A 72,089-nucleotide genomic window follows, 5' to 3' on the forward strand; every position below is an offset into this window, starting at 1 on the left:
GGAATTACTCACATTAAGATAAAATATCTGGATTTAAGTAACTGTCTTTTGCTCTGAATTAACTTGGAGATGGAACTCGGAAAACTAAGGCTAAAAATTGTTTCACAGCCACTCCACCTGCTTCCATTCCGGGGGCGGCATCGTGCAGGATGCCAGTAGCAGCATAGGCTGCTTCATCCCTGAGTCTCAGGCACTTAGCAGAGGAACCAATACATAATAATAGGTCTTTTGCAAATATTTGTTGAGTGAATGATGAGGTGTGGCAAGTCCCTTCTCAACCACCAAGTACATTCTCCATTCCTACTTCCCACTTCCTGTCCCTGTACATTTTACATCTGTACGAACCTCTACTTCCCTCACCTGGTTGGAGCCTATATTGCAAAACCAGCAGCATTAACCAGTGGGAGGAAGGTTCCTTCTCTTCTGGGCTTTTGCAAGACTTAATTGTGTCTGTTCCATTCCTTGTGGCTCAGAGTCTCTTTTCCAGCAGTCTCCTTTGTGAGCTGAAGACGTGGGTCTGAATTGGAGGACTGAGGGGGTTTTGTAAGCTGGTGTGGGGGCAACAAGTACAAGGGTTTCCCAGGAGTTTCTCTGTTGGTTGGCAAAAGACTTCAATCTCCTGGGTGGGCCATCTGGCATGGCTCCCTGGGCTTCAGAATGGACCCAGTATCACCTCCAATATGTAGATGTCAACACTTGCAGCATCTGGCCCCACACTCCTGGCTGTCTCAGATTTCCTTGGGGAAGACAGGTAGCTGGCTTCCCTTCCTGAGCAACAATTCTTAAGCCTCACTAGCTCTACTGTGTTTACTTAGGCCAGAAAAAAATAACTTGTGGTTAAGATGTAATGAACCCCAAAGGGCCCAAGTGATTGCTTTTTCCAGGCAAGTCCATTGAGATTTGAAGATCTAAGTTGCAGTTGACCTTTGAATCTCTTTAATAGGTATTCATGACACCTGCTGGGGGTCTGGTACTGCGAGGCATTGGGGCGGGGTGGGAACAGAGCAGGGAAAAAAAAAAATAACGTGTGCTTATAAAGAGCTACTTACATGACCTTATTTAATAAGTTGTTAACAAATGGTAGAGGTGAGGGATGGAAGGAGAGAAAGATCTGGTAGACAGAAGATGAGGGAAGAGTTCATGGAGTGAGTGAGTGTTGACTGGATTGGCTCAGAGTCATGAGGGAGGGGCAGAGTGAGCAGATGGAGGAGATGCTTTCATGGGATGTGTATGATACTGTGGTATCAATACAGGGGTAGACAAATGGACCAATGAATCAGAGGGAGAGCCAGCAATAGACCCACCCCATACAGAAACTTAATATATGAAGCGTGGCTTTGCAGGTCCCTGGGGAGAAGAAGGCCAGCTTAACACTGGGGCTGGGACAATGGCTTGTACTTACAGAAAAGCAAGTGAAATTGGATGCCAACGCATAAATCATAAAAATAATTTCCTCATACACTAGACTTAGATGTGAAAGGCCAAATTTTAAAGCTTTTAGAAGTAAATAAAGGAGGCTATCTTTGTGACTCTGCGGTGTGGAAAATTTCTTAAACAAAACACAAAACGCATTAATAATGAATTAAAAGACTGACAAATTGAACTACATTAAAATTAAGAATGTATGTTCACCAAAACAATGGCATAAAGAAAGTGAAAAGACAGACCACAGATGGGAAGAAGATATTTGCAACAAATGGCTTCAGTAAGGGATTAGCATCCAAAATAAGAAGAATTCGGAACATTTGTTAAGGAAAAGACAAACAGTCCGACAGTTAAACAGGGGAGGGGAGGAAATACCTGAAAAGACATTCTCCAGGAAAGAGAATAAGGGTTGGCACATGACCAAGAACTGGAAAAAGATCAGGTTGGGAAAAGGGCCAAGGTATAGACGCTTGGCTGGAGACTGCTCTGAAGATGGGGAGTAGGTGGAGAAATTAGCAACAACCTCCCCCCTTTTGAAACTCCCTATAGTCGCCTTGCATTGAAAGCATGGGTTTTTATCTGCCACTGGGAGGTCACTGAGGAAGCTTAGAGCACGAAACGAACAGCTCATGGACAACATGCAAAATCGTCTGCCAAGAAGCCTGTACTTGGAAATCTACACCTTGGCCACCTTCTGTAACAGATCCGCAGTCTGTGGGCTTCGCGGAGACAGGGCAGCGGATCTGAAGCAGCTAAGTGGTCGGAGAGGCTTTCTTCTTTGGCTACGGCGGCCAGCATCGCTAGGCAAGAAGCTGCTCTTCAAGAAAATCCTTCCAGGGCCCCATTGCCCTGAGCTGCTGTGCGCTATTTCGGTGGGCTCTTAAACAGAATAATTCATTAGTCAGTGAAGAACGATCAATATCACACTCTGACAATTACACAGTGACTCTGTTTACCCAGTGGACCCTCTCTGATAATATTATTTATGATCCTAAATAACTCCATCGGTGTTCAATAGAGCCGGGGATACCTCTGGGAAGGGGACACAATCAAATTATGAAGACATATGGTTTGTTCAGCCCTGGAAATGTTCAGACACATTTCATTGCTGTTAGTCTCGGAGTCGCGCCTTCCCCAGTCAGCTCTGCAGCCCTCCTAAGTGCGTCTGCAGGAGGGGGCTCCTCTGTGGGGGAAGGGGCTCGGTGGAGCCTTTTGAGGGAGATGCGGCTGCCAAGGGAATTTTACTATGGCCATTTTAGGATTCTCCAAAGTGAAGGACGTGTTGAACAATTTGGTGGATTCTAGACCAGGGGAGCAATTGGGATGCTGCTAAGCTTTGCCTGTAGAAGAGGATGGAATGAGTGTGTCTGGGAGAGGTTAGTGGGGTAGCAAAGAGAAGGGTGATGAGAAACTGTGTGTGTGTGTGTGTGTGTGTGTGTGTGTGTGTGTAGGGGTCCATGGTAGGGGGTGAGGGCTTAGGCAGAAGCAGAGGACTTGTGAGCGCCGAGGGTTAAATACACTGGGGTTGGAGAGGGTAGGTGAGATCATTTACTTAAAAACACATCTCTGTTACAATGAGCATGTATTATTTGTGTAATTAACAATATACAGATGGCAAGTCTCCCTCTCCTGTTTTCTTCTCCCTGTCCCCTTCTTTCTCCCCCCACCTCCACCTTCATCCTTCTCTCTCCCCTGCCCCTCGCCCCACACACCCGATTGGAGAGGCAGCATCAAGAGAGGCTTTGGGGCCACTTCATCACAACTGTGGCCTGGAACATCAGGAGAATGGTGTGCCTCTCAGTACCCTCTCTGAGCCCATTTGGCAGAGAGGAGTGTGCAGGCCAAGAGTCAGGGAGGACAATGAGTGGCGTTCTGAAGGGGGAGGCACTGAAATCCCACCTTTCTGTTTCGACGAACTGACCTTTCTCTCCTTTGAAGGGTAGACTGGAAGAGGGGAGGGCCACCATTGAGAGGCAGTGAAGAGCAGGGTCCAGGATCTCCAAGGCCGTCTGCATTGTGGTCTGACCCCAGGCTGGTAAGGAAGTTTCCAGAGCCAAGAGAAGGTGTCCCACTTCTCTGGGCTGCGACAGCCTTGCAAAGGGCAGGTGAAAGCATGGGCAGGTGCCAGCACCTGGCATTCACTTCTGAAACCTGCCCTTTCCAAGTGCTCTTCATAACAGCCCAGGGAAGACAGTGCCATCCCCACTTAACAAACGAGGCAACCGAGAGTTCCAGGCGTGCATCCCCGGGCCCAGTACCAGAGCCTCCAGACTTCCCATCCAAAGATCTCTCCACTGGGCCAACAGCATTTCTACTCATCTGACCTAAGTGACTAGAGGCCAGAGGTGAGTTACTGTGTGCAGGTCTGGACCAAAGGGTCATCTGTGGCAAAGGATTCAAAGAGCAGTAATACACTGCAGAACGTGGGGAGGCTACCCTCCAATTTTAGCTTCAGGGTTCTCTGTTCCCATTGAAGACTGATGATCTGTCCTGCACAAGAGTCTCAGGGATGCTTTGCTTTCTTTCTCTCCTTTTCTTTCTTTTATCCTCAAATATTTGCTCAACATCTGCCATGTTCAACGTCTGATAGCAGTTATAAAAGACAGATAAAGAAGACACCTGCCAGCAAGAGGCTGACAGCCTACTGGTCGAAGAGGAGATGTGTCCACAAATGACCACACTGCAAATTAAATGGAGAAGGATCCATGAAGGAGGCACAGATCAAGCGCCAGGGGCTGTAAGCTGGACTTGAACAAGTACAGCATGTGATATGAAATCACAGAGCAACCCTGTTCCCCCCGTCCACGTACATTTACTTAAGCGGGATGCTCTCCTACTCCTGGATGTGGGCTTGGACAGATCCAAGACTTTGATGGACACTTTCCAGTAATAAAAAGTCCAGTGACACTTTAAATAGCATATAGACTCCACTCATGTACAGAATGCCCAATCGCACGTAATGGTCAAAGCATCCAGCTTCATTTAGAGCTGCAGTCACTCCCCCTCTTCCTCGCACGGGCCTGCTTCTGTGTACCCCCCTGGCCTGCTGTCATCTGGAAAGAGGAAATGTGGTGGGTTTCTCTCCTTCTCTCCTTCCCCACCCCTCGCAGCCCTCTGTTTATGACCCACTCAGGTTGGGTAGGAGTGGGAGGGAAGAGAAGTGAGTGGGGCAGGAAAGTCTACGTTGGTGGACCCATCATGGCTCAGGCTGAACATCCGATAGTCTCTTCTTGAGACTCTAGTCTTGGCTGGGGGGGGGGAGCAGTTAGAGCAGGGAGAGGTTGATTCTGGATGGGGAGATTCAGGGACGTGAACGCTGGGGATGGGGTGGCATTCCAGGTGGAGGGAGGAGCAGAGTGTTCTTAGAAGAGAGCCAGGATTAACCCTGCTCATTGGAGGGCGAAGGTCATGAACTCCGGGCTGCAGGCATGGCTTATGGGAATCCTGTTGAGGCCGGACCCAGACTCTCTGGCTGTCCTCCTCCTCAGGGGCACCGTGATGCTCTGCTATGGGCTTTGGCAAAACTGAGCACTGGTGTCAGGAACATAATTCTGCCCAGGTAGCTGTACTGAGGTCTTCATTTGGTCTTACTTTCTAAATTGTATTGCTGTGGGGGAGGGTCAGAGTTCGGTCATGTTCAATGTGCTTTTAGTTCTTTGGGTTTTTTAAAAAAGCGAGTGCATGGGAGACTTGAGGTTGAACTGCCTCATCTCCGAGGAGCTGGGGAGACAGCTCAGGGTGCAGCTACACAAGGAATCCCCACTCCTCTCAGACCCTGAGAGCACTTCTGTCTGAGATGGAGCTAAGTGAGAAAATGGGGAGGTGCTCCAGTGCCTTACACTTGAATTAAACTTGGGCAGTTTGGGCTTCCTCTGGACTTTAATTCAAGGGGGCTAAATACTTTGATTCTGGACTTTAACCTCTTTGGGATTCTAATTTCTAAATTTTCCCCAGGAATTTGATAATGGGAAGGGCTTATATCAAAATTTGGGGCATCTTATTTTGGCATTTATTATTGAAGAATCTTTATGCATTTTTCATTAGCTCTTTATGCATTTTATTATTGAAGTATCTTCATGCTGCTATTAAATTTCATTACCGAACCTCTGATGAGTTTATCGGGCCATGTGGCTGGACATAAATTTGGGTTGGAGAGAGAAGAAGCTTCGAACTTTCAGCCTTGGGCGCGGGGTAGCGTGGGAGGAGATTTAATTACCGTACTGTTCTGACCCATTTCGGGGCCTCCTGGGAGCAAAATCAACACTGTCCTACAGTGGTCCTGGGAAGATGCATGGAAAAGCAGAGGCCGCTGGAGGAGCAGCCTCATGCCTGGTGAGGGGTCTGGACCACTCTGGTCATTGGCACGTTCCCTCCCTGGAGCGGCACGACAGCACACCTGGTTATTAGAAGCTTAAAACTTCAGCGTGATGGGTTAATAGGTTAGAAAAACAAAACGCTGGGCAGGGCTCACCCCCTCGCCTTCTCTGGTTTCCACGTGGAGGGACTTCCCTGGAGTAAAACTCCTTGCTGTCCCTTCCTCACTCAGCGAGGAGGAGTGATTTGTCACTTATGAGTCTCTGTGTGACCCACATTCTTCCTCCCCGACTTCTCTTTTAGGATAGGTTTGCCTTCAGAGGACACAAACTCTCTGCTATCAGCCATGTGGTGAGATTCTGGAGCAGGCTCTCCCTCCACCAAGGAAGCCTAACATTTGGGGGATCAGATAAATTCAGGGGTGCAGCAGCAAGTCATTCTGGCCAGACCCAAGCCAACCCTCTCATTATATGTTATCAGAAAGAAAGGTGAGAGAAAGTGTGGAGAAAAGGGAACCCTCCTCCACAGTTAGTAGGAATGTAATTTGGTGCAGCCACTATGGAACAGCATGGAGATTCCTTAAAAAAATAAAAATAGAGTTACCATATGATCCAGCAATCCCACTCCTGGACAAATACCGGAGAAAACTCTAATTTGAAAAGATTCATGCACCCTACTGTTCATAGTGGCACTATTTACAATGGCCAAGATATGGAAGCAACCTAAATGCCCATCAACAGATGATTGGATAAAGGAGTTGTGTGTGTACACACACACACACACACACACACACACACACACACACACAGGAATATTACTCAGCCATAAAAAAGAAAGAAATCATGCTACTTACAGCAACATGGATGGACCTAGAAATTATCAAACTAAGTGAACTAAGTCAGAAAGAGAAAGACAAATACCATACAACATCACTTATACATGTAATCTAAAATATGATACAAATGGACTTATTTACAAAACAGAAACAGATCCACAGATATAGTAAACAAACTTATGGTTACCAGGGGGGAAGTGGGAAAGGGATAAATTGGGAGTTCAGGATTTGCAGACACAAACTACTATAAATAAAATATAAACAACAAGGTCCTACTGTAGAGCACAGGGAACTATATTCAATATCTTGTAATAGCCTATAATGAAAAAGAACATGAAAAGGAATATATGTATATGTATGTATAATTGAATCTCTATGCTGTACACCAGAAACTAACACAACATTGAAAGTTGACTACACTTCAACCTGAAAAAAAAAAAAAGAAATCAAGGTGAGATTTGGGTCTCTATTTCTCTGGCTCTTGGTCTAGCCTTGAAGTGGTTCTGGACTCAGAGAAGGAGAAAGCGCTGTTATGGGGTTGCCCCCCTCACACCTGCGAAGTAACCCTTTTGGACCAAGAGCCGAGAGATTTCTCAGCTGTGAACTAACAGTTTTCTTCGAGAATGAATCGTGTGCTTTCAATTTTCCACTTCAAAAACACACACTTCAGCAGAAGTCACTTTGCAGCAAATGAAAGAAGGAATTTCCCGAGGGAAGAGAGGGGTTGGACACTTAGCCAAGGGCAGAGGGGATGACTTAGGGGCATCTATTTTTCCCAGATGCGCAGCCACCCTGAGGTCTTTAAGATACCCTTGTCCTTGTAGCCAAGAAGGCGGTGGTTTGCAAAATGCTAACAATTAAGCAGTGTTCTGACTGGCGGAGTTGCATCCTACTGCCCAAGCCGGCGTGGACAGAGAGCGTCTGACTCACAAGGGAGGCAGGAAGGATTGGACGGGCTTTATTGTGGGATAAGGGGATAACCGCCTGAGTGTCTCCTCTTTAGGGCCTCAGAGAGGAGCAGGGCTATTGAGGGGGTGTTTGCTCTAGCTGGGTTCATGCAGACCGTTCCTCTCCAAATGCCTTGCTCCACAGTCGCCGCCATCCTCCTCCTCCTCCTCCTCCTCCTCACCTCCCGCAGCATCTCCACCTCCTTCACCCTCATTGCTGCTATTATCGTTTATTGAGTAACTTTACAAAGTTCTGGGCACTGTGCTTAGCCCTTCTCATGCACTATCTTCTCACAACCGCCCCAGGAGATAGATGTCATTACTACCCCTCATTTCTTTTTATTATTATTGAAGAATAGTTGATTTACAATGTTGTGTTAGTTTCTGGCGTACAGCATAGTGTTTCAGCAATATACATATATATATATATACGTATCTATATATATATACCTCCTTATATTCTTTATCATTATAGGTTATTGAATATAGTTCCCTGTGCTATATAGCAGGACTTAGCTGTTTGCCTATTTTGTATAGAGTAGTTTGTGTCTGCTGATTATCCCCCTAACACACATTTTTTTAATTTTATTTTTTATTGAAGTGTAGTTGATTTACAATGTTTGAATTTACAGTGTACAATGATGCACAGCAAAGCAATTCAGTTATATGTATACATACATATATTATTTTCTTTTCAGAGTCTTTTCCATTATATGTTATTGTAAGATTTGAATATAGTTCCCTGTGTTATACAGTAGGTCCTTGTTGTTTACCTATTTTATATATAATAATGTGTATCTGTTAATCGCAAACTCCTAATTTATCCATCCTTGGCCCTTTCCCCTTTGGTGACCATAGTTTGCTTTCGATCCATGAGTCCATTTTTGGTTTGTAAATAGAATTTGTACCTTTTTCTTTTTAGATTCCATATATAAGTGATGTCATGTTATTTGTCTTTCTCTGTCTGACTTGACTTAATATAATCATCTCTAGGTCTATCCATGTTGCTGCAAATGACCACCCACTCCCCCATTTCTGATGGGTAAACTGAGGCTGGAGGAAGTTAAGCCAATAAATGGTGGAGCTGGAATTCCAGCTCAGATCCCTGTGACCCCAGTTCTGTGTCCTTGGCAGGTACACTATACAATGCAGATGCCTGCCCAGAGTCTTCTTGGATGCTGCCAGTGATGGGGTGCTCAGTAGCTCCCAAGGATCCCCCTGCACTGCCAGAGGCCAAATCCGCCTCCCAGGGTCTTTGACCTCCTCCTTGTGGCTGCCTAGGATGCATCTCAAATGCTAGGATGGCGTGTCTGATTGCGGCCAGGCCTGGTTAAAGCTCTGCAGAACAGCAGGGAGGTGCGGCTGGTGCCATGTGTGAGACTGACTTGTGGTGATGGTGTTTCATTGAAGGCAGCGAGGCTTGAATTGGGTGTGCTGCGTACCGCACGGCCTCGCCCTCCTGGGGGGACACCGAGGGACAGCCCCGCAGCCGGGCGCATGCTGCCCACTCTCTGAGCATTGAGCACCATGTGACCTCGGTGAGGGCTGTGAGCTCATCGCTGTGGCTGCTCTTCCTTCTCCGGGAGGATCGCTGCCCCCACATGCTGTTCGCAGCGTTTTACATCTACCTCTGCAAACCTGCCAGGCGTTCTGGCTGGATGTGCCGCTCGCATTCTGAAGGCTCGTGTTTACCCACCTCTCCGCTGAGCAAATTTACAAGGTAAACATTTTGGGACATCTCGGAGATTAAAAAAAAAAAATCACAACACAAAACCAACACAACTGTGTTGTCCTCCCCAACCCTTTGTTTCTAACTAATACATCATAAGGTGGAATCAACTGAGATTTAAGCTCTTGGCACTGGATCAATTTTGAGATGCCCTCTCCACCCACGTCTCATCTCCAATCTTTCCCTTAACTCCTACTAGAAGCCTCACTGTTCTGCGAGGTGATGGTACACAGAACACAGGATACTGGGTCACCAAGACCTGACTTCAAATCCCAACTCAACCTCTCGATGACTGTGTGATGACAAGTCAGTCAGCCTCTCCGAGCTTGCCTTCCCATGGGAAACTGATACTCACTTGGTGCTGCTGCAGTGAGCTTTAGGCAAAGTGCCTGGGACATGCATGGTTTGGGCTGTTGATCATTCCAGGATTCCATCCTTTCAACCTTGACTAGTTCAACGGTTAGTGATCTTCATCAGTTAAATCTGGATGATGGGGTGATGGAGCAGGAGTTAGACAGGACAGCTGGACCCAAACCAGACACCGAGCTACCCTGGGCAAGTCCCTGAAATTTCTGTGCTTTTGTGCACCCATCTGTCGAGTGGAGATCGTTTTGCTGCCTCTTAGCAGGAGATGAGACTGAGATGGAAAGGGGGGGGGGGTTGCTTAAGGTCTGTTGAAAGGTGAACAGCCCATATAAGCCCCAAGTGCTGCTGCTCAGTCTGGATGCTACGGGGCTCTCGTGGGGAGATGTAATTCAACTCCACAACTCCCCCTTCCTTTCTTTCCACACTTGTCCCTCTTCTCTGCCTCCAGGACACTCAGCAAATGCCTCTATCACAGCACCTCGCATTGTGCTATAATTGCCTATTTACTTGGTGGCCTCCCTGGCCAGCTTTAGAGCAGGGACGGTGTTCATCCTTCCCTGGGTCCCCAGTGCCCAGCCTGGTGCCAGACAAATGACAGACAGGTAATAAACACGTGTTGAGTTGCATTCAGGGCTGCGCTGCACGCCCCTCCCGTCCCACAGCACACTCACATTCCTCCCCGCCCTGCTCTGTCCTCTCTCTCTCCTCCTGGTCCCACCACTGTCCCTGCAGTCCTCTAATTGAACCTTTCTGGGCAGTAAGAAGGCCAGAGATACCCCGCAAAGTAAATGCACCACCCGCAAATAAGCAAGAGTCGCTGCCATTCTATCAGGCAAGCACAGTGTAGGGGGGAGACCCTTTATCTCCCCTTCTGCCCACATTTCCAGCCCCAGGCGGGGTCATGGAGGGGACAAAGCCAGCTCCTCTAATTTGGTGGCGTCCAGCACCGAGCCGAGCAGCCAGTCTCCTTCCTCCCGCTCCTCTTACCTCTGCAGGCAGCTCTGGGCAAACCAGTCAGTCTTCATTAAGACGAGGCACACCTGTTACCTGAGCCTCCTCTGCCCTTCTCCCTGGTGGCAATTAGCCCGGCTCTGGCTGGTGGAGAGGCATGTGCTCCCCCGCTCTCTCCGTGAGACTTTCTTAGTGTACGGGGCTATCAGAATCGCCTGCCCAGGGGTCCTGCTGTCTGCTATGAGATGGCTGCCCCTGCCATCCCAGCCTCTGAAGCACCCCTTGGAGAGGAATTTTAATGTGTGCTGAAGATAGCAGCCAGAGGGGGAGGAGGCCCGGGCTGCTGACGACTCGGGTTTCTGGGCAGGCGAGGGGGGCCTGCACTGGATTGTTTTAAACTTCAAAGAGACAGTTTCAGGAGCCCTGAGTTTATTTATTCCATATTCCCAGCAAAGGTGAGGATGGAGGGATGTAGCCAATCTCAGGGGGGCCAGTCTGGTGTGGAATAGAGGGAGTGGGCCGGGCAAGGGAGAGGGAAGGCGATGTGCTTTGTGAAGCCACCGGCTTCTGATTCACGCAGATCTTCCCTTTCTCCCCAGTATGGACAGAGCACTGCAGGGCCTACCCCGTCTATCCACCCCCAGCCCTAATTATCTCACGACCAGCGGGTGCTTTTGCTGTCTCCTTTCCAAGCCGTTGCAGGCCAGCCACTCTCTGCTGGCAGTGTTCAATTTCCGCCAGAAGTGTCAGAAAAAGAGCCAGAGCGTGGAAGAAGCCAGACTGCCTGGGGAGGGGCACTCCCATTCATCTGCACACCTGCCGGGTACCAGCCGTGAGGTTTGGTCATTTACACCCACACTCTTATTTAACCCTCATGATACCCCAAGACAGCAGGTATGATCCCCTCATCTTACAGGTGCAGTAACTAAGACTCAGAGACATTAAGGAGCTTCCCAAGCATCACGCAGCTGTGAGCAGTGAAGCCAGCCCTCCCTGCCCGGTCTTCTAACTCACAGCGCATGTTCTTCTCAGGGGCAGCCGAGGCAGCTGGAGGGACCCCAGCACTGGAGCCAAGCACAGCCCCTCCTCTGGACCTCATTCTTTGCATGGCCCCCTTTCTCAGCCAGGTGACTCCCCCTCCCCTGCAGCTGAGTTTTCCAACCATCCTGGCCCAGCCAGTGCTTAGGTCGAAGTTTTTTAACTTCTCCTGACTCCCAGGGCAGCCAGATGTGCCTGACCCCTGGGGAGGAGACAAGAGTTGGTGCCCAGCCCTGGCCTGTCCCTAGCTGGGCTCCAGCCCTGTGGTTCCTGATGAGCTCCTGGTTATCCCAAAGGGCGCCAGTGCTTTTCCCAGATCAGCTGATGTTCCTTCACCTGTTTGGATGGGATTCTGAAATCATCGTTAGGAAGCTCTATATCCCAAAGCAGAGGAAGACCCCTATAGGACCCCCTGCCCTGCCCCTGCTAGCCATGGGCCTGACCAGCAGACTCCTCAGGGATTAGAAGAAGAGCTTGGGGACCATTGTGAGAAGTTAGTGCAGAGAGGATCTCGGTGATCAGTAATGGATCATTCTCTTTCTGTCTCAGATAGATAGGACTTGGCAATGAACACTGAGTCTTGTAACTCTACAGTGCCTCGATTTCTCAGTGGGGTGGTGGTATTGCCTTGTCTAGCTCATAGGATCAAATTGGCTTTGAAAAGCCATGATACTGGGTGATGCACTCCCAGGCCCACCGCAGCCAGATGCCACATTGTGGTCACGTGTGTGCCTCTGTGGACCGGCTGGCCTCAGGTCTTCTGTCCAGCCCTGCGCTCTGCACTCCCAGCCTATGGAGAGGCGTGGGCGCTGTGGGTCCCACAGGAAGCAGTTCCTCACTGATGGAGAAACAAATCTCCTCGTGGCACAGAACCAGCCTCAGGCTGTTTAGAAGACCACCCTGCTCCCGCCTTCCTCCCCTACAGATGGGTGGGGAGCAGGGACCAGCCATCTCACCCATATCCCTGTTCTTAAACAGCTCTGCTTTGGGCTTGATGGAGTTGGCAGTTTATCTTCTCTGGATTTGGAAGTGGAGAGCTGGGCCCAACTTCAGCTGGAGGAGGGTGCTGCGCATGCGCCAGAACCTGGAGCCTCACTCCCGCCGCCTTTTCTTCCTGGCCCCCTTCCTTGAGCATAGAGTGGGGCACCCGCCTCAAGGACCCTGGGGAGGGGCTCATGTACCCTTCCGGCGGCTTCCAGAGGGAGACAGTGGCAGAGAATGAAAAGGAGGAGCTGGAGGAGCAGAGAAAGGAAGAAGGAAGGAGGGAAAGCCGGGAGACTAGGAGGGAACAGTGGAGGCTATTTAAGCACAGGGCAACTTACGCGGGAGCTGGGCTTGGGCGGCGCGCCGGGCTGGAGGCTGCTTGGCAGCTGATGCTGAGAGGAAGCTGCAGATTCTAGAAGCCAAAAGAAGATGTCCTTCTGCCAGCAGGGCCCTCAGGGACCTCAGGCAACACTCAGCTTCCAGAGGGCAGGGCAGGGCCATCCGTGGGTCTTATCTGGGCCTGGGGCAACAGGTGTTCATCTGAAGCACTTCTGCTGGGACGGACATCTGAGAGGGGTGTTGTGCACACATGGGTGTATGCGCGCACGTGAGCGAGGCACACTTATCAGTGCACGGACTGCAAGTGTTCCCGTCTGCGTGTGTCTGAGTGTGCGAGTGTACACACCTGCCCCAAAGGCATACAGGCAAGCTGAAGCCACTGCCAGTCCCCCACATCATTCAAAGCACCAGCCCTCCCTCTCCGTGTCAGGGCTGATCTGCCCACTCCCAGCTGACACGGGCTCTGAACCTCGTTCTCTAGACCTTCACCCTCAGGTTCTCACAGCAAACATGCAGAGGGCCAAGCAGTTGCCTTTACAGAGATGGAAATGAAGGGTTCCCTAATCCTTAAGGGTTAGAAATGTGTGGGCAGGTCAAATTAGGGGCCTGGCTCCCCATCCATGGTCGTGTGGCTAGACTCATATCATCAGAGTCGAGGTGTGTCACAAGTCTAAGCTAAACTCCTGGGTAGGACCTTATGCCAAGGTCTGGGGGCCTACAATTCCCAATTTCCATACTTAAAGGAATATTAATATTGGGAAAAATTCTCATGTGGAACAGGGAAAATGTTCTACTATCAGGAACTCAGGGAGGCTTTTTGGCTTTGGAATCTATTGGGGTTATGTTCAAATCCTAGTTATGTGACAGAGGCTGATTATTATCCTCTCTGCACCTCAGTTTTCTCATCTATAAAATGGGAATAATAATAATAGCTAATATTTGTGGGATGCCAACAAGATGACAGGTTCTATTTTAAGTCCTTAATATATATTAATTTAATCCTGACAACAATCTTGTGAGTTAGGAATTATTCTCCCCACTTAACAGATGAGAAAACTGAGAATCAGAATATTAAGTAACGTGCCCAACATCACATTGTGAGTCCACAGTGAATAGGTGACTTGAGCCCCGGCAGTCTGGCGTTTAACCATGGCACGCCTTCGCAACAGGACTGGATAAGTGTCTGAACCTAAGAAACAATTTAACGATAGGTGGCAACTTTAAAACATGTCCGCAAAGTCCTTGAAATTCTTCTTTCAAAAGGCAGAGTCCTCCCTTTGAAAGTCCTGGGTGGACTTTGCAGCTGCCTTAAAGTGTAAGAATGTAGCCAGTAGGACGCTATGTGTTGTCCAAGGCTGCAGTAGCAAAGGCCTTCCAGATTCTTCGGCTGCCCTGTGGGAACCCTGACTGCCCTGAAGCTGCCACATGGAGGGACCACACAGGAAGGACAAGATGCCTGAGAGCCCTAGTTGTTTGTCTCCTCAGTCCAGGCTCCAGACATATGAAACAAAGGAGCCTGGGCTTCTCCAGACCCAGCCATGTCCTGATCGCAACTGCAAGAGAGCCCCCTGCCCCAGGAAGAACTACCTCCCTGCACCCAGGCAACTCGCAGATTTGTGAGCAAAATAAATGATCATTATTCTGCTAAGCTCCTGTCCTGGGTGGTCTGTTGTGCAGTAAAAGATGGCCAGAATACCAGCCTTGCTTCACAGTAGTTAACTGAGGACGTGTAATCAAGTCCCCGGCAGGGAAGGCCGCCTCCCTCCCCCTCCCCCATCAACTCCCCTTGGGTGCCCTCACCAATACCTCCTAAGTTGTCTTATGACAAAAGCCACTTACATACAAGCTGAGTAGCCACCTCAATGAAACCACGAAACCCAGTACAGGGGATCTCAGCTTTCTCATCTGCAACCCAGCATCCTCAGGGCACTTTCAAAACCAAAAATGCTGCCTGTGATGCTAGGATGTGGAGGACCCTGGCCCGTATGGACAGTGAATTCTTGTCATCTTGTGTCATTCAAGGAAATCTCGTGGTGGGGGAAGGGGTGGGGGTGGGTGGAGGGATAAACTGGGAGTTTGGGATTTGCAGATACTAACTACTACATATAAAATAGATAAACAGCAAGGTCCTATTGGATAGCACAGGGAACTATATTCAATACTTTGTAATAACCCCTAATGAAAAAGAATATGAAAAGGAATGTGTGTATTTATATATGTGTAACCGAACCACTATGCTGTACACCAGAAACTAACACAACATTGTAAACCGACTATACTTCAATTAAAAAAATAAAAGAAAGAAAGAAAAAAGAAAACGCCATGGAAATTATACTCTGTTGCTGCCCTTGGTTCCTTCACTGGCAAATACCCATCGGGGTCACATTAGGCAGAATTTCCCTCTTTTTTTTTGTGAGAGTAGAGGCTTTAGTTTTATTTTCTTCTTCTGTTCATTTTGTGGATTTCCTCACTGTCTCTGCAAGAGAGAACAACGCATATTGGAGGGCAATCAAGGAACCACAGGGTTGTCCAAGGGAAGAGAAGGGGAAAAGGACAGAATAAAAGGGAAGGGAGAAAGGAAGGTAGGAAGGAAAGAAAGAAGGATGGAAGGAAGGAAGGAAGGAGGAAGGAAGGAAGGAAACAAGAAAGGAAGGAAAGAAGGAAGGAAGGAAGAAGGAAGGAAAGAAGGAGGGAAGGAAGGAAGAAGTAAAGAAGGGAAAAGAAAGGGAAAGAAAAGAAGAGAGAAGGAAAATAAAGGAGAAAGGGAAGAAAGGAGAGGAAAGGGTTTAGGATGAAAGACAACATGTAACATCAGTCTTGCTGTGATCTTCCGCCCTTGACTGGTCCTAGAGCTGGAAAGCTGGAGGCTCCGGTCCCCAGCCCTGCCTGCCTCGCTCTGTGCCAGCGCTGGCCTTGCACACACAGCTCTTGCCTGCAGCTCAACACCCTGAGCTCCTTAAATAGCTCTGAACTGCACTGAGTGGTGGATAAACATTTGTTCCACAGCTCACCAAGCAGAGCTGCTGGCTACCGGCAGGTTTGATGTAATGAGCTCCATTCTGGACCCCAAGGAGCAGTTAGAATGGGCTCTTCTTTGCCCAGGCTGCCAGTCAGGCTGGTGCCAGGGGGAGGAAAAACACAGCACTAAGCTCTTCCCCCACCATCCTGTCCAGATCTGGAATCCCCGGGAGCCAAGTGACTCCATCCTCCCGGGCTGGGATTGGGGAGTGGAGTGTCCCAGGCCCCTTGGGTAGGGGTACCAAAAAGGGTGGCTAAGTTGTCTCCTTTCTCTGCATCCTAAGGAAATGATCCGGGCTCCTCAGAAGACAGCCCTTCTCAGGAGTTGAAAATTGCAGGCAATCTGTGGTCCTTTCCCTTTCGGATTGCCCCACAGAGTCTTCTGCAGCTGTGACGCTTCTGGAGAAGGGAGGTAGGGGTAGGACAGCCTGGCACTGCCACCCGGAGTTGGCAGCCAACCTCCTTGACCACTGCTCTCCACCATCCAGGACATGCCCAGGATGTCCTGCTCAACTGGGTACTCAGAGAGCCACAGCGTCTGCCAGAAGCCACAGTGCCTGCAGTTCGACCAACATCCCTAACACAGTGCGGCAGGGCCGTGGGTGGGGAGGGGCTGGCTGACTCTCCTCCTCATTCTGCCCTCCCTCTCAGTTTCCCCACTTCAGGACAATATGACACACAGCCAGAAGGAGCTGAGGACCAGTTGAGATGATGAGTAAACAGTAATTACGTTGTTGGCCTTTCAGCACTTCCTCTGTGGATATTAATAGCCATTAATGCCCCACTGTTTTGCACTGCACCGGAAGCTGCCAGCCAGAGCACCAGGGTGGGTCACTGCCCCAGCCCCCTCGCTCGCCACCCCCCACCTGCCACTGCCTCATTTGCTTCAGAACTTCAGGAAGGAAATGAACTAGCAAAGACAGTGGGCAGAAAATTAGAAGTGGAGAAAACAAATCCAAGGGGAAGAGATTTCGTTTCTCAGCCAAACTGGTTGTTGAATTGGCTTCTTGGACCGCTATGATTGGGCTCTCCAGGGGCCATCTTGTTCCTTCCCCGGACTCCAGGTAAGAGTCACCATGGAAGTTTATATCCTTCTCCTCAAAGTTATTAGGGCTGGAGAAATTGGTAGATGAGTTCAGAGGCAGACCTGAATTTCCGCACTAATGCAGGTCAGGTGGCAATAGGAAGTTCTGGGCTTAAATGGCAGAAGTTTAGATGTCAAATGGATTTCCTTGGTTCTTACCCTTCCTTGTGGAATCATCCTGGTTCACAGGAAGAGCAGAAGCCTTGGAATCAGAGACTGGCCTGAATGAGCAGGCTCCATGCCCTGTACTAGAGGAGATGATGAAGATGGGCAACCTTGGATAAGAAGACTCAACTTACAGCTGTGTGACCTTGAATAGGTTACGGACCTTCTCTGAGCCCCAATATCCTTATCAGAAAAAAATGTTCCTAGAACAGGATAGTAAGGCATAAATACTAGTCCTTGTCCCGTGTTGGGTTGAGTCCGTTTGCGCCAGCTCGTGAGCCGATGGTGTACACCTCTTCCCAAATTTGTGATCAGGGACATCACATTGGTAGCTTGCCACCAGCCACGGTGGGAGTCTTTACAGCACAGAAATCGGCAATTGCTACAAATCAAGCTTTGTGCTTTTTCCTTAGGAAAGCTGACTGTTCAGTGCTTACCAGCACACCACTGTTCTGCCCCATTTCAACTGTCTGGAATCATAGGGTCTCGGAACATGTCCTCAGGCTCCCGGAAGCTGCAAGGCAGCCCTTCTTATGATCTGTCGGCCTCCCATCCACCACAACAAACGGCTCACTTCTAGCAGGGATTGTCAACGTCTCCAGGAGGCCCTATTAGAAAGCTGCCGCTTCTTGATCTATTCGGCACCAAGAGGCAATTGTCAAAGAAGTTGATTGTAGTCCAAATCCAGGTATCAATTCAAAATGTTTTTGCCTCAGACAACCGCGTACGATCAATCAGTAATGTAATCCTCTGCTGGTAGAACACAAAAACAAAGCCCCACCTTGCCTCTTAAACACAGCATCATTAGTCTTAGGATAAACTATAAATTGATGCATAGAGCAAACAGCCGGAGCTGCATCCCGGGGAACGGGAGCAGATGAAATAGCAGTGCTTTATGGTGAATGACAAATCATCGCTCGTTCGTTCCCTATCAAGTGGAACACCATCCATCACGAGGTGGACTCGTTGGGTTCCAAGATGGATAGGACACCACGAACGGATGCTACGGCTGGGACTGAGGGCCTGGGCAGCACTGTGATTTTTGCTTTTCCTGGGGAGGAAAGAGATGAGACCAATCCACTTTCTGTATGGTCCTGTCCTTCAGTTCTAGTCTATAAGGGTGAATGAGGCAAGGAATCCCATCAATTACAGTGTCCTTGAGGATAGGGAGCGTCATCTTTTTCATGTTTTGCAAAGTCCTGGCTGAATGGTGAGAGAAGTGCCAGGCTTCCAACAAGAGACAAGGATAAAGGGACTGATCCCCTCCCTTTTCGATGTTGGGGGAATCATTGAAGTTCTATGTGCCCCACAGAGTGACCCCCTCATCCCTGGGCCTGCCACAGTACCCATAATGCCAACCCTTTGGCTCATTGCTTTAAATTAAGCTGTTATGTCCACAAGGATCATACAGATCCTTGTCCCAACATAATGGGGCATTATTTGAGCTCAAAATAGGTGCCCAACATCTATTTGTTAAATGGATGAATGAAATGGATAAAGGAAAAGACAGATGCATGGTAACACACAGTGGGTATGTTCAGATGGAAAGAGAAGAGGTGAGGGAAGGGAGTGAGAGGTGGGGCTGTGAAATAAACATTATGGCAGGTGGCCCTGCTTTGGGGGTTAGGGGACTGGAAGAAGTGATCCCAAATGAAGGACAATGGTATTGAAGGGAGAGATAGAAGGTCCTGAAATTAATATCTACTTCCTTTTCAGTATCTCCCAGGGCCAGCCGCAGCCCTCGTTGGTTTTTAAGCAAAGTGTGTGGAGAGCAATCAACGTCACAGCCTGTCTCTGCCCTAATGGGAACACGTGACCAGGAGGAAAAGTTAACTGGTTGTGACTCACCGCAGCTCATGAATAATCCCGCAGGCCCTGTTGCTGGCCCTCTGCCATTCATGGGGCTGGGGAACCAAGGAGCAGTGGAATCTTCCTGACTGCCGATTTAATTAAGTGTGGCTAGTCTGTGATGGAGGCTGGCTCGGCCCAAAGCCAAACTAATGGGTGAATTGGCCATGTCACTGATGAGTGAGTCAGGCCTTTTGTTTGACCAAATCCACTAGTCATTTGGGATATCTGAAGACTTCTGGACACCAACTGACTCTGCTCTGGTGCAGGAAAACACTGGTGATTTGGGTAAGACCCATCACGATAGTGACAAATATGCTGGTTAATTCAGTCCGTCTGACAGCCCGACAGAGCTGCAACATGAGTGATACCACGTATTCGACATGATGGAGTCAAAGCAATGTTTGACTGATTTTTTTTTTCACTTTCCCTGGTTGTTTGTGGACATAATGCTGACACAGCTTAGGGGTAGTGAGGAAACGGTTGGCATGTTTCCTTGTGTATTTTTCACCTTTGCCATCTGGAACTAGGAAAAGATCCTCTTCCTTCTGCCAGCTCCCCACCCCCCAGCCGAAGTCTACACAGCCTTTACCCAGACATCGGGAACAGCTGTCTCCGGCAGAAGGCAGTCGGCTCCAGGTGGGCGCTCAGCGGCAAGGGCAGGTGAGATAATGAGCAACAATGAAGTCCTTTTCGAGGAGGTGGGGGTCTGCGGGAGAGGTGAGTTGGTGGGCGGATGCCAGGCCGTACTTGGCTTGTAACATTTGCTCTTCCGTGCAGCCTGTTTCTCAGTGTGGGATCAGATTTGCTCTTCCCTCTCTTCCCCCGTCCCTGACTTCTCTCCTCCCTGCATTTCCCGGTGCTTCCTGCCACAGAGGAATCAGTGCTGCCCTAAGCTCTCTCCCCTCAAGGACCGGGTCACACTCTACTGGAGAAGGGAGGGAAGCTCAACAGTCACTGCACTACAGGAAGATAAAAGGGAAATAAGATGTAAGCTAAAAGAGATTGAGTTTGGGAGTCTGGGAGGCAGGGCAAGGGAGGTTTCTTTGGCTCCGTGTAGGGGTAACTAACATACACGGGCCAGGAAGGACAGGTGGGATTGGGGCTGTTTCAGTATATGGGGCCATGGGGGAATCTGGCGAACTATGGGAAGGAGGAGAGAAGAGAAGAGAAGAAAGAAGTAAATGGAGAAGCTAGAGCAGCATGGTTGAAGAAGTCTAGGATCCGCCTGGAGAGAAGAAATGGGTAGAAGAGTCATAGGAATACCATTTTTGCCCTGGGGGAATAGAGTCCGATCATAAACGGCACTGAATGCCAGGTTTAGGAGGGTGGCCATATTATGGCCATTGCTTGGGAGCCACTGAAGATTGAGTAGCAGGTTCATGATATTGAGACTCATCTTTGGGGAGAATAATCTGGCAAGGGTTGTAAGGAAGTTTGGGAAGGGAGAAGCTAGGCGATGGAGAGAAAACTGAACACAGTACAAGATAGTTGGAGAGATGGGAGTCGTGGTGAGAAAGTAATGAGGGTCCGGCACTGAAAAGCAAGTCTGGTTAGGATCAACAGGACGTGGGGCTAATAACCGCCCACTAGAAGGGGGAAGGAAGTGTTGAACGTTACCTGCAGCTTTGTACTTTGGTGCTTGGTTGAGCTGACTTGGGAGAGAGGATGCCGATGGTGTCGCTGTCCCCGGCATCCACCTCTAACTGCAGCACAACAGCCATGGAGAGTCCCACGTGGCCTCCCACCCACCTTGCCCATCACCTGCATCTCCCTTCAAGGGCTCCCTGAGCTTGTCTCCATTTTGTGTCGCAGGGCCTTCTCCAAACCCCAGGAGCTTTCTTGGCCTGCCCACAGGAGTGGTCCAAGTGTGTAGGGAAGACAATGCCCCGGGCAACTTACAACCAAGGGGGAGTGGAATTGATGTTGTGCCTTTGGTTCTTTGGGAGAACAATTTAGAAAGCATTCTGACCAGTTCTCAGGAGGTCCCAGTGGAAAGGAGGCTGTGTTGCCCACAGCACTAGACCAGAGGATGCTCCCTACAAAGACACTCCTACATCCCTGCCTCCGTCTCCCTGCTCCTTCACTCCTGCCTCCTGGGACCACCTCCCACGTAAACTGCCTGCACCCATTCTCTGTCTCAAGCTTTGCTTTTGGGATGATTCAAGACAGACATATCACGGGTGAGGCAGGTGGTGGACGTTCAAGTGGAGCCCTTCCTAAGACAGGGGTAAATGTGAACCCAGGACTCTAATGAGGCTGGGGTTTGAGATCTACATTGAAGAAGCCCCTGCAGGGACAAGGTGATTGAGATTAGGAAGCAAATGACATGTCCAGGGAGAAGATGTGGAGGGACAAAGAAGAAAGGGAAGATACCAAGCCTTGGGGAATTGTCCATCCGGCACATGGGAGGAGAGCAAGCAGCAATGCCAGCAGACGGGGAGTAATAATGATGAGAGGTCCAGGGCGGTGGTCGTAGGGAGAGAGAAGGAACATTCGTGTCGCCATCGGAGATGAACACTGCAGAGGCCCAAGGAGAAGATGGAATCTCAGAAATCCTTGAGGACCCTGAGGCAGTGGTTTTGATGATGACAGTGAAGGCCGTTTGCAAGGGATTTGGACACAAGAAAGTAGAGACCTAGAGCGGAGACTTCAAATTCCTCTACCTGGCACCTGGAAAGGCTTTAAGAAAGCCAGCATCTCTTAATAGACCTAGTGAGTTAGAGTCTCCAGGGATGGGGGCCTCTCTCTCAGCTGGATGCAGGGGAGAGGGAGGAACGGGGATGGTCTGATAGGCTCGGGCAGCGGGATAGAGGAAGAACGCCCCTGAAAGTAGAAGAGATGTGCCCCAGGCAGAGGGGATTAAGCCAGTGGAAAGGAAGATATTAAAGATGCAAAAGAAAAGGAATAATATATGGAGAAGGGCTCAGAGAACGAAAAGGGAGCAAAACTCAAGTGGGGTCAAGAGCGTTTAGTTTTAACAAAGAGGATTCATTCATCCGACCGCTCACCAGGCATGGACTGGGTTCTGTCTGTGCGACGGGCTTCGCGCCAGGGCACTTGGCATAAGGAGGTGGGCAGGGCACAGCCACTGCCCCCGAGAAGTGAAGGCGGGGGGAAGAAACAATCTCTGGAAATGTGTTAGATTCTTGAATAGGAACATTTATGGCGTAAAGAGGAAAAAAAAATCTCCTCTTTTGAATAGCACCTCTGCTTACTTACTGGCTGGCTGGGTGACCCTAAGAAGTTAACTACCCAGGGTCCTGGGTTTCTGTTTTCGACCACAACTCCACTGAGCTGTTGCACAGTCAGATCAGAAAAAATATGATGCCAGGAGGCCGAACACAGGGATGCTCGTGTAGCCGGCCTTCCAGAAAGCTTAGTTTCCTTTCCTCTTGGAGCAAAATACGATGGGATGGTAGATAAAGAAATGTTTTACTCTGCCCAGAGGACCATGTAGAGCTTCCCAGAGAAACTATTATTCAGAGAAATTTAGAGCGGAGGGAAGGAAACGGGAGAAGATGTATGAAGATGAAGAATAATTGTAGTCAAAAGCAGGGCCGTTGGGGAAAGTAAGTCAGAGGGCTCTGATCATCCAATAAGCAGGAAGCAAGGTTGTCTCTCAAGGGTAAGTGTTGTGATTGTGTCTCCCCCAACTTCATACGCCAAAGCCCTAACCTCAGTACTCCTGAGGGCGACTAACGGAGAACAAGTTCTTTAAAGAGGTAATTAAGGTGAAATGAGGGCGTGTGGGTGGGCCCCAATCCAAGGTGGCGTTAATGAGAAGAGGAGATTATGGTGGTGGCTTCACACGTCTACTAAATTCATCAAATTGTACAGCTGAATTATGTGTAGTTTACTGTACAGAAATTATACCACAGTGAAGTTGTTTGAAACGAAAGAAGAGGAGATTAGAAGACAGACTCAACACTGGAAGAAGATGGCCACGTCCAAGCCAAGGAGACAAGGTCTCAGAAGAGGCGTCAAACCTGCTGACACCTTGATCTTGGACTCTTTGACCCTGGGACTGTGAGGAAACACATTTCTGTTGTTTAAGCCTCCTACTCTGTGGATAATGCTGCCACAGCCCTCACAGACTAATACATTAAGGGGGAGGGGATAGGAACAGATTTGAGGCAGCGAGACTGTGTTGGAAGAGCTACAGTGGGGAAGTCAGTTAAAGCCAGATGGATGGGTTCCTGAAGAGAAGGTGGTCCAGCTAACTAGGATGCTTCCAGGGTTCTTCTGCAGCAGCATCCGGTGGGGCAGCATATAAAAGTGGGCTGCGTTTGGATTCTGGCACCAGGGGACTCACAGGTCAGGAGAGTAGGGACTTTATTAGAGTGGACCTGAGCAGGTGAAGTGGCTGGCCTGGGGCTCAGGCTGGGGGGAGTCACATGGGGCTGGAGAGGACAAATGGGCTGGGAGATTAGGGAAGACCCTGGAATGGGAGAACAACTGGGTAATTAAAGGGGAGAGAGTGGGAGTCGGAAAGGACAGAGTTTGTGTTCACGGAAGGGTTGTGGGATTGGCGGTGTGCTCAGGGCTGGAAAACAGTGGACAGAACTTTGTTGTGTCATCATGTGAAGACTGAGTAGGACCGAACAGTGGCCTAGGACTACGTGGAGAGTCGGGGTAAAGATGTTTTCCAGCTTCCAGTGGTCCATGTTTTAACAGCAGTGCTCTGAAAAAATGCGAAGTCCTGGTGTGCAGACTCTCCTTGTCTGCCCCAAGGCATATCTCCTTTCTAAGGATGGATATGTGATGCCACGGACCCTTAATGTCCTACATAAGATTATTAAGCTCTGGTGGACCTAGAACCTCCGTCTCTTCATTCCTGATTGAGGGTCCTCTACAACCTGCTCACATTAGCAAGTACATGGTGGTGAGGGCACAGGGGTCCTCCCTCCACAGAGGGACCATGTTGAAGAACTGTTGTCCCAGTAACTCTCCAGGATGAAGCCTGCGGATTAGCAAGCCCCCATGACCAGGTGTAGACAGGTGAGCGCACAAACCACACGGCAACTTTCCTTCTTAGACTCTCACCTTCTACAGTCCCAGGACTAAGGTCACAAAAATCATACTTGGCGTGGCATGGAAGGAAACAGGAATGAACTATCTCAGAATGTCATTAGCCCTGCCTATTTCCTGCCTGTCTCTGCTTAAGTGATTTAAAAACAAAAATTCTTAAAGATACTCAGAGATTCCATTACTCTTGCAACAGCAAATCGTGCCCTCCACCTAGGAGAGAGCCTGCACCCAGTAGGCACTTATTAAATGTTTGCTGAGTTATTGAATGCTCGACGAGTCTTCCTTCCCAGGAATTCTTTCATCTTTCCATCAAGCCACGCATGCGTATTCCTTATCGTGTGGTTAGCTGTGGGTCCCCGTGCTCCCCAGCCGCAGTTCTCAGCCTAGGTGTCAAAACACACTGGCTTGTCTTATCTGCTGTGAGGTACGCTGCAAGTAATTTGTTACCAATAATAAAGCATCAAGTCTGGGAAGGTTTTATTTGTGAAATAGAGACGACTCAAAAGAGCTCTTACCATAATGTCTCTCTCCTTTGCTTGCCTTTCAGTTTGCTTTCTTACTGGGAAAGCCAGGAGTAGGAGTCTCAGCTGTGATTACTGGGCACCACGCAGAACCTCTGTTAAGGCAGTGGGTGTGTCCTGAATAAGTAACTTTCATCCAAGCATCCTGACTTGGGGAAGAGGTAAGCATGAGACTCGCTGTTAGAACATCCATTCACAGGGGAATAGATGACAAGATCTTAAGCTTTCTCCTCGCCAGGCTTAATAGTCGCAGATCTGCCCGGTGACTGGACATTCAGACACTCCTGAAGAGCATTTTAATTGGCTGAGTGAGTCTCTGAGGACCTGCCCCCATTAGCATGAGAGCGATTCCTGAAAGTTGCCCAAACACGGCACATGCAACCGTGTCTTAACAACACGGTGCCGGGACCTCTGAACCATGTCTCTCTCCCTAGCCTTGGCTGTTTCAAAGAGATCATTAACAAGGTGGAATTGGGTGCCCCCAGGGTCACTGCACAATATACATTGTTACTGTCTTTTAATGGACTCTCCCCAGACATAGTGATTCTTAAACTGCAGCGTCGGCAGCTGCTAAAGCCAGGCTGAGCCCTGCTGTCTGCGGGAAGAACCGGCCTGCCAGTCCTGCCAGGGCAGATCCGAGCTTGGGCAGATGGATCGGGCTGGGAGAGGGGAGGAGGGGAAGTGGGCTTAAGGGGAGGGGATGCTGGTGGAGAAGCCAGGCAGCCCTCAGAGGTCTTTGTTATTGATTTAGCGTGAGGACTGAAAGTGGCAGGTAGGCAGGTGGCGGGGGCTGGCGAGCGGGGAAGACAGGTGTAGGCAATCGTGGGCAGTGATTAGCCGGGGTGTTGCAGATGTGGCTGGGGGGTGTCAGCTGGAGGTGATCAGCATGGGCGCTTCGGAGGGGCGTGGCGTCAGATGGTGGTTTCAGAGTCCAGATGTGAGAGCCCAGTGGACCCCCTTCCCTGCTTCCCACCCCTTCACGCTCTTTCTCCTCTCCCAGGCATGTGTGTTCACCTGCCCCTTCACCCTCTCCTGCCGTCACCTCTGTGCCACCCCTACCCCTTCCAGTACATTCCTCTCCAGGTGAAGGGCATGGATACACAGATTGCTCTCTCCCCAATCTTCAGCCTCTCAGCCAATTTCCGAGAGGATCACACAGACTGAGCACCTTCACACACCAGGCAAGACAAAACTCGCATGATCTGTAAAGTACGATCCTGCTCCTTCATGTGAGAAAAGTACCTGACGGCAGAGGGTGTTTACAGTGTACTGCCTACTTTTCCCACCCTCCTTTTTATAATATGCCTGAATTTGTATAGATAAAGGTTTTTATTGAAGTATAATATACACAAAAAGTAAAAATGCTAGTGTAACTCCCACCTGGATCAAAAACCAGAAAGTTCACAGCATTCTGGAAGCTTTCCGTCTTCTCCATCCTAGTCACTAACACTCAGCTTCCTCTCCAAAAGTCATTTCTTGACTTCAGTCACCATAGATTTGTTTTGACTGTTTTGGAATTTCACGCAACTGGACTCACACACAATGCATTATGCTGGATCTAGCTCTTTTTGCTCAATAATGTATTTGTATGCAGCTTGTTCCTTTTTCGTTGCTGTATACTATTCCACTGTATGAGTAATTCACAATGATCTGTTCCACTGCTCATAGATATTCAGGTTATTTCTGGATTTTTGGTCACTCTGAATAATGCTCTTCTAACAATTTTAACAGGGGTTTTGTTGTGTAACGTGTGCACGTCCGTGTACTTGGGAAGTGGAATGGTAGATTGAGTATGTTCATCTAGAGTCAAAACAGTTTAGGAGACAGGGTTTTGCTAAACAGCTGTGTTGGGCCTCAACTCGGAAGTCATGAGACCAGCCTGCCTATATTACAGAGGGCCAGGAGCCCATGGCAAATTAGCCACCATCAAAAAAATTAAAAACAATAAAAATAGAAATGAATTTGCCACCATCCACAGCTTCCTGTCCCAGGCATTCTGTTGGGGCTCTCGCCTGTTGCCCCATGCCCACCTGGGGTGCCCTGTACTCAACCTCCTTTAAGTCTTGGCTCTTATGAACTCTGGTTCCCTGTAAGCCTTGCAGGCCTGCCTTGTTTCAGGGACCTCTTTGGATATGCTTCTGTAACTTACTGACCAGTTGTTCTGCTCAATTAAATTCTTGACTACCCTCCCACCCCCATTCCACGGAGCTCTGGTTTGGGCTCCATAGAACTCATTCAGGCCAGCCCCGGCTTCTGGCCTGTGTGTTAGAGAGGGTAAGGTGATCCGGGGTGGAGTTTGTCATCCCGAGAAGAGAAGCAAGTGGACTGTAAGACAGGCCAGTCAGTGACATTGGCATTTTCCATTATTAATGGGCCTGATTTGCCCTGGGTTAGTGGCTATTTACAAAATTTCATGAAGTCTGGCTCTTTGAGCTCACTGGGTCCTGACCATACTTCCCTGCTATGGTGAGTGCATGTGTGTGTGTGTGTGTATGTCTGCTTCCCAGCGTCTGTCGTTCCCGTGTCTGCACCCAGACGCGGATACGAGAGGAGTAGCCGGCACACGGCTGGTGGCGTGTGATGAGTCCGCCGGGCTTCCCACCGGACCGGGGGGAACAGGCACCACCACACTTGGCAACTGCGGCTGTGTCCGCCTGATTGGAAACAATCTGTGAAGTGAGTCAGATCCGCTGAGAAAACAATGAAGTCAGTGGGAAAGGAAAATCAGTGAAGCTGGTGATTTGGCTTGGTGGAAAGAGAGCCGCCCGTTGTTTGGTTCCATTTTTCACTTTCCAGCTGGTCATTGTGACACCGAGGCTGGGCTAGCCTGCACAAATGCTTTCAACAGCTCGACCCAGACTCTGCCTACACGGCTCTAAAACCCTCTGGCAAGCTACTCAAATAGAGTCAAATAACCAACTCTCTGCCTCACTAGTAGGTCTCTCCTCTCTGGGGACCCCATGGAGGATGATGGTAGACATTTTCAAGAGAGATGGAACTCGGGGGGCGCCGGACCAGCCCTGTTAAATTCCATGTTGAGGGGCTGAGTGACTTCAGGCAGCTCTAGATCTTACTTGGCCACCAGCGGCGGGAGGCAGCAGTTAGGTGGAGTTCAAAGCTGGGAAATCCAGAGGTCATCCTCTGAAGTCACGCTGACCAAATGTTTTGCTTTCATTCAAGTTTGTCGAGTCACATGACCTCAAATACACAAACGAATTCTACTCTTTTGGAGATCATTACCCCAACTCCCAGATGATGATAAAGGTGAGAAAAGGGAGACCCGGGAAGGCAGGTAGACTTGCACACGGTTATATAGGTAGAAAGTGAGCATTTCCTTTCCTAAATTCCACGGCGCCTTACTGCTTCCAGTGAAGGTGCTAATGGACCAGGAGCCCCAGATACAATGTAGGAACTCGTGATGGGAATATTCAAAAAGAGCGAACAGGCTATGAAGTAGAATTCTCTGCCGAGAACTGGGAGCTTCTCCTAATCTTTTTTCAGGCACCTTCCCTGTATCCCAGCTGCTCATTACCTGCAAAAGCTCTCATCAATCTCCAAAGAACAGCAGTGTCCAAAAGTAGGGGAACGTTTATGATGTGGCTTTGGCTGGAGCATATTTATGACCTGAAGTGTGCTTTAATTGTGCAGATATTCCCATAAATGTTATTTTATTAAGTTGAGCTACAGTAAATCTGTCATCTCCATAAGTAACACCACAGCGAAGCTGTAGGTAAGCTCAGAACACTGCCGTGAGCCATGCTGGGCTATTAGCTTCAGCTCGACATTGTGATCTGTTCAGTTACATCATCTCGGGGGCACAACTCAGCTGCTGGGTTTGCAGGATTCAGTAATGCACAGATGCTCTGAGCTCCCAAAGACAACAGAAATCGTTACAAAAGATGGAGATAGGAAAACCAGAGAACCCTAAAAGTGTGCTCCACCTAGCCTGCTTGGCAGAGAGAGCTAGAACAGGGAATGAAGAGTGTTGGGTTCTGTGCCTACTCTTACGAACTGCTCAGCCTGAGAAAAATCACTCCTGCGCAGGGCCTCTCTCCTGCCATCTTTAAAATGGTGCCACAAACATATGCCCCTCCACGGTAAGCATAGCAGTATCCAAGCCAGGATGCTGAGTCCTTAGGTTGAAAGCAATGACTGTTAAGTGTGTTCTGCTACTTGGTCACATTCCATGGCCATTCTGCAAGGGCCAGCACCATGTACCGAGGGGCCGTAATCTACCGTCTTCCTTCTCTGGGGAAAGAGAGGAAAGAAGATTAATGATGTCTCTGCCCCAAGAGAAATTGAAAACAAATTGATACCTAATTGTTGACGAACGTGGATGACTCATTATCTACTTGTGGTGTAGAAGCCAGACTACTGTAAATATAGTACTTCTTAGGGTATTAGGAATTTTCCAGAGCTGACAACCTTTAAAAGCAATCAGATTTAGACTTAGTCATCGCACCCCAAATTGGTCATGGGCTACCACTTTGGGGGCAGAACCGAGTATTCAGAGCAGGTTGCCCGTGAAGGAACAACACTGGGGGAGTGTTTTCTTTAGCACATAGGGTTGAATCAGTTGTTATTCACTGTAAAAAAAAAAATCACATCATAGTTCCTAGGAAACAAGGCAAACTTTTTCAAGATTTGAGTCCATATTCAGCAGAGTCTCTTGCCACAGCATTTTCAGGGCATCGTTGGAAAGATTTCCTCATTTTTAAAAATTAACTTGAGAAGAAAATGAACTGAGCTTGGAAAAGGATGTTAGGGGGTTATCACTAAGGGCTTACAGACCCAGGGAAAACGTGCTTGAAGAGAAACCCCTCAAACTGGGGTCAGCAGACATTAAATTACAGACATGTCCATGGTTTGTCCAGATTGGTTAGAGCATGTTTCTTTGCAGCAATAAAAAACAAGAGACATTAACAAGCAATGATGTTAGATGGAATTAAGTAGCGTTCAAACGATGAAAGGGAAAATTAAGAAGCTAACCTTCCACTGCCCGGGCAGTTTACCCAGTCAGTAAAAATAATAAAGCTTGTCTTCCCCACTATCCCCGCCATCAATGGGAGAAAGTAATTCAGATGGTCCAGAAGCCAACGGCCGCCATATGCCCTTGTGCAGCTGACCTTTCAGGACCCGCCTGTTGGCTCTGGGTGACTAATTGTACAGCTAAGTGCAATATATTTTGATGGTGAATCTTGTCTCTCTTGGTGGTTCCTGACGCGCCCTGACGCAGGCAGTGCCATACATCATCGCCTTTCTGCAGGCGCGCCACCCAGACAGCATCAGTAGGATTGTAAACAGAATGATTCACAAACTGATGGCAGCCGTTAAAAGCGGTGCAGTTCGCGACCCGAAGCTTGACGCCAAGATTCTAAATGGGCTGTTGCAACAACAAAGCTGCCTGAAGATTCTAAAACATAATTGTGTCGCCGAGGCGTTCGTAGGGTGGCACAACCTGTAACTGACAAGCGCACCCATCGTGGTTTATCCCTGGGCACAGCATCCTTGTGCTCCACGGGACCTCCTGGTGCATGGCTACCATTTATTTGCCTCCACAAGCACGGAGCAGGGATTCTGCAGAAAGAGCCCCAGAGTGGGGTCTGATTCCCATAGGCCTTTGCCACCAGCTCTAACAAAGTGATTTCTAATGTTTCTGAGAATTCTGACCATGATATGCAGACCATGGCAGATCTTAATGACAATATCATCTCACACTTCCATGGCGTTTAACAGTTTACAAAATGCTTTCACATACATTATCGCATTTGATCCCTGGGAGATGGATGGTCTGTTCTCCATTCTATGGGCAGCCCGCTGTAGGGGAAAGCACTCTGGAGCCAGAGAGACTTAAGTTCAAATCCTGTCAGTGACCCCACCCCGCTACTAGCTCTCCAGCCGCGCACAACTTACTTCATTTCGCCCAGTTTCTTTTTTCTTACCTAGAAGATGGGGGATCAGTTCTAGGACCCCATCAGATGAGGTGTGTGGTAAGAATTAAATAACATACGTAAAGACACGTGGTGAAGGCCCTGATGCATAGAAGCACTGGATAATCATTCGTTTCTATCCACTTACAGATGAAGAAAACGAAGCTTGAGAGGCCAAGGGAATTGCTCAAAGTAACAGGCAGTAAACAGCAGAACGGAGACTTCATTTATTTTACAAACATTATTGAACACCTACTAGATGCTGGTGCCTCAGGCAAAGTGGGTAAGACATAATTCCAGCTCTTGAACTATTCACGGTGGAGGGCCAGAGCCTGAAATGCAACTAATCAATGACAATTTAATGTGATCTGAGAAGTAAAATGTATAGAGGGGATGTCCTGCAGTTCTGGGCGCCGCCGGGTACCTACATAGGAAACGAGTCTGAGGAAGAGGGCCCTTCAGAGGAAACAGCCGTAGAGCTGAATCTGAAATAGAATTTCAGCAGGTGATGCTGAAGCCCAGAGGAGGACGTGCAGGGACAGACGAGAGGAGAAGGAAGTTCTCCGGAGGCAAAAGTCGGAAGATTTGGAGAGGCTCACTTGTGATACTGAAAAGTGTGGATCTTCGTCTAGTCAACACTCAAACAAATCCACGGGGTGATTTTACATAAAGAGCCAACGTGGTCAGATTTGCATTTTTGAAATTGGGGCGGCAATGTGGAAGACGGACTGGAGGAGGGAGATCATGGAGGCAGTAGTACAAGAAGAGATAATGAGGCTGTGAACTAAGAAAGGCGCAGTGGCGACAATTTCCGGAGATGTGGCGGAGGCAGAATTGACGGGACAAGGCGATTGATAGATGCTGAGGTGTGGGGGAAAGAGAGGAGTGGAGAAGTTCTCCCAGATCAGTGGCTTGGATTGGGGGGGGGGTGGATGGTGGTGCCCCCGCTGACGAAAAGGGGAAAGTGGGTTTGAAAGGACAATAACGGGTCCATTTGGATTTGTTGATTCTGAGAGACATGTAGATATCACCTAGGAAGAAACATTTAGGAGAGAGTTAAAAATACAAGTCTGGAGCTTGGGAGAGGACAGAGGGTGAGACGCATTGATCAGGGGTCATCAACTTTTAGATGATGGTTGAGGCTGGACTTTATGCAAAGACAATAGAGCAGGAAGAAAAGGATCATGAAGAAATTTAGAAAATATTGACATGTACGTGCTAGAATGTGGACCATCAGAGAGACAGAAGTACCCCACGAAAAAGGAGTTTAAGAGACCAAGGGAGACAAGTGTTTTGTGATGCTGAAAGCAAGGGAAGGTATCAAATTCCACCACGAGTCAAAGACAGAGTCTGAAACATGCCTGTTCTATTTGGCAATAGAAGTTCACTTTGGCAACTTAGTTTTAGCCACGTTTGTTAAAAGAAGAAACTTTCCATTTGTTTTTTGCTTGGTTGGCTGGGGTTTTGTTTTGTTTTGTTTTTACTGTGACCCAGAGAAAGAAGAATATTTTATGTTGCGACTTGGGACAGACGTTTCAGGAACAATACTCACTTTCTGATACTTCATACTTCTCTTCTGTTCTACCTGACTCTACTTCACCCGATCTGTTCTGATCGTCTCCCGTTCCATTCTGTTCCATTCTGAATGCTGCTCGGTACTCCCTAAACTTATTTCATGACCAAGTAATGAGTTGCAAGCTGCAGTTTGAAAAAGTATCGGTTTAGATAAATAGAATTTTCCCACAGGAAGATTATGTGAAGTGTGGGACAGAGGAAAGAGTACTGGATTTTGAATGAAGGCACCTGATTCATGGCGTGACTCAGCAGCTTACCGGCTGGCTGACCTGAGATGCGCCCATTAACCTCTAGTGTCTCTTTCATTATCTGTAAAATTCAGATAACACAGCAGCTGCAAAGAGATCTTCCGGGGAGCAAATAAGATAAAATATGTGAATGCAAAGAGAGTATGTCCGGAATAGTCCTGGTCAATCTCAGGCTTTTTTTTAATCCCACTCAAAGGAAGATCAGAACGGTGTATCCCTTGTCCCAGCTGGTTCTGCCTCTCTTACCTGAATCTTGGAGTCATATGTCTCCATAACTTCCAGAACATACCAAGAACCAAGATGGCACCAAAAACTTAATCACGCAAAACTGATGTTGTTACAACATTTATAAAATTCCTTTGTTGCAATTCTGTTGTAGCCATCCTGGTTTTCTTTTTGTTTTTAATTTAATTTTTAAATTTTTTTGGTTGGGGGAGGTAATTAGGTTTATTTAGTATTTATTTATTCTTAGAGGAGGTACTGGGGATTGAACCCAAGACCTCATGCATGCTAAGCATGCACTCTACCAGTTGAGCTATACCCTCCCCCAATCCTGGTTTTCTGATTTGTACTCAGAATCCTCTGTTATGAGGACTTTCAATCAATTTCTATTGGGAGAAGAGCCAACCCAGGCAGGTTTTCTCACCGTAGTGTGAAACAACAGCAGACAGGCTGCAGGAAAACATAGAATAATGGGCTCTTTAATATAGGCAATAATCCATATAAACTTCAATAGGTCTGATGGTATCACTGTATTAAGGCATAATACAATAATTGATTTTATGATTCATTCAACAAACTGCTACACTTGAATATCTGATATATGCACTGACTTAGGAGCAAGGAAGACAAAGGTGACCAAGGCATGGTTCCAGACCTCGAAAAGTGTACAAATGGATTAGGAGACACACAAATCATTTTACTTAAATGGTACAATGAAGAGAGATTTGCATCTGAGCATGACATGATGTGAACATACTAGGACAGAAAAGAAGAAGGGCAGCTAGCCCAATGTGGAGTCCCAGGGATGCTTCTTGAAGGTCATCTTGGCCAAGGTGAGTCTTGAAGTAAAGGTTAGCAAAGGAAAATGGGTGAGAACTTTCAGAAAGGCAGAATAGTCTGAGAAAGGCATGGAAATGTGAAACCTTGTATAGTATATAAAATATTTCTGGAGCATGAGAAAAGGCAAGTGTAACCTAAACAGTAGAGGTAGGTATGGTACCCATCCCTGAGAGTCTTCTCTACTGGGTTAGGGTGCTTAGAGTACATGGCGTTGGGCCTGGAAGCCATTGATGGGGACTGACTGCTCTGGCCACCACATGGAGAGGATGTTACAGTGGGACATTCAGGGACAATTGCAGTGATCCAGGTGAGATGTGTTAAAGGCCTGAACAAGAAAAACAGTAAAAGGAATAAAAGAGTTTGATTAAAGAAATGTTTTGGATGCTGTATTTAGATGTGAGGGCTGAAGTCAGGTAATAAATACTCTACTCTGGAAACAAAAACTGAATCAAACTGCCCAAATGGCCCAATAATATTGTCATCCTCAAGGTCAGGGTCCAGTATGGAAAAATTAAGACATATCTGCAAGAGACTATAATGTGAAGTAGGAGAGGCTAACTGTTGAAAGAGAGGCACAGACACTCGGCTCTGGGAGTCAGAGGAAAGAGGGAAATGCTCCAACTGGGTGATTCAGGGAGGGCTTCATGGAAGAAGTGGCATCCAAGATGGGCACTGAAAGATGGATAAGATTTTGCCACGAGTTGATAAGAGGCAAGGGCATTTATAGTTGAAGGTACATCCTTAGTAGCCACTTGGATGGGAGGTGGTTAGTTTAAGGACAATAACACAGCATCTGGAGTCACACAGTGGGGCTCAAACCTCAGCTCTGTCACATTCTAATCAAAGAATTGATCCTTCAAGCCTCTGCTTCTCATTTGTAAAATAGTTACCATTTGTTGTGAAGATTTAATGAGACAACGTATTTAGCTGTGGACTCAATGCAAGTAATCAATACAGTTAGCTGTTATCCTATTATTATGACAAAGCAACAAGGAGTGGGGGTTGAGGTGGGATTTGAAATGTAAAGGAAATGCATATGGCACAGAACAAAATGGAGAGAGTGTAGGTAGTTTGGAAAGTCTGGGAGAGATTGTGGAAGGCCTTGAGCGTTAGACTAAGGCATTTGGACATTACTGAGATGGCAATAGGGAGCCACGAAGAATTTATGAATAGGGCTGAGGAGCTGAGCTGTGTTGACTCAGATTATCCAGGAGCCATACTAAAGGTGGTTTGGAGAAGCAAGGAATTGAAAGCATGGAGACCATTAATGAAATTATTACAAGAGTTCAGATGGGAGATAATGAAGGTCTGAATCTGTATAGTGTTAGTAAGAAAGGACAAGAGATTTTAAACTTGAGGGAAGTTGTTACTGTGAAATAAGACAGAAATCAGAGATAACCCAAGTTTCCAATCGCAGTTGCTGGAATGAGCACTAATAAGTATTAACAATATAATAATAAATATTGAAAAGACAAGAGGAGAAGTAGGTCAGGAGCTGTGAAAGAAAGCAAAATGGTGGTTTCCGTTTTGGAGATTGTCTATCATCCCAGTATCCATTCTCCTGCGTGTTGTACAGCCAGAGACTCCATTTCCCATTCTCCCTTGCAACTGGCTCTTGCCACGCAATTCCATTCTGACTGATGGGGTGTGAGCAGAGTGATGTGTATCACTTCCAGATCATTCCCTTTTAGAAAGCTACTTATTTTCCATTCTCTAGGTCCTTTTCCTGAAGGTCTGTCTAGAAATGCAGTAGTGAGAGACAGAGAAAACAAACTTGTGGTGATCAGCGGGGGAAGCTGAGCATGGAGGGATAAATTGGGAGTTTGGGATTTGCAGATACTGACTACCATATATAAAATAGATAAACAGCAAGGTCCTACCATATAACCCAGGGAACTATATTCCGTACCTTGCAATAGTCTATAATGAAAAAATATGACAAGGATGTAACTGAATCACTATGCTGTACAACAGAAATTAATACAACATCATAAACCAACTAAACTTCAGTTAAAAAAGAGAAATGCAGGAGTGAGGAGCCAGCTTCCACGGTGCAGGCGAGGGCAGCACCCAAAGCGTTAGTATCAGAACAAGAACAATATGGGGCTGTAGCAGAGCTGCTCCCCTCCCCTAGGATCTCTACCAGCTCAGATTTGCATGTAAGTGAGAAATAAACCTTCCACATTGCGTAGGCCGCTGTTATTCTGGCTGATGTCAAAGCAGCCGAGACAGTCCCCTCACTCGTAGAGAGATGATAGCTTTAGATAGAGCAGAAGGTGGGTAGAGATGGCCAGGAGAGCACTGAGGTTGAGGAATTGTAGCCATAGAGACGGGGCAGGGGTGGAGATGGAGATGCAGGCATCAGGGGGATGATGATGATGACTGAAGTGGTCTAGGGGATGGGATTGCTAAGGAAAACACAGGAGAGAGAGGAGGGGTGAGGACCACAGGATGCTCAGACAGTGCAACTGCTGCGGTGGCGGAAGGAAGGAAAGGAACGGAGATTGAGACTGAAATGGACACAGATTTAGAATGCCGATGAGTTAAGAAGGAGGAAGAGAAAGCAGAAGAGAATAATGGCAAGGCAATTGGGAGAAAGAAAAAAGTTTTTTTCCATGAGAAAAAGGAGCTAACAGTGTCAAGTTCTGCAGAGAGGCCAAGGAGGGTAAGAACTGAGCAAATTCGGGGGAGGAGGGATCAGCGTACATGCAGAACAGGAAATGAGCAAGAAAAAGTCAAATCATGTTCAAAATAATGTGATTAAGAAGGCGGGGGATTTTATAATAAAATGTAAAGAGCTCAATCAAAAATTAATTTCAAGAAGTATAAGGCAAATAATATATGTAGAAACATCCGCCTCTGGGGGGTGGAACTTACTCCTCGCCAACCCTCAGTTCGGACCGGATTTAGTGACTGGCTTCCAAAGAAGAGAATGCAGGAAGGGAAAAGATAGCAGCTGAAGAATGGAGAAAGCTGACAAATCCCACCCACCTTACCCAAGCGATCAAGGTCAGTACCACGAGCGGTAAGTAATATACTTACCACGGATATAATGTACCCCCCGTATGATGTGATGAGAAGGCCAGTTCTGCCCTGCGGGAGTCTTTCCCCAAACCCAGACCCCAGCCTAAATGTGAGGAAAACAGCAGAGGACTCAAACTGAGAGACATTCTACACAATACCTGACCAGTACCCTTCAAAACTGTCAAGGTCGTGAAATAACTGTCACAGAGCAGCAGCTAAAAGAGACTTGAGGACTAAATGCAATGTGCAATCCTGGATAGGCTCCTGGAACAGAAAAAAAAAAGACGTTAGCCGAAAAACTGGTGGAATCCTAAGAAGGTCTGGAGTTAGCTGACAGGACTGTATCGGCGTTAATTTCTTAGTTTTGACAAATACCCCTCAATTACATGAGACGTTAACACAGGGGGAACTGGGTGAAGGACATCCTCTCTTTACTTGCTGTCTTCGTAGCTTTTCTGTAGATCTAAAATTATCCCTATATAAGAAGTTTTATTTTTTAAAAAGTGGAAGGCAAGGGCAGAGCTTTGGGATGGTTCCTACCAGGACTCAGCAAGTTCGAACTATAGAGCCTCTGGTCTCCCACTGCCCTCCCCTTCCCCCAACGACATTCTTTTTTCCCATTAGCCCATTATTACAGTGCAGTGGAATGTTCAATTTCACACTGTGTGTGGCTTTCCATGCCAACTAGAATAGTTAATGCAACTTTACATTTATGACTCTGCTTGGGTGTGAATTATTGTGTTTATGAAAATCTCCATATTAATGTCTGATTGTAAATCATCCTGCCGGCTTCCTTTATTAATAGCTCAATTCCCAAGACACACGGCTGCAAGCCGTTCAGAGTCCTGCCACCGTACAGGAAAGGGGGCCGCTGCCCATTTGTTTACCATCTAATTCCAACCATCTTGGGCTTTGCTTTAAAGCCACCATCCTCTAAACTGCCCCAGCCAGACACTTGGAAAGTGTGTTTCTTTGTCGGTGAGGCTCTGCCACTTCTCTGAAGAGGAGCATTTATAACTCCCTGTTCTCACATCTCCTGATTTTTAGAAATACCTGCTGGAAAGTGATTCTGGCATGGATTCTGGAGTTGGCTCAAGCCCTGGCTCTGTCCTTTATTGGCCGGACGCTCTTGGTAAGTTATGTAGTCTCTCTGGGTCCCAGTTTCTTCATCTAAAGGGAATCATAACACATATCTTCTAGAGTTGGTATGAAAATTAAATGCGACGGTGTTAGTAAAGTTGGTAGAGTTCCCGGCACACAGAGAGCCCGCCGTGGTCTTTTTGTGATGCTGGTTATACTAACAATAATAATATAATGTTATTATTACTAATAGCGGATGTAGATGAAAGAATTCTGGGCTGGCAGCTGGAAGGCCTGGGGTAGAGTTTCAGGTTCTCTCTAAACTAGACTGCTGATCATGGAAAAGTCACTTCATATCTCTGGCTCTCAGATTTCCCACATGTAAACAAAGAACATGCATTTCTAAAGCATCCCTTCCAGGCTCGTTGTCTATACTCTGCATAGAACAAGGAGTCGGTCACCCCCAGAACGTGTGCCCACCTTTCTCCCTTTTTCCATCCCCTCCCCAATCCAACCCCTTCTCCTCGGGTCAGAAAGTGTCTCCATTGAAGCTCAAAGAATAGTCAGGAAGGGGCCACCCTTGGCTCTGTTTTTCCATGCTTCCTCCCATGACAGCTCAAATCAGACCCCTCATCCCAGCCCCCTTACCGGCGGGAGGGGAACATGAAATGCCAGAAGGCAAGGAGGTTTTCATGCTTCTGTAAATCATTAAAGTGGCCAATATTTTCCTTTGCTGTGTTTCTCTTACCTCACAATATTTTTTTTTTCCTGCAGTGAAATCCATTCCCCTAGCCTGGAAATGTGGGCACTTTATAGAAAATCTTTAGCTTGTACCAGCGCAAATGGATGGGTCTTATTTCCTGTCTGCAGTTCATGGTGTTGCAAAGGCATTGCCAAAAACTATTGACTGAGACATAAAAGCCGAAAAAAAAAAAAAAAAGAGAGAGGATGGAAATGGATGTGGGCACAGTCTCAAGTACGTTTACAAACGCACAGACCCGAACATGATCATGTCCACACTTACAGGAAGAGATCCCACAAAGGGACCTCCTAATTCATCTCGTGACTTCCTACCCCCGCCCATGCTCAGGACCTGACTTGGGCACTGGAGGAGCAAGGGGAAGGAAGAGAAGACTAGGCAATGCGATTTGAAGGACCGAGGAAGGCCCTGGTTTCCTGATGTCTGTACCATGATGCTAGAAATAGCGCTCTTAAAGATCCATCCATTACACAGTTCTAAAAATGGGAAGAGAATAACATTAAGAATCTTTCTGGGGTTCTCTTTCTCTAATACGATACTTCCTAAAAGCTACTATGCTTTGTGGTTTAAGAATGACTTTTGAGGGAGTACATATAAGGCCGCATATAATCTTCCCAAACTGGTGAGGGAACTGTTATTACCCCCATTTTACAGACAATGAAACCGAGGGCCAAAGGGATAAGGTGACTCATTCAACATCACCCCAAATCACAGGCTCTTGACTTCAACGCCAGCGCGTTTTCCTCTCTAGCACACTCTGTGCTAGCACGGCATTCTGAAATAGAGGGGTAACCAACCTCACGAGCTTGGCTTCTTTTTGATGAGAGGGCTCCTGGTTGGTGGGAGAAAAGGCAGGGGAGCCTGAGAGGCAGAGAAGAGGAGCCACAGATACAGAGGTGGAACGCAGGGTGGTTCGTAGGGGCGCAAATGTCACTCCCTTTATGCCCACCCCGTCTGCAGAGCCCAGTGGGGTCATGGGGCTTGTGTGCCCAGTAACATCCAGTTTGCCTGTACATTTACCTACTCCCTGTGTGACTGATTTGAGCCTGTTTCCCTATCTTTAAAAAGGAGTGGTGATGCTGGTCTCACAGAGGTTCCGTGAGGATGGCTGAGGCATGTGATGCAGAGAGGCATTGAATCCGCCTCCTCTCTGCTTCCCTCCCTCTCTCCCCTCTCCTTCCTTCCTTCCTCCTCTCCATCCTTCCTTTCTTCCATTTTTTCTTTTCCCTTCGACCATCCCTCCCTTGCCTCTCTTTGTACTATTTGGTAGCTTTGAACCCAAATAAGCTGAATTAATTCACTCAAGGAACCTCAATTGTCCAACTATCCCTTGACCCTCACCCACCTCACTTTCGTCCATAACATGTACCACTCTTTCCCTGCGGGTGATGCAGTCCACGGGGCTGCGGGCATCCCTCGTGACCAGAGGGCTAGAAGCCAGGCCACTTATAGTCACTCATCACTGACCACGCTCCAACTGAGGAGCCCCCGGACATCCTTGCTTCTGGCAGAACCAACATTCAGACCAAACGATCTGCCCAGGGTGCCTGGCCTGCTGTCGGGCAGGCCTTCTGCCTGAGTTCAGCCTGACCCAAGGCTGCTCCCTTGCTTTTTCCCACCATAACTGTGATCTGTCCAGAGGAGAAGCTGAGTGCAGGCTGATAAAGGCCTCCAGAGAGAGAGCAGGGCTCAGCGCCGGTGCTTTGACAGCAGCGAGAGTCCCTGTGTGGAAGGAGAGGGGCGGCTCAGCCCCAGCAACCATGAAACCCTCTCCTGGACTGGATGCCGCCTCGGCGCTCTGCACCGCAGCGTGTCCCTGGTTTAAACAGTGCCCGGGCCCCTCGCTCCCATCCTGCTCCTCGGCGCCGCCCCTGCCCCATCACCAGCCTTCCCTCTCTGGAGGCTAGGGGAGAGTGGCTGCTTTCTTTTTGTTCCTTCTTAGATGTTCTGTTTGTTGAGCGAATTGTTGTCTTCCTGACTCCGAGCTAGCTGCTGACACGGGCTCACCCGCGCTAATTAGCTAGGCCAGCTGGTGCGTTGGTAAGGTTTTTCTGTCTCCTCTGTGTGTGTTGCTTTTTTTAAACATGATCAATACCCTCTCTGGCTGGGCTCCCTCACACACTTGTTCTCCTGTTTGCATTGTGCTGGAGTCCTGGTCAAGGACCCAGGGAGCCTCAGAAGACACGCTTTTCCCGCAGCTGGCGTGCAGCCTGGAGCTGGGGAGGGACCACTGGGCAGATGTGGCTCCCCCTTCCCCTGCTCCCGGGCCTGCCCCTGGGAGCCACACAGCGCCCTGGGAAGCCAGCGCGGGCTCCGGACAGTTGGGTGTGTGGCTCCAGGGTGGATGCCTTTCCCTCTCTGGGCCCCTGTTCTTGATTTGTAAAAGGAGAGGTCAGTTTCTGGTTTTGAGCACCTTAGCCCTGTGCTTTGGTCTCAAAGAGGCATCCTGAGATTTGGACCCTCTTGGTGGAAGGGTTATGCGGAAAACACATTCACAAACAGGATCCCACTTGCTTATGGCCTCAGTCCTGCAGGTGGACAATGCAGACCTTACCCAAGTGGCACCCAAAGAGGTCTCAAGCAGACAGGGGCAGGCTTCCAGTCTGAGCCCCCACCTGCAGCGGGCCCTGCCGTCCTCACAGCCCAGGGGCAGCTGTCTGCTTACTTTGCACAAGAGACTCGAGAAGATTCTCTGACGCTCCCCTTTCTCCCACTGGCATCCAGCTGCAGTGACTGGGTATGCCCCAGTGCAGACTGCTGAGAAAATGTCTTCAATGTGTTTTTGTTTGTTATATATACATATATATTAATAAAGAGATGCTAGTTCAAATTAGGTTTTATTGACAGCTCATTCTGGGGTTTAGATTTTTCCTGCTGCCTTCTTCAGATGGATAACATTTTCTGAAAATCTCAGATGGACTAGGTGCTGGAGAGATCTTCCCCTTCCTACCCAAATAGAGGAAAAATATTTTTTCTCTCCTCAAAAAGAAAAGTTACAGGACTAGTATCTCCTTTTTTTATTGAGTATTTTTATTCAGAAAGTAGCACGTGTCAGACATTGTGCTAAAATCACATAACATAAGTTCGTCTGTTAATTCATAAGATGTCCTTAGGTTATCCCCATTTTAAAGAAGCACAGAGAGGTTAAGGAACTTGTCCAAGGTCACATGGATAGTAAGTGAGGGAACCTAGAACCAAGCCCTGACCTTTTTGACCTTGGCAGCCCCTTCTCTCCTGCATCCTCTCCTGGATGCTAAGGTAGTCACCACATCTGATGACAACATGACAGAGCGGGGAGGACATTGGCCTCAATGTCAAGTCCAGGTTTCCAGCCCTGACTCTACGACCCAGTGGCAAAAAACAAAAACAGAAACAAAAACACAACAAAAACTCCAGTGAACTCTCCAAGCCATTATATCCCAGCTTCACAACGTTAGCATGGAGATTAAATAAAATAATGCTCAGAGAAACGCTTTGAAAACTATAAAGCGCCCTGGGAATATTGAGTCTGGTGTTTTGTTCTGACGCTGTCTAAGACTGAGAACCAGGTTAACTCTGTACATAGAAAAAGGCTCCCTGTCCTCAGTAATGCCTGCATTTCCCCTGCAGTCGGCCCTGCCTGCCACGGAGGTGTGAGTGTTAAGTCTCCCCTGGCACCAGACTCTGCAGCGATCTCCGGCTCCTTCCCTCCTGAGGCTCCCTCTGGACCAGAGGAGGCTGGAATGGCTGAGTCAGCTGCATTTCCCCCCATCTCAGGGCTCCCTTAAACCTGTTACTGAAATTGACTCCGTGGTACCGTACGTTTGCTTGCCATCCAGCAAGTCCCTTGGGGTGGCCCCATTAATCACATTTGCTCTCTCTCCTCGATCTGGCTGGCTCGGAGGACAGCGGGTAGGTGTGCGGAGACTGGATGTCTAGATGTGTGTGTGAGAGTGTGTCTGTCCCCTGGGAGCAGGCGGGGACTAAGTTCTCCTGCAATAAAAGTGAGTTAGTTGCTGCCTTCCCATAACCGTAATCCATCCCCTTCTTCCAAGGAAGTGACAGGCCCCCGGGGTGATGCATCTCCGTGACGGGGAGAAATTGGCTGTTTTAGTCCTCCTCTAACAGGAGCAAGCTCTCTGAGCTGTCCCGCAGCAATCTGCCAGGCCCCTTTGCTATTGAGAACACCCTCTTCTACCGTGTTCCCTGGTGCCTAGGCTCCCACAATTATCCAGGTGGGCTTCAGAGCCCGAAGGACACCAAGCACTGCTCTGCCAAGAAACTGGTCCTCTCTTGGAGGTGGAATATACCAGATACTTTCAGATGTTCCCACCCACCAAACTTCTTCCGGGCAGGGATGCTGAGAGCGTCCCCCAAGGGGGGCTGGGACACAGCCCAAAGCAGCCCTGCCACTAATGCAACCTTTTTTTTGCCAAGTCCTGTGTTTTATCTCAGGAATGCATGTGAAGTTTGCATTCCATGCCACAATATATAGCTGTTTGTTTTCATATAAAAGTGTTTAACCCCAAATCTTCAAGTAAAGCAGACACCCTGGGAGGATGCAATTTGTTTACCCTGTGCCTTTATACCGCCTGGTTTGCCACTGCATCCCCTTCAGGGGTACAAGTGCTCTGGTTAGAGAAGCATATGCAGTGCGAACAACAGCAAAAAGCACACGTGTTCACAGCCGCCCCATGCCGGTCTTCCGTAAAAGATGCTCTCTGTCTGCTGAGCTCGCAAGTCGTGGCTTCTGGACACGATGCTAACAGGAGTAGATGAAAACCTAGGGGCATTGCAAAGGCTAGGCTGATCCACAATGCCTGGTGGCTCCCGGTTTGTTGAATGAATATTTTCCTTCCTGCCTTTGTTTAAACTGCCATTGAGAATCAAATCCTAATCAGAGACAGCCTTTTCCTCAGGCCCACCCTCGCCCTGCACTCCAATAGGCTACCAAAGTCATAGCACAGGCATCTTTATTATTTACCTGCTTAGCTTTTGCACCTGTCTCGGAGAGTGAACCGTAGCTTCTAAGTGGCGAAGTTCTTAGAGGATGTCACCCTGAGAAGTGAGGGGGAGGGGAGAGCAACAGTTCTTTTTCTAATTTGAATTGTCTCCAGGGAGAAGCCAGTTAAGGAGAAAACTGATGTTGGGACTGAGTAGATAAAAGAATTCTCAGAACTTTAGAAAATGAGAATGGGGAGGAGTGATTTGGCCGAGAGGAAGCCTTTTGGATCATCTAAGGGATTTCACTTGGGTTGAACAAGTGGGACCAGCTGGTCACTGGAGGAAATCCCCAGAGGCCCAGGGAATGCTACTTAGAACCATTTAGAGATGCGTCTTTGCCAAGAGGCAGGGGGTTGGACCAGGTGATGTCTGCAGCCTTCTCTGGCTCCCTCCCTCCTTCTCCACTACCTACCACAGTCCCCACAAGGTACAACTATAGGTGAGATAAATTATGGCACCCAAAGGCACAACCTAATCTCATATTTGCAGTATTTCTTGGACAAGGGAAACATCCAACTCTGTGAATTCGCTTGATGAAACAAAACCAAACCTTTATCACACGAGCGTCCGCAGGAGCCAAGTGTGAGAGAGCTGTAAACATCTCAGAGCTGCTCTGCACACGGCCCTGGATGGAGACACATTTCAGTGGGGGCGGCCGGGGTGGGGAGGGAAAACCAAGCTTGCCAAGTCGCAGTGCCCTGATTTGCAGGGAGTGTGGCGTGGATCTTTCAAATCATCCCCTTTTCGTTAGCACCTAATCTCCCAGCTGTTCTCTGAGCCTTGGCTCAAAATGCCACAGAACAGTCATCTCAAACGTAAAAGCCAGGGCTCCTTTCAATGGTGTTGTCTTGCTGCATTGGTGTCATGTCAACCCCAACTCCTGCACAGCTTCTGGGAGAAGGGGATGTTGCTTAGTGATGAAATTAAAGGCAGATGAACTTAAAGATCTTTATCAAGCCACTTATATGTAAGTAAAGACTGAAACATTATGCTGTACACCAGAAATTGATGCAACAGTGTAAACTGACTATACGTCAATTACAAAAAAAAAAACCTAAAACATAGCCTAAGCTCTGGTTTTATCTGAGGACTCAGAAGTATTTGAGGGAGGTTATTTTGCACCCAGAGTCCCTGATTCCTCTTGTCTCTCTTCAGGCAGTGGGGTCTGAAGGGACTAGGAAGCATAGGAATGTTGCAGAAAAACGTGTTCCAGCTCGGTGTTACAGCTCAGTTGTAACAGCAACCTGGATCCGGGCAAGAAACCAAGCAGCACTCAGAGAGTTGGAGAACTCAGGTTCATTACGCAAGCAGGCCCAGAAAAGTTAACACTGCAAGCTCTGGACCTTGTGTGTAAGTTTACAGAGGCCTTTATAGACTGCCAGTTTTACACTTTGCAACATCATATGCAAATAAAGTATAACAGAAGTTGACCAACCAGGAACAAGCTTTGTAGAAATAGACCAATCAGGAGTGAGAGAAATAACCAATCAGGAGTGAGGGGAATGGACCAATCAGGAGTGAGAGAAATAACCAATCAGGAGTGAGCCCCATGCAAATGAAGTATTACAAATGGACCAATCAGAAGTTAAGGAAGTGGACCAATCAGAAGTGAGAGTAATAACCAATCAGGAGTGAAGGAAATAACCAATCAGAGGTGAGCTCAGGGAACCAATAGATTTTTAGGGGTAAGTAAGCCCTTTCAGAGGCAAAAAGTGAGATACATCCTCTGGGCCAGGGAACCAGATGGTGCCGGCATGATAGTAGTGGCCCTGCTTGGGGGTCCTGCCAGTCTTTTTCTGGGGCTTCCCTCCTCAGGAGCATCAGAGATATGGAACCCATGTCTGACACCAGAGCCCCAGATGGAAGTTTGTTCTATTCACATTCATTGAATGCTGTGCTGTAAACGGCTATATATGCTTACTCATACAGATGAACTCCTTTAGCCCTGTGAAGCACATGGTATTGGCCCCATTTTTGTCAGATGTGGAAACTGAGGCTCAGAGAGGCGAAGCAACTTGCCCAAGGACCCCATATGAAAAAGTCATGCAACCGGAATTCGCACAAAGATGCCCAGTGCCGGAACCTGGGCTCTTTCTGTTTCACCGCCCTGAAAGGAAGCCTCGTTCCACATTCATGTACTCATTTATCCCTTTATTTACACACTCAACAAATATGTTTTGGGCACCGACTGTGTGCCAGGCATTAAGGACACCAAGATGACTCAGACAAGGCCCCTGCACTGAGAGATTGTACAATCTAGTGGAACTCACCATCTCGTCTTGAAATATTTATTCAACAAATATTTAACGTTTAGTAGAACAAACAGCTGGCCTGACTGCACACCCTTCTCAGGCAGGTGTTTTCGTGTCCCGTAGCTGTTAATGCTATTGTTTCACGAGCGGGTGGCGTCCTCGAGTACCCATGCTCAAGAGGCAGGGCGAACACTGGTCCACACCTAGGGGCTTCTTGGGGCTGGAGCTCCATTCACTAGGGCTCTAGCAAGGCCCAGACATTGTATTTTTCTAGAAGTTCTATAGGTGAAGCGTCCGATTGCCACCCTGAGGATGATAGAAACCAAAGGCTTGGAGGAAACATTCCTTTGGGGATCTGAATGTAATTTTGCTTCTCTGATTTTCCTTCTCTCACTTTGGGCCCTCATTAAATTTGGAGAAAATTAACAAAGAGGATCTTTCACTTTTACTTTACAATTTCTTGGATTATGATATTACACAGAGCCTCGGTCTTGGACGAGACATTAGCTGGTTAATATCGGGCATGGATGCCAGTGGCCGAGAGCCACTCATCTGAAACCACTGTCATGGACTTGGCTTGACATTCAGTTTAGCTCCCTCCCTGCACGTGCCTTTCTGAAGACACTGTCTAAAACCCTCATCCTTTGCCTCCCACTGCTTTTGAAAGTCTCCTTGGTGCTGCCCTGCCCCCACCTCCACCTGCTGCCTGGTCTGTTCGGGGGCTGGGAACCTGTGCTTGGGCTTGGACACCCGCTTTTCAGCCCCTGCCTCTGTCACCCTCAGGCTTCACAGCCTCACCTGGTGAACACATGCCAGTCCCTCAGACCTGGGGACATTTGGGCCAGTTTGAGCCCCTCTTCACTTGGCCCTGCTTCCTCGAACCCCAGGCTCAGCTTAGCTCATGAGAGGTCAGAAAACTTTCTAAGACCAGAATGATGATGAAAAGAAAAGAGGAAAGGAGAGGAAAGGGAAAGGAAGGGAAGGGAAGGGGACAGTGGTGAAAATATTCTCTTTTCTCGCTCCACACACACACACATTTTGCTGCTTAGTACTGATAATTCACCCCAGGCCTTTAGCATCATCCTCTTCCTCCTCCTTCCCTGCCATCTTCTCTTTCCCAACCTTTCTTTTTTTTTTTATTTTTTTATTGAAGTATAGTTGGTTTACAATGTTGTGTTAATTTCTGGTGTATAGCACAGTGATTCAGTTTTATATATATATTTATATATATATATATATATTATTTACTTACTTATTTTCATATTCTTTTTCATTATAGACTATTCCAAGGTGTTGAATATAGTTCCCTGTGCTATACAGTGGGATCTTGCTCCTTTTTAAATTCTATCCATCATTTAACCCAAGACAGAGAATTATCTAAAAAAAAAAAATAGAATCAGATAATCTGAATCCAATCCCTTTGTCCAATCCTTTTCCTTTGTAGACAAGAGAAGTGAAGCCCAGAAAAAGGGGGTGCTTTTCCCAAAGGCACGCGGCCTCCCAGTACCACTCATAGGACTGGAACCCAGAGTCTCCGAGTTATCTTTCTAAGACCGTGTATTCTTGTTAAGCTCCATCCTGAACATACAGCTCCAGATGGCCAGAGATGTCAACTCCCTTCTCAAGCCTCTCAGCCTCATAGCAGGACAACTTCTCTAGCAGAACCGAGAAGACAAGTTCCACAGTGGGTCAGACCTGCAGTGCAGCCAGGCAGCCAGCGGCATGTCAGTTGGCCCAAGAAGGGGTCATTTAGCATTCGGGAAATATGACAAGCCTCTGCAACCTGTCTTCTGTCATGTGTCAGGCATTGCATTACAAGACAGGAGTGGCCCTGGCTGAAGAGGAGAATCAGAGGCAGGGCCATCTTCGCAGCTGCAGGTTAATAGGGGACGAATTACACACTTGGAAAACTGTTTTCCCCTCGACGCATTATCTGGACCATTTCAAAGCCCTTTGTCTGGGCTAAGCTGGCTGCGGGTGATGTTTGCCAGCTAGGGACTTGCAGAAAAGATGTATTTTCTGACAGGGAGAAGGTCACCCGGGCAGAGGCCATTACAATGTGCTGCGGTCGGGTCGGAATTTCCCGGATCCCGATCGATGTGGTCTCAGGGCATTACTCAAGCAGTGGGATTAGAGCGCTGGCCAAGAAAATGCTCTTCAAATTGGTCGACAAGTCACACGCCATGGGAAGTCACTCTCTCATTGACCCTCCATCCCTCAGTGCTACAGCTGGGGCCCCAGGGGTCAGCGAGACTTCAGGGGGTCAGAAGAGGGAGCTCAGCAGATGGGGTGCTCAGCAGATGCGGTTGGCCCCAGGAAGCTGAGCCCAGGGAACTCCAGGCTGGTGACGGGAGATGGGGTTCCAGCTCCACTTTTGCCCTGGGCTCACTGAGTAACCCTGAGTGGTTCACTTGGTGCTCTGCATCTCAGTTTACTCATCCATAAAGTGGGACGAATAATCTCGCCTCCTAGACATCTTTGGTATTTTACTCATGAGACACAACAAATACAAACAACTCTGAAAACTTAAAAGCGGTCTTATCTTTTGGATATAATTTCAGGAAACAAAAGCTCTTCTTCACCAAGCCCCTTAGATATGTGTAGATGGGAACAGATGGGTTATAATCAGTTTTCCCGGCAACCTCGCCAAATTCAGTGTAAAATCAACTCAGACTCAGTGCAGGACTCTGGGCCTTGCTTCCAGGCAGTCATTCCCAAGGCACTGGCCCCGTCTTGGGAAACAGTCCATGTTATCCATCCCATCTGCTTTGAGCTGTGTGTTCCAAATGCAAGCTGACCCCCCAGAATCCGGCCCTGATTTTAGGTGGTAGCAAAGTTGGGCTACTGTAAGGTTTCTTGGTTCCAAAATACTGCAAACCTGTGCTTTTTCGTGGTTCAGAATTAAACCCTTCATCATACAGATGCAATGAACTGTATCTGCTCCAAGATTTGGAACCGACTGGCTCACTTAACTTTAAGAAACACACTTAGGCCCCAGAGAATGCTTCGCTTGGTCCAAGGTTCCTATCCACAGGGATGTGGGGACAGTGGGGCACAGGTGGGAAGTGCCTCTGCTGTCAAGTCTTTACAGCCAGCTCAGTGTCCAGCAGGACCCCACGTCCCCTAGGTTGGACACACTGGACTCTTGCCCACAAAGGCGGGGCAGATGCCATGATTGGCATAATGTGGTCCCCCACTCTGCTTCCTTCCCCGTGGTCAGCCACCACTTGGATCCAGTGTCTGGTTGCCATCCAGTTTCTGTGACTCTGGTCATCCATGGGCTGACCTATCCTTTGTTCTTGGTCAGGGCTGGTCTCCCCAGGCTCAGACCCTCTGTTCTCCTTCTCCATGTCTGTCCTGGACTCATCCCACCACTGTCCTCCCAGTGCAGACCCCCTTGATGGGAATGAGAAGGGTGCAGACTCTCTGTGCCCACTCATTTCTGCCATTGTCCTCTATGATGCTAAGACCCTGAGACAGGAAGTGAGCTCCTTGGGTTCTGGGGGTCATGACACTATTGCATTACAGAGTATTCTAGCAGGAAAAGCCTTTAGATCCCACCCCATTAGTAGTAGAATTCTTTCTCCTAATGAACCAGGATACATAAACTAGATTTTTTTTTTAAAGGTGGGGACATCACTGGTGGAAGCAGACTCGTGAGCTCCACCCATTTCCCCAGCAGCTCCTGGGGGCCCTTAGACTCGCAGCTACTCCGCTGAGCCCAGTGTGGAAACCTTTGATCTGCTCTTATCTCTTCATTTGACAGGTAAGGCAATGGAGGCACAGACAGGTGAAGTGACCGTGGGCTGTGTCACACAGCTGGATGCAGGAGAGCTGAGATTAGCACTGGGAGTGTTCACCTTCTACGTTGGCACTTTTCTCCTGCCCACATCATGATCTTCATCGTCTTCATCTTCAACTTCATTACTGGCATCCATCACAATGTCCACCAGCCCTAATAAACAGTCACTGCTGAACCAGCTTCCTTTTGTGGCTATTGGTAATTTTGCAGGCTGTCTGCTTAGCCCACCATGGTGTCTCTTCCAGTGACAGAGAATATAATCACCCATGTGTGAGGCAGAAATGTATGGTTAGGAAGAGACCTGGATTGAGAGGCAGGGATCTGACCCAGCTGCCCATTTCTGCTACTGAATAACTCCATACTCTCTTTGGGTCTCACTTGCCTTATCTGTGGAGTGGGAGGAGCACCATTCACTTCAAAAATTTATTTTGACGATAAATACTGGAGAGGGTGTGGAGAAAAGGGAATCCTCCTACACTATTGATGGGAATGTAGTTTGGTGCAGCCATTACGGGAAACAGTATGGAAGTTCCTTAAATATATATATCAAGAGGAAATTCTGCATAACTGGATAAAGAAGTTGTGGTATATATATTCAATGGAATATTACTCAGCCATAAAAAAGAAAGAAACCATGCCATTTACAGTAACATGGATGAATCTGGAGATCGTCATACTAAGTAAGCCAGAAGGAGAAAGAAAAATACCGTATGATATCACTACTATGTGGAATCTAAAAAAAAAAAAAATACAAGTGAACTTATTTACCAAACAGTGACAGACTCACAGACATAGAAAACAAACTTACAGTTGGCACAATGGGAGTACGAAGCATAAATTAAAAGTTTGGGATTTGCAGATACTAAGTTCTATATATAAAATAGATGAACAACAAGATCCTACTGGATAGCACAGGGAATTGTATTCAATACTTTGTAACCTATAATGAAAAAGGAAATGAAAACAAATATATGCATATATATATATGTATGACTGAAACATGATGCTGTACACCAGAAATTAACGCAACATTGCAAATCAACTATATTTCAATTAAGAAAAAGAAAAAGATTTGTTCTGAGGCTCCAGTGATGGGGGGCATCCCTTCAAGTGCTCGGCGCTGTGTCCCACAGGATGTAGGTGCTGCATTAAACGTATTCGGTTTGGATCAGAGGCCCGCAGGGAAGCAGTTCAAGGAGCTCCTGCCTCACCTGAGCGGAGCGGGCATTTCCATCAAAATCAACTCGGCTTCTTTCCTCTGCATTGATGTTGCCGTCTTTGGCTGTTTCTGTGGCCTTCGCTGAAAAATAAATAAATAAACACGGGATGGGGTGAGAGGTTGGGGAAGGGATGTGGCAAAAGACAAAGAAAGAAAGAGAGAGGGAGATTGATTTCTGGGCAGAATTTATACCTTTTTGGCTTTTTCAAAGGTAAATGAATAGATTGTTGTTGTTTTTCTGCCTGCCGCCGAGAGTGTGTGCGCGCCTCTCTGTTATGTATAGACCCTTTTAAAGGCTTCTGGAAGCAATCCCTAACATTTTCTATAGGTGCAGACAGATAATTGAATGCTTTCAAAGACCACTGTGAGGCAGGGAAAGTTCAATTTTGCTGCGTGCTGCTGCCTGCATTGACTGAGGGCACCGTGTGTGTTTTCTCGAGGAAGCTGAATTTCTTTTCTGCTTTTCTTCCCACTACTGCCCCCTTCACCCCTTATGCACCCCCCATCTCTGATGAAGCACTTAGACAGAGGACAAGAAACAATATATAATCGCCCCAAAGTCACACCAAATAAACACAGCCAAAGCTCCCAGCTGCTTCTCTGGCTGCCAATGAAAAGTACTGCCTCTTCGCTCCGGGGCCAAGGGCGGGGGGGCCTCTTGGCTCAGCTATTATTAGAGCCGTCGTGGCAGACGCCCAGGCAGCTCTGGGCGATGGGGGGTTCTTGTTTTAATTTGTTGCCTGTGCAGGCAGAACAAAGTGACATGGGGAGAAAGGATGGGGGGATTTCCTCCTGCTGCTGTTTTCTCCGTGGCAGCCATTGGTGGATGTGCGTGTGTGCGTGTGCGCGTGCGTGGTGTGCCGGGGCTGAGGCCTGAGTGTGCCTGCTGGGTAGAAGGTGCTGCATCCAGGCAGGAGGAGGTCCCTTTTAGGCTAAGAAGGGGGGCTGCGTCGGGGTTTGAGGTAAGGGAGTAAAGAAAGCTCACCCCTTCCGATTCACGGCAAATTCAAGGAACCTTGGCCATCACTCTTCGCAGATGACACCTAGGTTAGTTCTCATGACTTTTTCAAATATACCTTTTCTCTTTCTATAGATAAAGAAACTGAGCTCAGAGCTGTTGAGTGAAAAACCTCAAGTCTAGTTCAACTGGTTCTTCTTTTTTCTTTATTGAAGTATAGTCAGTTTGCAATGTTGTGTCAGTTTCTGGGGTACAGCATCGTGTTTCAGTCATACATATACATACACATATTCATTTTCATATTTTTTCATTATAGGTTACTAAAAGATATTGAGTATACTTTCCCTGTGTTTCCAATAGAAACTTGTTGTTTATCTATTTTTATATATAGTACTTAGTATCTGCAAATCTCCAACTCCCAATTTATCCCTTCCCACCTCCTCTCCCCCCTTGTAACCATAAATTTGTTTTCTATGTCTGTGAATCTGTCTCTGTTTTGTAAATAGTTTCGTTTGTGTCTTTTTTTTTTTAGTTTCCACATATAAGTGATATCATATGGTATTTTTCTTTCTCTTTTTGGCTTTACTTCACTCAGTATGATGATCTCCAGGTCCATCCACGTTGCTGCAAATGGCATGATTTTATTCTTTCTTACGGCTGAGTAGTATTCCTGTGTGTGTGTGTGTGTGTGTGTGTGTGTGTGTGTCCGTGTCCAACAACTTCTTTATTCAGTCATCTGTTGATGGACATTTAGGTTGCATCCATGTCTTGGCTGTTGTAAATAGTGCTGGTGTGAACATTGGGGTGCATGTATCTTTTTGAGTTAGAGTTCCCTTAGGATATATGCCCAGGAGTGGGATTTCCGGATCATACGGTAAGTCTATTTTTAGTTTTTTAAGGAACCTCTATACTGTTTTCCATAATGGCTGCACCAAACTACATTCCCACCAACCGACTAGTTCTAACTTCAGTGCAATTTCTACCCTATTTGGCATGCCCTGATGTGACTGTGGGGTACAGCAGAAAGAGAATCTCCCAGGCTTTCAGACCCAGGCACCAAGGAAGATTCAGCAATGTTATTCCTCCTGGTGAAAAGGGGGCAGGCAAGTAGAGGATTTGCAATCAGAAGGTCTGCATTTGAATCTCAGATCTACCACTCACTACTGGAATCAATCACTTTGGACAACTTGTTTGATCTCTCTGAGCCTCCATTTCTTTGCATGTAAGAAAAGGTTATGATGATAAATATCTACCTCTCTCATAGACCCCACGTGGAGTATCAAGTGCTGAAGAGGACAGATGGTGTTTTATATTGATATTATTCAATTATTGCCGGAAGACAAATACGATTCAAAGAGTTTAAATGGTTTACCCAAGAAGAAGCTGCTCAGCCAGCAAGATGGTATGCGCAACTAAACAACCTGCAGGTGAGCTTCCACCATCATGCTATTGGGCGAATGTCCAACAACTTGGGCTTGTCTGTAGGACTGTGAAGACTGGAATCAGGTGAGAAACTTTCCTCCAAAACAAGGGTGAGGTATCATGTTACCAAATGGCAAACAGAGTGAAGAGCTTGGAAACCAAACAAAGTCAAACCGTGAACCAGCTCTCACCACAACAGGATGTAGGCTGCATCAGCCAAGAGTAGGTACAATATGGTGACAGTTTTAGGAGAAAACACTGTTTATCTAATTCGGACTCTAGCTGTAGGAAGGGGAAGAGCCACCTGCTTTCCAAGTTCCTCATAGAGGTGGTTTATGGTGTTGTCTCTGCCCAGCTCTACCTTTCCAGACACTGCTTATTCCTTAAAACTTAGCATCTACCACCTTCAAGCTGAAATGTTTAAAATTTCTGGTGGGTTTGTTCCTGCATAGTTAGAAAATGTGTAATGCAATCTATCAATTGTTCTCACAATACAAAACATAGAAAAAGCTCAGTGTAATAGTTTTACATGGGTTTGGATATGCAGAATATCAGATGCCAACGCAATGAGGCACAGATTTTGATGCAAAAGTATCGGGAATTCTGGCACATTTTCTTTACCATTTTTAATAAGGCTTAATTTACATGCAGTAAAGGTTACAGGTAATAAGGGTACAGCCCAGTGAATGTTTAGACGCATCTACGCTTGTGTAAGCACCACCGAGACCAAGATTTAGGAAATTTCTAATACCCCAGAAGTCTTCCTTCTATCTTCTTCCAATCAGTAGTCACCACGACCACAAACTTCTCAAAGATAATCTTTACTCTGACCTCTACTCACCATTGTTAGGTTTGCACGTCTTGGAACTTCTTATAAATGTAATCATATGATACATACTCTTTGGTGTCTGGCTTCTTGTGTGTGAGATTCACCCATGTGGTTGTGTGACTTGGACCTCAAACTTGTTTCATGCTGCATGGCACCAGGGATCCTTGTGTAAATATCCTCCAATTTATTTGCCCATTCCACCGCTGATGGACATTTGGGCTGCTTTTAGTTTTGCCCTATTAGGCATAAGGCTGCCAAGAACAGTCTTGTGCACGTCTTTGGATAGACAGAAGCACTTGCTTCTGTGGGACAGGTACCCAGGTGGGTCACAAGGCCTGTGTCTTTAGTACATACTGCCAAATAGTTTCCCAGAGAGACTGTATCCACTGCACAATTTAAAAATTAGTTCATCAAATGGTCCCTGAGCACCCATTATGAGCCAGGATCTCCACTCGGCTTTGGGGTCACTGGGAGGAAGTCCCCATTATCCATGGCCGGAAGAGTTAATAGCCTGGTCACCACACCAACAGCTCATTGTATATAACATGGTAAGTGCTGGGTCAGAGGTGTGCCATGGGGCTCCAGGGCTGGCATCTCAGACTTCAGATGACCGAATGGAGGGCTTAGGCAGGTGAGAGGACAGAGGAGGGTCCTCCAGCCTCTGCAAAGGTAGACCTACAGTCCCTTCTGGCCGGGAGCCCCACAGTTGGAGTGGCTAGCCCCAGACCAGCCTGTCAGGAGCGAACAATTGGCCGCCAGCGTGAGCAGTGATTTAAAGAAGGTTGAGACATCGCTGAGATGAATACCAGTGATGCTGCCGCCATCCTGGAAGCGATCCATCAGGAGGCTTGGCAAAGAGAGGCATAAATCCCCAGCCAGTGAGGCCACAGAGGGTCTGGGAGGAGAAATAGGATGTGATGGCAGCTTCCAGGGCTGCCTCTGGCCAGGCAGGAGCCAGCGTTTTGAAAGGTGTAGGTTTGGCAGAATCCCCGGAGGAGAGCTTTGGTAGCGAGGGTCCCTCGTCTCATGAGACGTTCATCCCGGAGGAGGACGCCTCCTGGTCACTTGCCACGTTTGTTTCCCATCCTGCACCCCCGCCCGAGGCTTTTCTCAGAGGAGGTCTGCCTTTCCTCCCTCTCTGTTTGGCCTGAATCTTGCTGCACCTGGAGTTTGGCTCAAATGATTGCTTTCTCAAAGGAAAGGAGAAGATTTAGAAGTTTGAAATGCTTCCACGCCCCCATCCCCTGAGCCTCCTCCCGGCCCCTCCCCGCCCAGCAGCCTGGGGCCCGAGGGATGGAGACCTAGGACGTGAACAAGAACAGAAAACAGAGTGGGAACAGCAAAGCGGGTGAGGGAATGGGAGATTTTTATGAGTGAAATTCGCTCACGAGCTTCTTTAATAATGTTATTCATCTTTCTGTCAAAGTCGTCACATTAATGTAGCGGGGAGAGATTTAGAGGAGATGAATTAAGACTTAAATACACAAAATGACTTGGGGAATATTTAAATACAATACATTTTATTTTGGTGCAGCATCCTTCCTCACGGGCGTTGCTCATGACTCTTGCCAGCTCGCAAGCCTGGAAATCAACAAGCCTTGCCCTCCTCCCCTCCCTCCCTCCCTGCCTCCCAAGGCTTCACCCACCCGGTGTTTGCTGGGCACCTAGAGTGGTAAATTCTTACAGTCTGAACAGAGCACATAAACAATAGTCTGAGGGAGTCCAGGGTGCCTGTTGTGGCTTAGACAAGCTGCTTTTCCCTTGGGAATCTGTTTCTTCGTTGGGAAAATAAGATGAGTTTCACACTGAAATTCAAAGGATGCTGAGGATACTCAGGGACTGGTGCAGAGAAACACGGGGAGCCCAGGATGCAGAGTTCTGGACCCTAACAGTTCATAGCTCTACTTTTACATACTGGCAGCTGCCTACTAGTTCATTTAAGATCAAGGTACCTTGGCTTTGAAAAAGAAAAGAATGCATTCATTTAGTCATCTGTTCATTCATTAATTCATGCAATGACTATTTCTCCCGCCCCTTCTCTGGGCCAGGCACTGTGTTAAGCATTGAACAAGGCAGACATGATTCCTGTCTTCCTGGTGCTCACAGTCGGCCGATCCAACTCTCACATCCCCGCGTGGTATAGCTCAAACTAAAGAGTTTGCCCAGCTGGGTGAAGCAGGGAAAGCTTCCTGAAGGAAGTGGGCTTCAAAGACCATCTGCCTCTCCTTATGCCATGTGTGCTGAACTTCCGGCACACAGAGTGCGGGTTTCCCCATGGGATGCAAAGGCTCAGCTTTGGTGGCAAAGAGGGTGAAGGGAGGACATCAGACCAGAAGCCAAAATTAGAGCAAGAAGGAAGCCCAGACATCGGGCGTCCACTCCATCCACCGCCCACTGTCTGACCGAGCCCAGGCCAGGAGCAGGAGACCTGGGAGCTGGGCTTCTACTCCACTGTCACATCCACCACCCCTGCCCCCAGCCCGCCCCACCATTACCATCCTCACCCGGCTCTCAACTCTCCCCTTTCTCTGCTCATAGTGTTTGGAAAATAGGAAAGAGATGCCTTCTTGGATGGGAGCCTTTCCACCCTGACATCCTCTCTCGCCCCTCTCTGAGCCACTCTCCCAGACCAGAAGCAAAGCATCTTCACCCATAGCCCTCCAGACCCCCAGAGAGCCTTGCTCCCAGTGGCAGGGCCAGATGCACACCTCAGCCTGACTCGAAGGAGTATGTCCCGTGGGGCATGAAGAGAGGGGGTTGACGGGGGTCCGAGGATCCTCCGGTCAGTTGTTTTGTTCTGCCTTTTAACTCAGGCATCTCAAGGATGCTTTCTGCACAGGATACATTCTTTTAGGTTCTAGAAAAAGAACCTTAAGTTACTGAAACTGTTGCAAGAACACAGGAATGCAGCCTTCTGCAGAGACAAGCCTGGGAGTCCCTGAGGCGCCAACCTGGCCTTTGTGCCTGGGTCACTGGGTCAGGCCCCCAGGACCGGGCACCGCAGGCCCCCCTCACCCCCACCCCACCCTCATGGGGACTGAGCGACCCTTGGCATCTGCTAGCTCCACCTTCCTCACCAGCCCGTCCGCTGTCCCTCTCATATCCAACTTCTAAAGCAGGCCGCTGAGTGGGCTTTCTCGCCATCTGTGACTGGCCAGCTCTGAGGGTTTAACGGCCTGACCACTGCCCAGGCGGCTGGCAGGCGAGAGTTGGGTCCAAGGCCCACTCCTGGTCCATGAGAGGGGCAGGTTAGGTAGCCCAAGGCATGGAGACCTTGGATAAGAAACCCCCTGAAGAGGGCTATGGCTATTGGGGGGCAGGGCTGAGACTCCCCAGTGGGGGGGCAGTCTACCAAGCAGCATGCCACCTCACTCCCCAGGACAGGAGGAAAACAAGAAGATGGGCCAGGGGAGGGATCAGGGTAGGGGGACTGAGGCCTTTGGAATTTGAGGCACTCAGAAATCAGGTCTTGTGTGATTCCTCTCTTGACCTCAAAGCAGCTTACTTAGGGAAGGAATCAGGACTTCTCAAAGAGATACTTCTTTTTGTTGAACTTGGCAGTCTTCAGAGATGGTCAAAAACGTGGATGTCAGTGTGATGAGGCTGGGGCGGTGAGCACACCGAGAACCTCACCGAGAACCTCACCCTTCCCCAGGCCCAAGGGGAAAGGGTGGGCTCCCCCTGCAGAAAAGTCAGGGACAGGACTAGTAGCTTGGAGTCCAGCCAGCAGACCCGGGATTCCTTCAAGCCTGTAGCACCACTCTAGGGAAGCATTCTGGGGAGTGCACAGTGATTCAGAAAGCTTCCTGGAAGAGCAAGATGACCCACGGTGCCCTAATCCTTGCAGGTAGATCTGGCCGATGTGAAGTCCGTTCCCAAACCCTTCCCTCCAGGGGACCTGAGGCCAGACTCCAGGGGAGCTTGCTGACCCCTTGCGGGGAGATGTCCCTTCCATCCCGTGGCCATGTGTTGGGTAGTTAGTGATAGAAATGAATGTGTGCAGAGCCATCCAGACTCCCTTGCTGGGACCCTTTTGCTCCTAAGGAGACACGTCTATAATTCAGCTGCTGCGGAGAAGATGGTGGGTCCCACAAGGGCTGCTTCGTGGAGCTGAAATTGTATGAAAGCCAAATATGGGCCAACTGGGAACGACTGTCTTCTCTGTCTCCCTGGAAGAAGTCAAAGCCACCGGCAGGTCTGTAGTCCAGTCACTTCAGGTACGAGGACAGGACAGGATCTCTTTCAGTGTCAGGTTTCCCAGACGATGGAGGGGCTGTTCTTTCTGGAGCAGGAGGACATGGGGTGACTCCATGGTGCCCTGCCAGGCCCGGGCACATGGGACCCCCTGGAAACGGGTTTCTCTCTGAGAAGGCTTGGAGGTGGTCTTGGGGCGGGGCAGGGCAGGGTGTCTCTGACTTCGTGCAGTAGAACCAGGGCAACTTCACCAGTATGTGGAGGGGAAACCTTGAACACCCAGGCCTTATTTGTCGTGATAGATTCTTCTCTCCGGCTCCTTCTTCTAGGCTCCTGGAGAGAATCTCTCCACCCTCCAGAACAAGAAGGGGAAGGCAAGAACAGGCACATCTGGCCTGTCAGCCCCTGGCCTCTGCCTACCTGGACGCCAGCAGTCTTAAGTGAATCCAGCATCATTATTCCCAGGACTACTGAGCCCCAGACAGATGGCAGCCAGCAGTGACGACACGGCCAATCCAAGTGGCTCTTGGAGGCCTTCTTAGACACCAGACAGACAATTTATATGAAAGCATTATGCAAAATACTTATTGAGATGGAAACTATTATTCAATTATTAATATTATTATTGTTGTTTTTGTTAACACTATGGCTCTGGCCACTGTCGTAGAATTAAGAGCAGGAATGTTCTGCTAAGACTACAAGCCCCTCGGAGACCAGCTGTCTTGCAGAGGTATCTATTTTTAATTCCTCTAACATTTCCCTTCTAGGAGGACGCAGAGGTCCCTCCCCAAAAGGAAGATGACCTCCCTAGAGTTCCAAGGCTCCTAGCTTGTTAGACTTTTCATTCTAGGAATATAACACAAATGAATTTATGTCTGGGAATAAAATATACATTGAACTATAAATGTATAAGGGTTCTATCTTCTGCCTTGTCTTCCCACTGCTAGTCCATGAACCCATGACCCTGACCTTGGGGCAGACTAGATCCCAGATGATAGCTTGATGTGAAACACCTTCAGTCGGTTGGAGCTTGGGGTGGTGAAGGGAGAACCTGGATCAAGAATGGAAAAACCCCAATGAATATATATATGTTCATGTATACCTGAAAAATTGTGCTCTACACTGGAATTTGACACAACATTGCAAAATGATTATAGATCAATAAAAAATGTTAAAAAAAAAAAAGAAGTTAAAAAAAAAAAGAATGGAAAAACCTAGATTTAAATCTTGATCTGCTTCTTACCAGCTTTGTGCCCCTGGGAAACACTTTGAACTCTTGATTTCCTCAAAAGATACATAACAATTATCTTAGTCCATTCCAGCTGCTGTAACGGAATACTAGGTGGTTTATAAGCAACAGAAATTTATTTCGCACAGTTTGGGAGGCTGGGAATTGGTGTCTGGTGAAGCCTGCTTTCTGGCTCATTGATGTCCATCTTCTGACTACGTCCTCACATGGTATAAGGGGAGAGGGAGCTCTCTGGGGTCTCTTTTCTAAGGGCACTAATTCTATTCATGAGGGCATCACCTGATAATCTACTCACTTCCCTAAGACCCCACCCCCAAATACCATGACACTGGGGGTTAGGTTTCAACATACGAATTTGACGGGACATAGTCAGTCTATAGCAACAAGGTTACCTATTGTTAAATAATGTTGGGAGGCCAAATGTCATAATGGATACACACTCCCATGACCCTGGGCATAATAAAGGCTTAGTTAATATTCATTGAATCAGAGTCAGAGAAGAGCTGTCTGCACGAAGTTGGTAGGATTCTGAAGAGCATTGGTGGAAATGTGTTCTCAACAGTTCAGTGCAGAGAATGGGCAATTATACACTATGTTTAAACCTAGTCAACCATGAATGAAAGAAAATGCAGCTAGAAGCTCAGCCACAGGACAGGACTTGTCAAATCCTAATATGTGGCTTCTGTAAAAATCACCAACATTCTTCCATGGATTCATTAAAACAAACAACCCCTCCTATTTATCAATGCTTTTCACCCCAAGTGAAGATGACAACAATCAATTAAATGAACAAATCAAGTTTAAAAAAGCTTAACTCAAGGCAGACGTGATTAACTTCCTCATCACTGATTGACATTAACTATATTAGCCAGCTCTGCTATGGTAACAAACACCTTCTAAAATCTCGGTGGCTCATAACCACGAGCATCTCTTGTTCACAGAGCATGCTGGCAGCTGTGGGTGTGCTCCATGTGTCTTTTCATTCTGGGGCTTAGGCGGAAAGGGCAGCCCTTGATTTGGGGAGTAGAAGGAACCAAGGAAGGGACCTCAAGAGAACCCATGAACACGCCATACTTCAAAGAGCCTCTGAACTGTCCAACATTCCGTTGGTCCAAGTAAGTCACATGGTCAAGCCTGATGATGGGGAGTCGGGGGGCTAAAATACATGCTGTCTTCTCAAGGCCACAGTAAGCCACAGGTAAACAGGCAAGGGAGGATAATGGTCTTATGGGAAGGGGACGCATAACTGGAACTAGACTACAGTCCACTGCAGTGGACCCTGACCCGCTCCTTCCCTGAAGGCACTTCAATTGATCAAGAATTCTCATTTAGAAGATGCTGTATGTTCCTTTAACTTGGTGTGCGTGGCGCACTTAGTGGGGGTGATGTGGAGTCCCTCCCGCCACACAGTCTGCACCCTCTCTCCTTTCATCTTTCTGGCCAGCCCCCTTCACATCTGCCCTGCCCTTCAGGTCTTCCCTGCCTCTCAGCCTGGGCGAATCGACGTGACCTTTCCCATGCCTGGGCAGCAGACACGAGCTACTTCGATGGCCTTGTCGGATCCAGCGCCAAAGCTGGACCCTCCCCCTGCACTCACCAACGCACTCATGGGCTCCTGGGCCGGGTCATCCAGTTCCACTCCAGCCATCCCTCCAGATTGGTACCTGAAAAACAGAATTTCTGCTTCAGGTAATGCAGCTGCTCCTCTCTGAATAATGCATGCCGCGCACCACACCGGACCAAGGACAAGCGCTTGAGAAATTGGGGAGCTTTCATTTGATTTCATTATTTTGCTTTTAGACCCAAGCATTTGCTGCTGTCAGGCATTTCAAAGAGGACAAGACAACAAGGTGTCCTGAGACAAGCAGGGAAGGTCAATCATCCCTGGGGGCAAAAAGGACTGCAGTGGAGAAAGCAGGGTGGGGACAGCTCTCCCCACAGGCACGGGGCCCTGGAGGAGGCACCGTGGCCCAGGGTGTCCCATGTGGGGTCTAGGGAGACGGAAATCCTCAGTAATCAGGCTTTCTAGGAGATGCTTACCTGGAGGTTGGGGACTTACACCTCCACACACATCAGTTGGAGGCAGGAGATGGCAGGACGCATGGAGAGCTATGACATGGTAGCTAGGACTCAGAATCAGAGTCCAGAACAAAGGATTGTCATCAGTAGAGCAAATAGTCCCTGATGCAGGAAATTTGACTCCAACAGACAAGCAGAATTCAAAGCAACGAATTAGCCCAGCTGGAGTCTGATGGCAACGCCAGGCTAACTACCCCCAGGACCCCCAAGCCAGCTCCTTCCTGGTTTGGGCTTGTCTTATAAGATCTCAACCTGTATCATAGTTGATCTGCCTAAAGATGCAGCTTTAACCACCCTGCACACACGCGCTCTGCTCTAACCAGGCGCCTTCTCCCCTCGCCCCGCCCTGCAGAGCACAGGTCATTTCTCATGGCCACGCCCCCACCGGGAATCCTCTCCCCGCCCCCTCCGCCCAGCCGGACGCTTGCCATCGTTTAAGGATCAGTGCATGCCCTACTGCCGTTTGAACACTTAAACCCTTATCGATCTTTCCCTTCTCTCGATTCCTACAATCACCTCCACTAATAGCCAGTATGTATGATCATTAATAAAAATAATAATACACAATTTCAAAGCATTTTCTTACTGGCCTTCAGGTTACACTTCTCAGAGGTATAAGGTACTCGCGGGCACCTCTGAGGCCACTCGGTGGAGGGGGGACAAGGAAAGGCTGAGTAGGTGGTGAGTCCTGCACCCCCCACCCTCCAAAACCATCAGCTCAGCTGTTATCTCCGTTTTCACTTAGAGTTTCACCTACAATCTTTCTTTTTAAAAAGGATTGCACTATTGATTTCGAAACCACTTCATTTTTTATCCCCCCCCCCCCAACACACACACACGAGGCTTGCGGGGCATCTAAGACAAGGTTTGAACAGCAGAGGAAGGAGAAGTTCAGAGGGGCTGTCTTACCAAGGGAACAGGGAGGTTCCCAACTTCTGTCCCCAGAGTCTAAAGCCAATGTATTTACAGCCCATAATTGGGGGGTGGGGGTTATCGCTCACTTGCTTGCTTGTTTCTTTCAGAAGCAGAAACAGTCTTTGAACGTTTATTTATTCTGCTTCTCTCCTCTCCGGAGCACGGTTGTGGGCACACAGTAGGCATTTACGTCTTCCCCAGCCCTGGCTGCAGGTGTGCCCTTGGCTTTGCTGCAGATGCGAGTCCCGCCCTCCCCGCGGTCCTCTCTCGGGCAGCACGTGCCCAGGAGCTGAGTGATTACACAGCTGCGCTAGCTACCTGGGCGTTTTGCAATCAAAGGGATACTTTCTCGCTCCCTTTCTCTCACTGTTGACATGGTTACAAAATCGCATTATTAGCCCAGGGGACGGGGCAATAGACACGACATCCATATTGTCACTGTTTTAAAGAGCTGCAGCTACCTCCTGGAGAGCAGCCTATGTGTCGTGGCAATAACACTGCTGCCGCCTCTGTTCTTCGCCTCCCACATCAGCCTCCTGGGAGTGAGATGTTCCCACCAGGAGGAAAGATGGGGTGTCCTCCTTGGCCTCCCCCCAGCCGCACTGTGGGGATACGGCACCATTCTTGCCATCATCGTGACCCCAGAAGGAGTCATGGAGAGGACTGTGTTCACACAAAGGAGCAGAAGCAGTGGGCCTACCCATAAAAGAAAAAAAAAAAAGATAAATCGAGGCAAAATTGTTTCCAAATTGAATGTTTTTCACTATTTTCAGTGTGGTGTCTGCGGCGCTCCAAGATGACTCCCTCTCAGGGGCTTCAGAAAAGCTGTAAATAGAATGAATTGCTTTTAGGGACTTACTCTGATAGTTCCCTTCTCAAGAAAATATATGCTAATGCATGTAGACTATCATTATTGGGGGGACCTATGTACTGACTCTTTTATGTCTATGAGGAGTGGATTTCTGATTGCTAGCATTTTGCCAAAGTCTTCGTCATGCGTGGGCTGAATATCTAGCAGGAAGAGGCGGATTCAGGCACGGCTACATGCTGTGTCTCTCCTAGGCCAGGGCTGGAGGGGGGTCTTGGTTTGCCCAAGAGAAGATTCTTATGAAACCAGAAACAGAGAAAGCACATCTTTGTCTATGGACCCAAATAACAACCAAGCCAGTTCGAACTCTCCTGCAATTTCTGGGACTGTGGGGTAGGTTAAAGGCAGGGAGGTCCTCAAGGAGGGGAGAGGGGTACCAACTTGGTTCAGCTGGGTGTGATGCTGCACCCAGCCAGAGGGTGGCAGCACCTTCCACGTGCCCTACGAGCCATCTCTTCTGACCATTCTAGGGTGTTTCTGTGGAATAGCCGAACCCTTGGCTGGCCAGCCTCTTCTGCCGTTTTCTTCTGCTGTGGGAAAATGGGTTAAACAGCGCTCGGCCTTGCGAAGAACACAGCCAACAAATGAGATATCAAACGCAGCTTCCCGTGTAAGAGATCAGACTCCGCCGGGCACACATGCCGATGCTCTGCTGGAGCTCCCGGGCTCTGCAGCCAGCTTCATTTAGGATTCATAAATACTTCTGCGCACTCCCGCACATACAGCCGCCAGAGGAATTTCATTCTGTATCATCTGCATTCAGATGCAACAAAGTGAGAAAACGTGGACATTAAACAGAAGAAAAAGAAGAAGGAGGAAGAGGCTCTGAAGAAAGTCTGAGGCTCTGAGTGGCAGTTGTTTGCTGGCTGATGGCTTGGTGAAGGGTGCTTCCATCTTTACGTCCCTGCTGAGAAGCCTTCCCCTGGCTCCAGCTCACCTGCAGCGACGTGGGTGAATGCAGCCGCTACGGGGTCGTGCGGGGAACTTTGGTCAAAGATGCTTTGAAAATACTAAATCGGGTGCCTGCCAAGGTAGGCATCAACCTTAGATACGTGTTGGCCCTAAAGTCCCTTCTGGGAGGCTGGGACATTTTGAACTACGACTTGAGCCTTAGGTAGCAAATCCAAATGCCTTTGGGATCCAGAAATCTAAACGTACCAAGTTGGCCAGGTGGTAACTGGAACGTGACTGCCCGTGCTGAAGGGGGCAGCAGCTACTCAGTTCCAGCTGGTCACTGCCCAGTGGGAATTGTTGTCAGCTCTCCCGTTTCATCAGAAAAAGCCAGAAATCCATGTGTGTTTGTTTTTTTTTTTTTTTTAATATGAAATCTCTTGATTTTCAAGTGATGACAGCTAATTTTCAAAATTAATTACCGTGCTGGCCAAACAAAACAATTCCAACAGGGTACACCCTATATCAATTCTGCTGTAAACACCCTGGTCTATCAAATAATTCCCTTCTCTGACTGTTTGAAATCCGTATGATCTGTGCCCCATAAATTGCCAGGTTTGATTTTTCTAACGTATTCTCTAGCTTTGCACTGTTTGCTCAGCAAGACTACACACATTTCAAGGGCAAAGGCATGTCTTTTTTCCCCAATGGTTCCCAGCCAACAGTAGATACTCAGCAATTTTTAGTGAGCTATAACCTACCCCATTCCATGAAGGACTTGAAGAATCCAACATACATACACGCTACAGAAAAATAAAATAAATAATCGAGAGCATCAGGGTAAATACTGGGACTTGACCTGTTGACCGGGTGCCTCTAAGGTGTGATGCTGTTTAAGGTTCCTCAGGATCGCATCCCAATGTCTCCCTTAGATTAGATGCAGAACCCAGAGGTATGAGAGGTGCCTGACACAGGGGGAAAGCTCACTGATTATTGGTGGCGTGACTAAAGGAAAAGAAAGCGAAATGGCCCTGGAGGAGGAGGCCTGTGGACTGTGAGGCAGAGAGATCAGAATGGAAGACCCAAGCTCAACCTGGCAACCTCTTTATTGAGCTTCTTTTGATTGTAAGTGACAGCAATATAACAAAAACTGGCTTAGGCAAAAAGAGGACTGTACCGGAAGGATATTGATGAGTTATCCTTCCAAGCCACCATGTTGGAGAAGGGATTTGTTTGGACCCGTAGGAAAATCTGTATGAGATCTCTTCTCTCTCTCTCTCTCTCTGTCCCTCTCTGTATTTCATCTTTTCTTGAGTTCTGGCTGTATTTTCTCCCTCAGCAGTCAGGCTTCCTTCACGCCTTAGGGAACAGAGGCACCACCAGTCTCTATAGACCTCACATCCAAAGGTTTCCACCCCCAGGGGGAACCATGTCATACTCTTTCTGGTAGCAAGATTAAAACCAGTGGGGAAGGGATCTCAGTGCCTCCCTGGGGCTTCCATGCCCCTCCACCCCTAGGGCCATCCCATCAACCATAATGGCCACAGAGAGGGTCGCCATGACTGTCTGGCTTTGGGCAGATACCCTCCCCCCACAACAGAGTAACAGCATGGTAGCTTTGATTCAAACCATAAAGTTCGTGGTGGGGAGGGTACAGCTCAGAGGTAAAGGGTGTGCTTGCATGTGGGAGGTCTTGGTTTCAATCCCCAGTACCTCCATTAAATAAATAAATAAATAAATAAATAAATAAATAAATAAATAAATAAATAAATAAACCAACCTAATTACCCACCCCAAAATTTTAAAAATGTATATTTTTAAAACCACAAAGTTTGTTTTGGGGGAGAAACATTTCCCAGAAGATGGGGACTGTGTTCTCAGAAGACTGGAAGGGTCCTGGCAGATCAGACATCCCTTGAGGTTCATCCAGCTCTTGGCTACAAGTGCCTCTTTGATGCATCACCTCATTCTATTTGTCCTTTAGAAAACTCTGTGGATTAGAAGGCGTTTATCATTGTTCCCACTTTACGGATGGAATAAATGAGGTTCAGAGAGATGAAGCAACTTAACCAAGGTCACGTAGTTTCTAAACGACCAATGCTTATCCCCTTATAGTGAAGGTGAGTGGGAAGATGATGAGCTTTCAAGTAAAAGAATCTCTTATTGCAAGATCATGCTTTCCTGAATTACATAAAACTTCACCTGGTAGATCCTTAACTTGGTTGCTGTTCCTTAGCTCCCCAGGGAAGTTCGTGAGGATCCCCTGAGATATGTGCACCTGACCTCAATGGTCGTCTCTGCATGGTTCAGGAATTCCATTGTCTACCCAAGATTCATATCCAAACACTCCAGCCCCTCTAGCCATTCAACTCTTAATTGATTTTGGGTGTTTGGAGATACTTCTGCCTTGTGAAATGCCTGGAGCCCTTTGGTCCGGAAGCACTGCTGCCCATAGGAAAAGAGGAACTGGGAAAAGGGAGACAATTCACCTAGGAGATGTGGTGATGGCCAAGACAAAGATGACCGTTCCTACTTTTGAAGTTGGAAGCAGCTCCAGGCAACTTTGGTGGGTGGCACAACCCTACAGTGAGTACTCAGAACATGGCAGCCGGGTGTTTGGCATGTTCCATCCAAAGATGATGAGAGGAAAAGACCTCCTCAGCTGTATCACCACAAGACTCCCAAGTCTCATGGCCGCTCCTGCTTTTGAGGCAAATCATGAATATACATCTTTCCTCCTGCATGTCAATGTCCAGAGAAGTACTGGATCGAATCGATTTGAGTTGGATCAGGCAGACCCTGTGTCCAAGCTGCCTTGCCTGAGTGTACTCAGTGCAGCCTAATAGAAAGAAAGAATTACTCTTGACATCAGGATTATACCGCTGCCAAAGGCATCAATAACCCATTAAAGATATGGGAGAATAAAACACTCATTATCCATTGAGGGAACCCATCACAAGGAGAAGGCAAGTAAGGTTTCGATTTCCCTTTCTGCATGAACCCTACCCCTCCATCCCACAACGATTTGCTGTTCCCTGCGTTTGGCCTCATGCATAATTCAGTGATCCGTGTGGCAGGAAAACATTTAGAAAACTTCTTTCGCCGTCTCCAGGAGGCTGGGGCAAAGGTGGCTTACGGCTATTCATCCATGCAAGCAAAGCTATCTGCTGCAGCCCACTGGAAGAGACGGGACTGTGGCCTCTCTCGTTCCCATTTGGTGACTTGCCTAAGGGTGACATGATGAATTGCTGGACCCAGTCAGAGAAGAAAAATACAGGTTGGATGAGATAAATTGATGCCACCCTAGTCTTTCTAGCAGTCCTGGTGGTGAGGAACTCCTGCCATGGAGGTTTTGTTTTCTCAGGAGGTTTTGTTTGTGCCGATGAAGGTGAAGGAATGGAATTCTCTGGGCTGTGATAGGGAAACCTAAATGAATTGGATGCTCTCTAATTTTATCCATTTATTCATCCTAAAAATCCCAGGCACCGTGCTTGGTCCTGGCCATGTGATGAAAAACAGTCCCCAACACTCAGGATATATTGGGAGGTAGCAACCGGAACGTAGACGATGCATTGCCTTTCTGCTGCCTGGACTGTTGGAACCATTTGTTCTTCTTATTCATTCCTCCCAAAGAGGAATTTGTGAGCACCAACTATGTGCCTGGGCTTTTACTGCTGGGAGTCCAGCAGTAAACCAGACAAGACAAGATTTCCAGTGAGGAAGTTGAGCAACGGATAAGTACATAAAATGCACACACGAGGTCGTTACAGATTGAAATAATTGCTCTGAAAGAAGAGTCGATGATATAAGAGAAGGTGACTGGGGTGGGGGGTAAGTTCAGGTAAAAAGGTATCTCTGAAGAGGTGATATCTGAGCTGAAACCTGTGGATTAGAAGCAGCCAGGCATCCCAAGCGATCGCAGGGAGGGTGTTGGCAGCAGCGGCGCGCTGGGAGTGCTTTACAGCCGGCTCTCTGGGGGAGAAGACAGCCCTGATTTGTCATGTTTGCCAGTTTCCGTGGTGTAAATACTCCCACACTGCCGGTTTCAGGCTGCCAACACGATCTTGCCGAACACAGAACTGGGAAGAGATGTGTAAAGCGAATCCCACTGTCCTGTGTGAGCTGCCTCTAACACACCATCGCTTCCTCGCGACAAAGCCATCCCGCGGGGTAAGTCGGGAATGGGTACTGGTCAGTGTCAAGGGGTCAGACCATTAAACTGATGGAACCGGGGAGAGAGATTTCCGGGACCATTGGCTGGGGATAAGGGTTTGCTGCATTCAGGTGCCGCTACTAAATGTAACAGAGTTAGCACACCCGCAATCCAACGCAAGAGGTCCTGTACCTGATCCATCGTGGGCCCATTTTAAAATTGGATATTTCACTTTACCAACCCAGATATTTTCTACTTAATGTCATAAGCATCGTTTAATACGTATGTGTACGGATGGATGGATGGGCTCAGTGTTGGGGGTACAAAAATGAGAAATGCAGAGTCCCTGCCCTCGTGGCACTTACAAACTGGTTTAAAAAAAAAGAGACAGAGAGAGAACCAGCGTAAGAAGACTAACATTTACTAAACACATACCATTAATAAAAATTAAAGAGAAGCCAGTGGCGGGGGGGAGGGGCATGAGAAGACTACACATATTTTCGGTGGCATAAAAAATGGATTTTTATAGTTCGATGTGACTTAGAATTTTCCAGAACAGAATATCTGAGCCAGATGGATGAGATAAGTGGTTTTCTTTGGTTCGGGCCAGGAAAATGTCATCTGATAAGAATTGTTCTAATTACTCTTCTAGTGAACACATTGTTTACCCATCAAGGAGGCTTTGAGAGGGACCCAGGAGGTCAGCTTGTAGAATTTGGCAATAGTCACCTTCAAGAATCAAGAACCTAAGATTCAGAGAGATGGGAAACATCAGGGAATTGTCAACATATAAAATGCCGTAACAATTTAAGAGACCTGTGCGAGTGGATATGACCACCTAATATGTGAATGCAGATGCTATAGTTAATACCATGGCGTTTGTGTAAAAGGGAGTGTTCCATCTGATTGGCACTTTGGGGGGTGGTCCCTGTTGGTAAGTACAGTCCTTTGCAGGGCTGACCAGTAATCGTTCAGTGTCTGGCCTTTTCAAACTGCTTTGTCAGGGGCTCTGCACAGAGGTATTGATTTACCGTGTGTCAACAATGAAGCGTTTGAGGGTCTGGCAGGAAAACCAGATGGAGAAATCCAGTAGCGTTGCAAACCTGGGACCAAGGCTAGGAGAGAAGTCTGGACTGGTTACGTACCCAGAGGGGATAGTCAGACCCTTAGGAGAGAGACTGTTCCTTTAAATCTAAGTGAAGGAATAACAGTAGAAAAGGCAAAAGCGTTTATAAGAATGTTGCTGTCGGGGGCAGGAAGAGGATTCAGAGAGACACCTGAGTAACTGATGTAAATTTCCTAGAAAGAGATGACGAGAAAACCATGGGAGTAAAGAGTTTCACAAAGAAGGACACAGCAGATTCAAATGCAGCCAAAAAGATATGAGGTTGAGAACTGAGAAAAGGCCATTGAAACAAGTGACCAAGATGTCACTAGGCATCTTTGTGACAGCCATTTCAGTAACACTAACACCTTGTATAGAGCTTTTCAGTGTGCCTGGGGCGGGGTCTTCTTTATCTGTTACCTCACTTGATATTTGTAACCAAAGCAATGAAGAAAGTGAGGTCCAGACAGTAAATGGCTGATCCAGAAACTGAGCCCACAGCTTCTGACTCCAAATCTCGTCCTCCTTCTGTTATGTTGCACAGAGAGCACCTTGGGACCAAAGCTGGACCGCAAGGAAGGACATGGTCAATGTCAAGGGCAGTGGAAATAAAGCACCCTCTGTAAATGTCTGGGTGGTGAACAGAAGCTGAGTGGTAATTGGAGAGACTTTTTAGTTCCAGGCTAAAAATAATGTTAAATGTTTGGGGCCAGGAAAGGAAGGATTAGGTATCCAAAAGAAATGGAGCAATGTCCCAGAAGGGGAAGAAGGGAAAGGAGATCAAGAACACGTGTGGAGGGACACTCATGGCACATCCCTGGGGGAGAAAAAAGGCAGAGAAAATTCTGCGCAGAAGATCTCATTGTTGGATGAGGACATAGTGAGGGCATCTTTCAGTCTGAGGAGGAGCACCTGTACCGAGAGATTGAGAAGAGAAGGGGAGGGGACAGGAACGCTGCTGTGGGCGATGACCTCATGACACCCTGTCACATTCTGTTGGTGTCTAAGGAGGACCCAGACACTTCCTTTAACCTAGAGTGGCCACTTTTTGGCTCTGGCAGTCCTTTCTGGGGGTCACTGCGGTATGATGCAAACAGCCCCAGGATCGGACATCCTACACTTAGAGCACAGTTCTGGCCTCGAGTTTCCTTGGCTTTATGTCCAGGGACTCCAGCTGCTGGACACTGTATCTGCAGGTCACATGGTTTCCTCACACTCACTGGGACTAAAACCATCATCATATGACACGATTGCAAGTGTCAGGAAGACCTGGTCTAATCCTTGAATTCCCTTTATAGCAGCTGCACCAAGTGTTCTGCGTCATCATTTCCTGTGATGAGGATCTCACTACTTCTTTAGGCACCCAGTGCCTCCTTATGTTTGTCTCCCATCTGACTTCTAGACAATACAGACCACAGAAGTAAATCGGCCAATTCGTGCTCCCCTGGGAGTGGTCGTCAAGGATTTGAAGAGAGCTACCACGTCGCCTGACTGTTCTATGCTTCAGAAAAGCAAACAAATTCTTCCTGTTGTTTCTAGGTTTCTGGCTATTCTGTTTGTTTTTGCCCGGACACACCCCAGGATGCTAATGATTGCAGGTGTGCCTCAGCTGCGCCCACATTCAGCCTCTTTCCTTTTTTAAGCCTGAGGCCCTGATCCCCTTGGACCTGACCGGAGTCTCTCTGCCTCCAGTCTCTCTTCTTGTAGGTTCATCCTGCACGCTGCTGTCAGGCCAACCCATCCTAAAACGTGATTGTTCACAGGTCACTTCCCTTGTCAGAGAAATTGCAGCCGTTCTCCATCTGCTACGAGATGAAGTCCAAACCTGGCATCAAATACCCACCCCCCAAAAGAAGGATCTCAGGGTTTCTCCAAGCTCTTTTCTGTCCCGAATATTCCCCTTTGCTCATCAGCTTTGCTCATTCATCTTCCCACTTACTCATCTATTTATTCATTAAAGAAACAATTACTGAATGTCAACTGTATGCCAGGCACTATGACAGGTTACAGGAACACAAATGTGATAGAGACATGGTCCCTGACATGAAGGAGTTCACAGTCTGGTGAGGAAGAAAACAACATATGTACATAAACAATTTGTGTTATCAAATATGGCAAAAAATTACCCCTAGAAATCACACCATCATTGTGCAATGCTAGCAGGGAAAGAAGTGAGCTCTGCTCGTAGCGGGTAAGAAAGAGTTCAAGCGGAGGGTAATGTTCACATTGAGACTTGGCTTGGTTAATAAGGAAAGACAAAAATATTATAAGTAGAAGAAACGTCACCTTGAAGACCATATTCTAGAAACTTCAAGTTGCTCCACATTTTACGAGAGTATGGGTGTGTGGAAAAGTTGGGAGAAAGCAGTGGCGAGCTTGTACATTTTTAACAGTAAGCTCTTTAGGTTGGGAAAGGGGGTGGAGGATCCTGATTTGTAGAATTTTATTATTTCTATGGTGTCAATATTCCCATCATGGCTGAATTCAAACCACCGATGTGACATCACTGAACACAGAGCTGGGAAAAAAAATTGTGTTCAAATGGTTCTCACAAGCAGTGGGAAGTAGACAAGGACACAAGCAGGAAAGGATCTGATAGGTTAAGATACTGGGATTTTTGTCCTATGGGGTGATGGGGAGCCCCTGAAGGGCTTAACGCTAGATAATGACACGATCAGCTTTGCCTTAAGGAAAAACCCACTAATTCAAAAAGATAATGCACCCCATTCACTACAGTATTATTTACAATTGCCAAGATGTGGAAGCCACATAAGTGTCTGTCAAAGGATGAATGGATAAAGAAGATGTGGTATATATATAAAATGGAATGTTATTCAGCCCTTAAAGAGAATGAAATTTTGCCATTTGCAGCAACACGGATGGACTTGGCATTATG

The 72,089-nt window shown here is 47.8% G+C and overlaps 1 long non-coding RNA gene across 2 annotated transcripts; it reads left to right on the plus strand.

Annotated features, from left to right (window-relative positions):
* Positions 1-18,944: 18,944 nt before the first annotated feature.
* On the plus strand, positions 18,945-49,453 carry LOC141575856 (uncharacterized). Of its 2 annotated transcripts, XR_012503827.1 has the most exons (5): positions 18,945-19,706; positions 24,622-24,756; positions 30,676-30,808; positions 37,482-37,566; positions 49,276-49,453. It is a non-coding gene; the product is annotated as an uncharacterized LOC141575856 (long non-coding RNA). The 2 variants fall into 2 exon arrangements; XR_012503826.1 differs by having other exon boundaries at positions 30,676-37,566.
* The last annotated feature ends 22,636 nt before the right edge of the window (positions 49,454-72,089 follow it).

Source organism: Camelus bactrianus, chromosome 33, assembly GCF_048773025.1.
Source record: "Camelus bactrianus isolate YW-2024 breed Bactrian camel chromosome 33, ASM4877302v1, whole genome shotgun sequence".
Classification (NCBI taxonomy): domain Eukaryota; kingdom Metazoa; phylum Chordata; class Mammalia; order Artiodactyla; family Camelidae; genus Camelus; species Camelus bactrianus.